General features: G+C 36.0%; 2 protein-coding genes across 7 annotated transcripts; one reads left to right on the forward strand and one right to left on the reverse strand.

Annotated features, from left to right (window-relative positions):
- The first annotated feature begins 25,942 nt into the window (after positions 1-25,942).
- On the forward strand, positions 25,943-45,674 carry LOC136221815 (ENHANCER OF AG-4 protein 2). Of its 6 annotated transcripts, XM_066009249.1 has the most exons (14): positions 25,943-26,423; positions 27,431-27,507; positions 28,725-30,836; positions 30,939-31,446; positions 33,896-34,004; positions 34,146-34,258; positions 34,342-34,529; positions 36,323-36,977; positions 37,073-37,568; positions 38,408-38,503; positions 38,613-38,706; positions 39,576-39,762; positions 43,876-43,988; positions 45,133-45,674. In XM_066009249.1, the coding sequence occupies exons 1-11, from the start codon at positions 26,313-26,315 to the stop codon at positions 38,681-38,683; spliced, it is 4,536 nt and encodes a 1,511-aa protein (XP_065865321.1). In that variant the 5' UTR covers positions 25,943-26,312; the 3' UTR covers positions 38,684-38,706; positions 39,576-39,762; positions 43,876-43,988; positions 45,133-45,674. The 6 variants fall into 6 exon arrangements, with proteins under 6 accessions (XP_065865321.1, XP_065865322.1, XP_065865319.1 ...); XM_066009250.1 differs by lacking the exon at positions 43,876-43,988 and having other exon boundaries at positions 45,120-45,674; XM_066009247.1 differs by lacking the exon at positions 43,876-43,988.
- Positions 45,675-46,172: 498 nt separating this feature from the next.
- LOC136223898 (uncharacterized) lies at positions 46,173-48,152 on the reverse strand. The gene is made up of 3 exons (XM_066012068.1): positions 47,724-48,152; positions 47,518-47,648; positions 46,173-47,014 (listed from the first exon to the last, which is right to left on the reverse strand). Exons 1-3 carry the CDS (start codon positions 47,925-47,927, stop codon positions 46,399-46,401), a joined length of 951 nt encoding a protein of 316 aa, XP_065868140.1. The 5' UTR covers positions 47,928-48,152; the 3' UTR covers positions 46,173-46,398.
- Between the last annotated feature and the right edge of the window lie 23,937 nt (positions 48,153-72,089).

A 72,089-nucleotide genomic window follows, 5' to 3' on the forward strand; every position in this document is an offset into this window, starting at 1 on the left:
AGCTGTCCTTCTTGTACTTGCTGTCGCTAGACTCAGCTTTGTACTTGTCAAACTTCTTGTAAGGCTTCTTGGAATATTTATCATTCTTTCTGAACAGTCTTTTCATCTTTCTAGTGAATATGGCCATCTCTTCATCGTCTGTTGAGCTCCCATCAGTGGAGTCAGCTTTCATGACAAGTGACTTTTGCTTCTTGTCCTCAGACTTCTCCTTCACCTCAAAATTCTTTATTGAAATCTCATGGGTCAGCAGAGATCTAATGAGTTCATCATACTTGTAGGTGGTCAAGTCTTGAGCTTCTTCAACAGCAGTTTTCTTGGCTTGCTAGCTTTTGGGAAGACTCCTCAGTATCTTCTTGACTTGCTCTTCCTCAGTAAAGATCTTGCCAAGTCTTTTGAGCTCGTTGATAATGTTTGTGAATCTTGAGTTCATTTCAGAGATTCCTTCATCATCATTCATTTCAAACAGCACGTACAACCTCATGTGCTGGTTCACCTTGGACTCCTTAACTTTGTTGGTTCCTTCGTAGGTGACCTCCAGTTTCTTCTAGATCTCCTGCGCTGACTCACAACCTGAAATCTTGTTGTAATCTGCAGCATCTAACGCACAGTGAAGCATGTTTATAGCCGAAGCATGATTTTGTAGCTTCTTGAGGTCATCCTCTGTCCACTTAGTCTCAGCTTTAACAACCGTTTGGCCGTCAATAGTTTCAACAGGAACAAATGGGCCTTGGACTATAGAAATCCATGCATTCATATTTGTTGCCTGAATGAAATTTTTCATTCTGTTCTTCCAAAAGGTGTAGTTAGACCCGAAGAACAGAGGAGGCCGAGTAATGGACAGTCCCTCAGGAAGAATCTGAGTTGTCTGATTTCCTGGGAGGAAACGAGTGCTGTTCTCAGCCATTGTGGGGATCAGCTCAAGATAGTTATATCTTGCTCAGTGAGCTTTTAAGCTCTGATACCACTTGTTGTCCCGTATAACGTGATAAGATTAGTTCCAAGAGGGGGATAGGAACTATTTAAAATTTTGTCCGTTAAGGCTGACTTCTTTTCTTTTAGAAAAGGTTTACACAGCGGCGCTAAGTAGTTTTAAGACACAAGCTTAGTCAACTGGTGACTAAGTCTGCTTCTTTCCTTGAGTCAGGAGATAGCACTTAAGTCTATTCCTGAACTCAGCTTCTTAGTGCACTCAACTCAGCGTCTGTTCGCTACTTAGTCAGTTTTATAGCAAGCAATATATAAAGGAGTTTAAAGGTTAGAAATATGTTGCTCAGCAAACATATCCTGGTTCGGCCTCTCCGCCTACGTCCAGTCCCCGGAACTCGTTCCGAGCTTTTTGAATCCTCTACTGAGCTCTTTAAAGGTAGAGCACGAAACCCTTTACAACAGAAGCTGAGTATACAAGAGTACCTTCCTCTATTCCTCTACTCACTCCTATAACTATAGCTGAGTACTATAACCGAGTACTCAGCTTCTCCTTTCTATTCTTCTAGAAATGATAAGTGTTTGTCCTAAACAACAATTGCTAAGACACTTTAGATGAATGAAATCACTCTAGACTTTTACACAATGATTGGAATTGGTGTAAGATTTGCTTTGCTTTTCTCACAGAACTTCAAGTATTAATTTGGTCAGCGTTTCGACTTGATTGAAGATCTGCATCGAATGAAGCATTTGGAAGGCCTATTTATAGTGACACTTCAAGCACCGGTGATTTCGAATTTCGAAATAACCGTTGGAGGCTAACGGCTTCCTGTCGCTTTCATTTTGGACTTGCTCAGTGTCGTTGGCCAATGAGATTCTTGTATCTTCTGTCTACGGCAGTGCTCAGCAGCTTTTCGTCAGAAGAACATAATGTTTTGCCATTTATAGTAAAGTCTTCCAGATAGATTACTGCGTCTTCTAAGTTTTACCCAAAGTAGAAATACTTTGTCTCTAAGTTGGTTCTGTTCTGCCGCTGACTTGTACTTCTTGTCGTTCAACTCAGCAGCTTCATCTTGAAGCAATTGATAGAAGGCTTCTCGATCCTTCTTCACGCTGAGCTAGTGCTTTGCTTAGAACGACTGCGTTTTGTCTTCCTGGGCCGTGAGGTCTTGATCTGTTGACTTGGGCTTGACTTCCTCTTATGGGCCTTTAGGCTTTTTATCTTAATGTCTTATAAATCAAATTAACTCAACATTGAACAAACACATTAGTGTGAATAAATCAAAGCATTTAAATTTAATGTGTTAGAATATTTTTTATCAATTACATAAATAATTTTGTCAAATCAAAATCATGTGGAAAGGTGTTTAAACACCTTACCCTTATGAAATGTTATTAATATCATCTATGTTATTATTATAAATCTAACAAACTGTGAAAGATAAAGTCATAGACATGTATCTTTCATTAAACCTTGCACGCTTAATATGCCTCCATATTTTTATGCACGACGAGTGTAATAGGCTATTATCATTAAATTAGTACAAAATGCACGTATAAGACCTGTAATCTTGGGATTTTATAAAAAAACCATTCATTCAAGGTGATTTTATCATTTGATATTAAAATATCATAAAAAGGCTCGTGTAATTACAGATGATTTATGTCCGATCAGTCTTTTGGATGAACATACATATAATTATTATAAGAAATTACAAAGAAAATCATATATGGTTTTTTCTTGTACAATTCACCATCATCTATGTATGGCTTTTCTCATATATAGTATTCTTAATTTAAAAAATCAGAAATTCATGATTTTAATTATTGTTTTGTCAAACGGTTATTTCATCCCTTTTTTTTATAGAGATGTGTTTATTCATATAAAAACTGTTTATTTGACATTGTTAGAATTTCTTTTACCAACATAAGAGACTTGAAAATATTGAGTCTATTTGTGATTATCCTGTAATTATCCCTAACTATTAAGGCCATTATGGGCTGATGAATTACAAATTGGATAAACAAAACTTTCATGTCCTGAGCTAACTACAAAAGAGTGCAGGTGTCAGTTTCGAATGAGAATATTAACTTATGCAAAGTTCTTAGGATATAAGTGAGAGTTCTTTAGAGATTGTTTGGATGATAACATTTGAAGGTAGGTGAGGGTGAATTTTGGGTAATTTTCCTTACACCCCGAATTGGAGGAGAATCATGGTACATATCTTGTTCTTCCGAAATTACCTTTTGTCTTTTATTTTATTTATACAAATGAAAGGATATAAAATTAATTTTATATATAATTATATTATTAAATCATCACTTCCCTTACTTTAATTACATTTCATCCAAATGAGGCCTTAATGGTATCTGAATGCCATTAATGCATAGATGCATAATATTAATTGCAAGTAAATAGCAACTATGTAAGAGATCTTACCCAATATAGAATGTCATAACTTTTATGATGTCTGAAATAAATATGCTATATTGGATATTAATGCGCATTGAAATACAAAAGGGCATTGTTTTTAAACCATTGTCATTATGGTTATTTATTAAGAATTCATTATGACATTTATGTGAAGTAGTAATCTTTATGGTTATTACCGTTATATGTGGTATTATTAAAACAAGCACAAATAAAATTCTATTATGAATTTGCTTGGCATATAATATTTACTCGATTTTATCCTTTGACTAAGTTTATTCTAGAGTCAGGGACCAACGTGAATGAATTACTAAGTTGATTCCAAGATGAACTAAAAATTCCATAAAAAGACATTGCATTGTACATGATATTTGACAGCAAGGCCAATGCAAACAGTCTTTCGCTATGGAGTCTGTTCCATGGATCCAGCCATTAATCCCCAAGGTAAGTGAATATAGCTTTTATTCCTTACCACAATCTTTTAGTAATGGACAGGGTATGCCCCACTTCCGGAGTTCGTTTAGTACTAACCCACAAGTATAAGGGAATGGCTAATACTGCAACCAGCGCCAAACACTGACATGAAAAATAAAGCTCAATCTAGAGAAGTATACATTCGGAGTCACTTCAGAAAAATTCCTTAGCTATGTTATTAGCCAGAAAGGAGTTAGAGCAAATCCAAATAAAGTAAAAGTTGTGCTAGATATGAAAGCCCCATGAGGAGAACGGTGAAAAGAGCGCCTAAATAAAATCCCTACGAGGCGAATGGTGAAAAGAGCGCCTAAATAAAAGCCCTACGAGGCGAATGGAAAAAAGAGCGCCCAGATAAAACCCATTGAATAGCGAATGGCGCAAAAAAGCCAAGAAACGGCGCAAAAAACCTAGATGAAGCCCATTGAATGGTGAACGGCGCAAAGAACGCTAAGAAACGGTGCAAAGAACGCATAGATAAAGCCTATTGAATGGCGAACGATGCAAAGAATGCCTAGAAAACGGTGCAAATAATGCTTTAATAAAGCCTTAATTGGCAAATCTCTTTCCTCAAAGATAGAAGAATGAAAAGTCCCACCGGCGGATCAATTACCTTAAAGATAGGAAAAGATTGATCGTCACCTAAGGCGGGACAAATTCCCTCAAAGATAGGGAAATTGTACCCTCTATTCTCTCCTCAAATATAGGAGAATGAAAACACCCACATGCGGATCAATTACCTCAAAGACAAGAAAAGATTTATCGCCAATTAGGGCAATTTAACTTCCTTAGGGAAATAAACTTTCTAAAAACCTTTTTTGATTTATAATTTAATTCAACCCTCAAACTAGTTTAAAAACAAAATATAAAAAAATCATACATTCTTTTAATATAATTAAAATTATTAAAATTCGTATAAAATCACTGATTCATAATTTAATCCAACGACAATAATTAAATTGCTCAAAATATTGTAGCGAAAAATTTAGTAGATTTATAATTTATTGAAATAAAGTGTATATTATGATTTATGTGATTATTTTGCAAAAGGGAAGTGATTTATGGTTATGGAATAATTTAGAAATTTGATTGCGAAAAGTGGAACATTATGATTTTAGATATATCCATCTAGAGTAATCCGGACCGATGGTTTTATATTTGAAGACCATGTTCAGTGAGGGACATGGCATGTGTACACGGTTGAAAGACCTATCGGGTATGGCAAAGTTAAAAGGTTCAAGCTTTCTCTCTTAAAAGAGAGCAAAATGGGGTATGACTAGCCACCTATCCCAAAATTAAAATCCTAACTAACCAGATCCTAAGCTTACTTGTAAAAGATATACACTAAGTATAAAAGATTCTAGAGAAAAGAGGGTTCACACAAGTACATCAAAAGTGATGAAGCCTCATCTTCATCAAAGATAATGAAGCCTCGTCTTCATCAAATGAAATAAAGCCTCGTATTCATCAAAGAAAATGAAGCCTTGTCTTCATCAAAGAAAATGAAGCCTTGTCTTTATAAAAAATAATGAAGCCTCGTCTTCATCCAAAGTAATGAAGCCTCGTCTTCATCAAAAATAATGAAGCATCATCTTCATCTAAAGTAATGAAGCCTCATCTTCATCAAAAATAATGAAGCCTCATCTTCATCCAAAGTAATGAAGCCTCGTCTTCATAAAAAGCAACGAAGCCTCGTCTTCATCCAAGATAATGAAGCCTCGTCTTCATCAAAGATAGTGAAGCCTCGTCTTCATCAAAAATAATAAAGCCTCATCTTCATCCAAAGTAATGAAGCCTCGTCTTCATAAAAAATAACGAAGCCTCGTCTTCATCCAAAGTAATGAAGCCTCGTCTTCATCACAAATAATGAAGCTTTGTCTTCATCAAAAATAATGAAGCCTCGTCTTCATCCAAAGTAATGAAGCCTCATCTTCATCCAAAGTAATGAAGCATCGCCTTCATCAAAGATAATGAAGCCTCGTCTTCATCAAAAATAATAAAGCCTCATCTTCATCCAAAGTAATGAAGCCTCGTATTCATCAAAGATAACGAAGCCTCTTCTTCATCAAAAGCAATGAAACCTCATCTTCATCCAATATAATGAAGCCTCGTCTTCATTAAAAGCAATGAAGCCTCGTCTTCATAAAAAACAATGAAGCATCATCTTCATAAAAAAGCAATGAAGCCTCATCTTCATCAAAAGTAATAAAGTCTCATCTTTATCGAAGATAATGAAGCCTCGTCTTCATCAAAAGCAATGAAGCCTCGTCTTCATCAAAGATAATGAAGCTTCATCTTCATCAAAAGTAATGAAGCCTCGTCTTCATCAAAGGTAATGAAGCCTCGTCTTCATCAAAAGCAATGATGCCTCGACTTCATCCAAGATAATAAAGCCCCATCTTCATCAAAGCTAATAAAGCCTCGTCTTCATCAAAAACATTGAAGCCTCTACTTCATCCAAGATAATGAAGCCTCGTCTTCATCAAAGATAATGAAGCATCATCTTCATTAAAAGCAACGAAGCCTCATCTTCATCAAAAGTAATGAAGACTCGCCTTCACCAAAACAAAGTAAAAACACTTTGGAAAATGAGTAAAGGCTAAAAAGGCAAGTGCCTAGAGTGCCACAATCCTAAAAAAGCGAATAAAGCTTAAAATGTGGAATAAAGCCTAAAATGGCGAATGTCTAGAATGACAGTAGAACTACGTGGCTTCGATTCCCCAAAAATTAATGGGGACATCAGAAGCTTGACAAATAAGAAATTATCAAATCCAAGCCAAAAAATTGGTATATTTTGATAAGCCGAGAAAGGAGAGTTCCTTGAGTTACACTCCCGAGCACTTTCATTGGCTTATGAAACGTAAGAAGGCATTTCGAGTTAAGCTTAATGCTTTGGAAATTTAAATGACTTGTCCTATTCCTACTGGTTTGGGGAAATATGTTTAATGGAAAAGCATTTAATATAAAACATGCTTTAGACATCCCTAAAGATCTTTTTAGACTTTTAAGGGGACTTCTGATAACAACCCAAATTATTCTAGAATGAGGAATAAGAGAAAAATTAATAAAAATAATGGCAAACCATTATTCATTCTAAAAGAGGGATTTATGCATGATTAATATGGAATTAATGATAATTAATGCAGGGGTGAATATGCAATAATGAAGAAAAAGGAAGGAGTCTCTAGCATTATGCCACACCACGTGGACCATGGAGACTCGCCATTGTTCTCTAGGAGAAAGTATATACGCCTCGATGGTTCTAAGAATACCAAAAGGCACACTTATAACCATCCACAAATGGGAATAAATACAATTAAATGGAAATTAATAGCCATTAAGGAGAATAAAGACTTGACTGTTCGAATATCCCAACTCTAAGGTTTTCAAAGATAAATGCTGCGATTAATGGAGAATTGATATCAATTAAAGATGAGTAATGGCATGACTATTTGTTATCATCGTAATTTATAACATTTTTAGTATTTAATTACTAGTTATTTTGTACCATTTTAATAATGGTTTTTGTATATTTTATTCATTTTATGTATCTAAGCCACTTTGTGTGTGTTTTAGGCACTTCCGCAAGGTTTTCGGCACAAATAACCAAGTTGGGGCTTAAGGCGACAACTTGGGAGTAAAAGGGACAAGAAAAAGGAGTTTTATTGACATCCAAGTGCACCTCGTCGCGGATGAGTGCGGTAAGCTAAAAGTCCAACTGTTCACACTAGGACAGATTTGACACATTTTCGTATTTTCAACTTATCTCCCTCATACGGACTCGGATTAAGGCTATTAAAAATGAGTTGGAAAGCTAACAAAAATATGTACAAATAACTAATAATAATCATCTCCAAATTTGAAGTTTAACAGGCCCAGAAAATTATCCCAAGTTGATGAACATGTTGAAGCCTGTGATTCCTTTCCCACATTTACACATTTCAACTCCTAAATTGTCAAAGTCTTCTACCACACTCTTTAAAGGCTGAATTCAAAAGATTAGGGAGTGGGAGGCCATAAGGAGACTTGGTCGTCTTTAGAATTATGTGTACCATTTTACTATAAAACGAGACCTTGGGAGCCATTTGAGGACACACCAAGCTTAGACTTAATTCCTCCCTCTATAATGTCATTTTACTTATTTTTCTCTCAAAAATCAGTTGTATTTGTTGTTGTGATTGTTGTTATTGTGCTCAAGTTGTTGTTTGTGCAAAACTTCATCCAATAAAAGTAAGTTTTAAGTTACCAAAGAAGTTCGTTCGACAATCGTCATTACGATTTCTTCTAAACTTCAATCTCTTTTATTACTATAAACTCCATTATCTATCTTTCTAAGATGTGTTTTAATCTAATTTTGGGCTAAAACCCCTTTAACTAAGGCTAAAAGTGGATCTTAACCTTAATTATGTGGTAATCACATTTAACCTATTTAAGCTATTGATGGGTGTCGAATCCACCAAAGATAATCTCGACTTTTCCTTAACAAAATAATTAGTAGATAGAGCAAGTAGATGTCATACCCAAGGGATTAACACTGATCTAATCACAAATATAACCAAACAATTAACAAAAAGTAAATAGGGGGAATTGAAATTGTTGATTAATGAATAAATAAAAATTGCAGAATCGAATTGAAATTGAATGTAAAATTATATGTTGGAATTTCAGTTAAGGGAGATTCCGCAGGCCAAACAATTATTTCCCATCGATCATTGACGGTGAGACATTATCTTAATTAACATGATCTGGATTGGTTATAGTCGTTCCTTATTCATTCCCGACCTAATCCTTCCTCAATTGTAAAGCAAATCCAAGTACTCCTAAAGATAAGCCCCTATTCGATTAAACAGTTCTAACTTAGCGTTAGAATTTAATCTATCAAATGCATTATGAATTAGAAAGACCCAATCTAAGTTAACCGATTTCTTAGCGACTCCGATTTAAACCAAATCGCATGTTCATGCGCTTAATCGTTGTTAAGATATTCAGATGATTACAAATCCTATTTCCTAACGTTGTTCAATGAATGAAAAAGGAAAAGCTCGACCGAACCGTCACCTGAACCTCTAATGATAGTCTGATTTTATAGATTAACAAACATGCAAACAACTCATATAAATTCAGATTTCTAAATTAAAGAATAACAATATCACGATAGGAAATAATGCTCGCCTTTGATTAATCCCCTTAACCGAATAAAGTGTTTAGCTACACATAATCATGAATTCGACTATGATAACCATTAAAGACGATAAAAATAAATAAAGCAAACTAAGAACCCAAAAAGAAAAAAACCTAAGAGAATAAGTTTTGTTCCTTCCTCCTATTTATAGAGAAAACCCCCTCCTAAAAGTTAGGTAACCAAATAATATCTATCTAAATCAGCAACCTCTTTTACAAATTTCAAATCCCTGATTTTATGCCTTCTTTTTCGAGTAGGAAAAGGTCCTGGTCAATCTGAACATCAGCAGATTCGGAGATCCTTAGTCTTAGGCAAAAGTAACTCTATTCTCGTTCCAGCTCCTTTAATTCAGCACCAAATTCCTTTATGGTCCAAAGTTTCTTCAATTACGTCCAATTCTGCTCCTTTTAATCATTTGAGTCCTATGGAGGCAAATCAAACCAAAGCAAGCAATAATACCCAAAATAACACCAAATTAATTAAATAACCTAGCACTAAAGTGGACATTTGAACGTTGAATTGGAGACTTATCAAAATACCCCACACTTACCCAATGCTTGTCCCCAAGCATATCAGATCATGTCATCAGCTCTTTACTCTTATGATTTCGTGTTTACCAACCTTTCTCGACCCCCTCATAATGTAAAGATTATCAGCCATCAATTCTCAAAGCCAAAATATTATTCATGTTTAAACACACAACGTAACTACTTGAAGAATCTCAGCAATTGAGATTTTGACCATGTACATAAGGGCCCTATTTGGTAAAGAGCGTTTTGGAATAAAAAGAGCGGTTTTGACCAACTTTAGCGGTTTGACCACTGAAACCGCTGATTGGAGTGTTTGGTGGAGAGAGGTTTGGGAGAGAGTTTTAGGATGAAAACGCTAATTTAGAAAAAGCTCATTTTAGGAGCTTTTTCAATTAGCGTTTTGCAATATTAAAATTAATGGACTTCTTTAACCCTAATTATTTTAAATATATTTTTACGTATTAAAAAAATGCCCTTATTCGTCTTTTTGCACAAACCGTTATTATCAATCAACTAATTTTTACCAAACAGACATACACAAACAGCTAGTCAAATCAACTAGTCAAATCAGCTAATGTAATCAGCTAACAGCTAATGTAATCAGCTAACAGCTAACAGCTAATTCCCAAACAGGGCCAATGTATGAATTAAAATCAACAACATCCTCACGGAAGCCACTCATTGCACTCAAGTGTTTAGGCTATGATTAGTTTTCAAGGAATCACTCAAGTCGCAACCTAGAATGAAATTACCATAAACTTGCCAATATATCAAATCTCCACCACTTAGTATGAATTCAAGACACTAAATCAAAGGGACTTAAAATAGGGTGTAACATAGGCTAGGGTAAATGTTTGGAAAGGAAATAAGGAGAAAGGGAAACCGATGATGGTGGAAATGGCCAAAATGAAAACCAAAACACAATTATATACAAACTACTTACAGTTCTCAAACTTCGGAATGAATGAATGAGATGAATTTAACAAATTAAATGGACAAACTAACAAGAATTTTTTCGTTTTTTTTCTTTGCCTCTGGTATATATTTTTTCTTTTCTGAGGCTCCTTTTTTTTATACTTGAAGAAGATAATACTAGAACAAGGAAGCTATACCTTTTTGTTTGCGAGCTAATGTCCATTTAAACACCTTTGAAGCACAACCATATATATCTAAAGGATCATTCAGTTGAATCCTCGTACTTTGATGAACTTGTGGTTAATTTGAATATGGAAATTGCTCGAAGCAACAACTAAACATAGAAATAAATGAAAGAATGTACAGACTCTGATGGCTAGAACGTCCCTGGCCAAGGGACTCGAACAAAGGTGTGTTAAGAATGGGAAAAGGCTCAAATGTGGCTAACTAAGGGCTGGTACTGTTATTTTTGTTAGTCTTGAGCAAGACTAAGGGTTCAAATTTTATTTGAAATGGCTAAGAAAAGAAACCTACTGCCCTTATCATTTTTAATGTTTGAATACATCAGTGCGGTCACGAAATGCATAACATGGCAAGTTTTAGAATTCCAAACTAGAATTGGATAACACTCGGAAAGAATAGAACAAAGTGTAATGTTTTTGTTCTTGCATTTAGGCTCAAAAACTTTCCAAAAATTGGGGTCAAATTGGCGTTGTTTCATTCAAAACGTCTGTCATGTAATGTGAGATTAGTCAAGTGGTTCATATGCATGCTCGAGATAATTGTGCAATCCAATCCTGACCTTTTGAAATCGACAGCTTTAATCAAAACAAAACTTACGGGTTTCAATACTGAGTTGGCAATCTATTTTCAACCAAGTGCAAAACTGAGAGCTAGCATTGTTATTTTTAGGGACAAAACAAAGGATGGACACCCCACACTATTGCAAACTTATTCACAATCAGAAATTAGTGTGCACCTCACATTTAGTCAAAAATCAATTCCGACCCCAAATTTACATCAAAAAATAAAAATTTATAGCAGCACATGTAAACCAGAGCAGAGCTCTCATCACACCAATCAGCACCAAACATATATATTAACATCCTATACTACTCAAGTCTCCTCCCCCGCTTATAACATGAATCGTCTCGATGTAAAAAGAGAAACTATTAAGGATCTAAGGTCAGCAGTAGAATAAAAGAAAAGAGTAAAAGTTACTGCCCCGTGGAGGATGGTGGCCAGAAGCTGCAGGTTGTGGTGAAGGGGTTTGACCCGCCGCCACCGATGGTGGTGAATCTACCGTCGGGATCGAGGAGTGGGGGTGTGAGGGATAGAATTAGGGACCTTTTTTATTATTTGTGTTGATTGGAAAAATGAAAAGAAGAATGGTAAAATTGTGTTTTCACCCCCTCCTCTCTAATTTTTTTTCTGCTAAACACTTTTGGCCTTTATTCCTCCATTCTTTTCTTTTCTTTCACACCTGTAAAATCAAAACCCAGACATTTAAGTCATTTGGAAAAGATGATGGTAAAATTGGTTATTCCATATGAATTGAATAAAGAAATAAATAAATAAAAACAAAGACTGAATATAAATGACAGATGCTGGTCCTAGGTAGGACCAACACTGGGTTGCCTCCCATTAGCGCCGCTAGTTAGCGTCTTTGGCTAGACGGAATCGAGCTTCAAGGCTAGTCTCCAGGAACTTGTAGCTCCATAACTTCACCACTTTCAATCGGGATATTCTCATAAAATGGCGTGAGACGATGGCCATTTACTTTCTGCACTTTCTCGTTCTCCAAACGCTGAATTTCCACTTTCTTAGTCTTCAATTTGTGAATCCTCGAAATCTCACAAGCCTCATTCCTTAGTTCCTCAAGTTCTTGTCCTTTCAACTTCTTGAGTTTTCCTATTTCATCAATATTCATGTTACACTGCTCAACTGCCAGTGTTTCCTGCACATCTTCTCTAATCTCCATGTCTTTCTCCTCTATTTTGCTGCTCACATCTAAGCTTTCTTCTATAACTACTTGCATCATGTCTTCCCTACATGCTTCAAAAACTTGATGAGTTATTGGTTCAATAACATCTATGCCACAAACAGAAGACACTTCATTAGGAATTTTCATGGCCTTATAAACATCAAATTGAACAATTTTACCATCAAACTCCATAGTCATTGTTCCTTTGTGAACATCGAGTTTTATCCGAGCAGTTGTTAGGAATGGTCTACCTAACAGGATTTCCGATGAATATGAAGAGTGATCTTCATCTTTCATATCTACGACATAAAAATCAGCTGTGAAAATTAAACCATTAACCTGCACAAGAACATCTTCCAACAAACCTTCGGGATAAACTATAGATCGGTTAGCGAGTTGGATTACTACTCTTATTTCCTCTAAAGGACCAGCATTTAAAGATGAATAAATTGATTTAGGCATGACATCAATTGACGCTCCTAGATCACACATTGCTCTCTTAATACTAGTTTTCCCAATTTGACAAGAAATAGCAAACATACCTCTATCCTTACATTTTTGGGGCATTTTCTTTTGGAGTACAGCAGACACATTCTCACCCATGGTAATCTTTTCATACCCAATTTTTTTAATCTTGTTAGCACACAATTCTTTAAGGAATTTAGCATATCGAGGGATTTGTCTAATAACATTAAGAAATGGAATATTCACTTCAACCTTACGAAAGACCTCAAATATGTCTTTCTCTTCTTTTTCCTTCTTTAATTTGGCTAAACGTTTAGGGAAAGGGACCTTAATTACAAAAGGTATGTTTTACTCTCCGGATGACTTACCAGTTGAACCTTCTGTAGCTAAACCTTCCGTTTCTTTTTCGAATACCTCCTCTTTGCTTGCAGATTTCTTTGACACATTCTGTTCTGATTCGGAAGCGGACTTAGTCTTAGGCAAGACTAAATCTTTTCCGCTACGGAGTGAGATTGCGCTCATATTCTGTCTCGGATTCGCTTCGGTTTGTGAAGGTAACTTCCCCTGGGATTGTATTGCACTCAGAATGGTCGCTATCCGACTCATTTGCTTCTCTAAATTTTGGAAATTTACTTGAACATTTACATTGATCTTGCTTTGTTCTTCCTGAAATTTCAACAAGTTAGAAAGAACAGATTGGTCATTAGGATTTGGCAGCATACCTGAATTTGGATCTGTTTGAAAAGGTCTATATTGTTAAGGTCTTTGCTGATATTGTTGGGTTGCATTCGGTTGAAGCACATTATTTTGCTGATTGTAGCTGAGATATGGGTGATCACGCAATCCTGGATTATACGTGTTGGAGTATGGATCATATTTCCGTGGAGGTTGCCATTGATATCCAAAGATGGCATTGATCTGCTCCGGTGTACCTTCATGCATCGTGGAACATTCATCTGTGGCATGTCCGATAACCGAGCATATCCTGCATGATTTCACTTGAGCTACCTTCCCTACAACCAAATTTTGTACAAGAGATGTCAAAGTATTTAATTTTTCTTCAATGGAAGAAGTACCTACCTCATATGCTTTTCATGGAGCATCTTTTTGTTTCTGCAACCTCACTTCTTTACGAAGTCTTCTTGCTGTTTTTTCTATTTCTGAATTAAAAAGAAGTTGATCTGAAGTTTCAGACCTGGTCATATATGGAATTAAATCAAGTTAAATTAATCCTTAATAACGGTGCCAAAATTTGATGGGTGTCGAATCCACCAAAGATAATCTCAACTTTTCCTTAACAAAATAATTAGTAGATAGAGCAAGTAGAGGTCATACCCAAGGGATTAACACTGATCTAATCACAAATATAACCAAGCAATTAACAAAAAGTAAATAGCGGGGATTGAAATTGTTGATTAATGAATAAATAAAAATTGCAGAATCGAATTGAAATTGAATGTAAAATTATATGTTGGAATTTTAGTTAAGGGAGATTCCGCAGGCCAAACAATTATTTCCCATCGATCATTGACGGTGGTGAGACATTATCTTAATTAACATGATCTGGATTGGTTATAGCCGTTCCTTATTCATTCCCGACCTAATCCTTCCTCAATTGTAAAGCAAATCCAAGTACTCCTAAAGATAAGCCCCTATTCGATTAAACAGTTCTAACTTAGCGTTAGAATTTAATCTATCAAATGCATTATGAATTAGAAAGACCCAATCTAAGTTAACCGATTTCTTAGCGACTCCGATTTAAACCAAATCGCATGTTCATGCGCTTAATCGTTGTTAAGATATTCAGATGATTACAAATCCTATTTCCTAACGTTGTTCAATGAATGAAAAAGGAAAAGCTCGACCGAACCGTCACTTGAACCTCTAATGATAGTCTGATTTTATAGATTAACAAACATGCAAACAACTCATATAAATTCAGATTTCTAAATTAAAGAATAACAATATCACGATAGGAAATAATGCTCGCCTTTGATTAATCCCCTTAACCGAATAAAGTGTTTAGCTATACATAATCATGAATTCGACTATGATAACCATTAAAGACGATAAAAATAAATAAAGCTAACTAAGAACCCAAAAAGAAAAAAACCTAAGAGAATAAGTTTTGTTCCTTCCTCCTATTTATAGAGAAAACCCCCTCCTAAAAGTTAGGTAACCAAATAATATCTATCTAAATCAGCAACCTCTTTTACAAATTTCAAATCCCTGATTTTATGCCTTCTTTTTCGAGTAGGAAAAGGTCCTGGTCAATCTGAACATCAGCAGATTCGGAGATCCTTAGTCTTAGGCAAAAGTAACTCTATTCTCGTTCCAGCTCCTTTAATTCAGCACCAAATTCCTTTATGGTCCAAAGTTTCTTCAATTAAGTCTAATTCTGCTCCTTTTAATCATTTGAGTCCTATGGAGGCAAATCAAACCAAAGCAAGCAATAATACCCAAAATAACACCAAATTAATTAAATAACCTAGCACTAAAGTGGACATTTGAACGTTGAATTGGAGACTTATCAAAATACCCCATACTTACCCAATGCTTGTCCCCAAGCATATCAGATCACGTCATCAGCTCTTTACTCTTATGATTTCGTGTTTACCAACCTTTCTCGACCCCCCTCATAATGTAAAGATTATCAGCCATCAATTCTCAAAGCCAAGATATTATTCATGTTTAAACACACAATGTAACTACTTGAAGAATCTCAGCAATTGAGATTTTGACCATGTACATAAGGGCCCTATTTGGTAAAGAGCGTTTTGGAATAAAAAGAGCGGTTTTGACCAACTTTAGCGGGTTGACCACTGAAACCGCTGATTGGAGTGTTTGGTGGAGAGAGGTTTGGGAGAGAGTTTTGGGATGAAAACGCTAATTTAGAAAAAGCTCATTTTAGGAGCTTTTTCAATTAGCGTTTTGCAATATTAAAATTAATGGACTTCTTTAACCCTAATTATTTTAAATATATTTTTACGTATTAAAAAAATGCCCTTATTCGTCTTTTTGCACAAACCGTTATTATCAATCAACTAATTTTTACCAAACAGACATACACAAACAGCTAGTCAAATCAACTAGTCAAATCAGCTAATGTAATCAGCTAACAGCTAATGTAATCAGCTAACAGCTAACAGCTAATTCCCAAACAGGGCCAAGGTATGAATTAAAATCAACAACATCCTCACGGAAGCCACTCATTGCACTCAAGTGTTTAGGCTATGATTAGTTTTCAAGGAATCACTCAAGTCGCAACCTAGAATGAAATTACCATAAACTTGCCAATATATCAAATCTCCACCACTTAGTATGAATTCAAGACACTAAATCAAAGGGACTTAAAATAGGGTGTAACATAGGCTAGGGTAAATGTTTGGAAAGGAAATAAGGAGAAAGGGAAACCGATGATAGTGGAAATGGCCAAAATGAAAACCAAAACACAATTATATACAAACTACTTACAGTTCTCAAACTTCGGAATGAATGAATGAGATGAATTTAACAAATTAAATGGACAAACTAACAAGAATTTTTTCGTTTTTTTTCTTTGCCTCTGGTATATATTTTTTCTTTTCTGAGGCTCCTTTTTTTTATACTTGAAGAAGATAATACTAGAAGAAGGAAGCTATACCTTTTTGTTTGCGAGCTAATGTCCATTTAAACACCTTTGAAGCACATCCATATATATCTAAAGGATCATTCAGTTGAATCCTCGTACTTTGATGAACTTGTGGTTAATTTGAATATGGAAATTGCTCGAAGCAACAACTAAACATAGAAATAAATGAAAGAATGTACAGACTCTGATGGCTAGAACGTCCCTGGCCAAGGGACTCGAACAAAGGTGTGTCAAGAATGGGAAAAGGCTCAAATGTGGCTAACTAAGGGCTGGTACTGTTATTTTTGTTAGTCTTGAGCAAGACTAAGGGTTCAAATTTTATTTGAAATGGCTAAGAAAAGAAACCTACTGCCCTTATCATTTTTAATGTTTGAATACATCAGTGCGATCACGAAATGCATAACATGGCAAGTTCTAGAATTCCAAACTAGAATTGGATAACACTCGGAAAGAATAGAACAAAGTGTAATGTTTTTGTTCTTGCATTTAGGCTCAAAAACTTTCCAAAAATTGGGGTCAAATTGGCGTTGTTTCATTCAAAACGTCTGTCATGTAATGTGAGATTAGTCAAGTGGTTCATATGCATGCTCGAGATAATTGTGCAATCCAATCATGACCTTTTGAAATCGACAGCTTTATTCAAAACAAAACTTACGGGTTTCAATACTGAGTTGGCAACCTATTTTCAACCAAGTGCAAAACTGAGAGCTAGCATTGTTATTTTTAGGGACAAAACAAAGGATGGACACCCCACACTATTGCAAACTTATTCACAATCAGAAATTAGTGTGCACCTCACATTTAGTCAAAAATCAATTCCGACCCCAAATTTACATCAAAAAATAAAAATTTATAGCAGCACATGTAAACCAGAGCAGAGCTCTCATCACACCAATCAGCACCAAACATTTATATTAACATCCTATACTACTCAAGTCTCCTCCCCCGCTTATAACATGAATCGTCTCGATGTAAAAAGAGAAACTATTAAGGATCTAAGGTCATCAGTAGAATAAAAGAAAAGAGTAAAAGTTACTGCCCCGTGGAGGATGGTGGCCAGAAGCTGCAGGTTGTGGTGAAGGGGTTTGACCCGCCGCCACCGATGGTGGTGAATCTGCCGTCGGGATCGAGGAGTGGGGGTGTGAGTGATAGAATTAGGGACCTTTTTTTATTATTTGTGTTGATTGGAAAAATGAAAAGAAGAATGGTAAAATTGTGTTTTCACCCCCTTCTCTCTAATTTTTTTTTCTGCTAAACACTTTTGGCCTTTATTCCTCCTTTCTTTTCTTTTCTTTCACACCTGTAAAATCAAAACCCAGACATTTAAGTCATTTGGAGAAGATGATGGTAAAATTGGTTATTCCATATGAATTGAATAAAGAAATAAATAAATAAAAACAAAGACTGAATATAAATGACAGATGCTGGTCCTAGGCAGGACCAACACTGGGTTGCCTCCCATTAGCGCCGCTAGTTAGCGTCTTTGGCTAGACGGAATCGAGCTTCAAGGCTAGTCTCCAGGAACTTGTAGCTCCATAACTTCACCACTTTCAATCGGGATATTCTCATAAAATGGCGTGAGACGATGGCCATTTACTTTCTGCACTTTCTCGTTCTCCAAACGCTGAATTTCCACTTTCTTAGTCTTCAATTTGTGAATCCTCGAAATCTCACAAGCCTCATTCCTTAGTTCCTCAAGTTCTTGTCCTTTCAACTTCTTGAGTTTTCCTATTTCATCAATATTCATATTACACTGCTCAACTGCCAGTGTTTCCTGCACATCTTCTCTAATCTCCATGTCTTTCTCCTCTATTTTGCTGCTCACATCTAAGCTTTCTTCTATAACTACTTGCATCATGTCTTCCCTACATGCTTCAAAAACTTGATGAGTTATTGGTTCAATAACATCTATGCCACAAACAGAAGACACTTCATTAGGAATTTTCATGGCCTTATAAACATCAAATTGAACAATTTTACCATCAAACTCCATAGTCATTGTTCCTTTGTGAACATCGAGTTTTATCCGAGCAGTTGTTAGGAATGGTCTACCTAACAGGATTTCCGATGAATATGAAGAGTGATCTTCATCTTTCATATCTACGACATAAAAATCAGCTGTGAAAATTAAACCATTAACCTGCACAAGAACATCTTCCAACAAACCTTCGGGATAAACTATAGATCGGTTAGCGAGTTGGATTACTACTCTTGTTTCCTCTAAAGGACCAGCATTTAAAGATGAATAAATTGATTTAGGCATGACATCAATTGACGCTCCTAGATCACACATTGCTCTCTTAATACTAGTTTTCCCAATTTGACAAGAAATAGCAAACATACCTCTATCCTTACATTTTTGGGGCATTTTCTTTTGGAGTACAGCAGACACATTCTCACCCATGGTAATCTTTTCATACCCAATTTTTTTAATCTTGTTAGCACACAATTCTTTAAGGAATTTAGCATATCGAGGGATTTGTCTAATAACATTAAGGAATGGAATATTCACCTCAACCTTACGAAAGACCTCAAATATGTCTTTCTCTTCTTTTTCCTTCTTTAATTTGGCTAAACGTTTAGGGAAAGGGACCTTAATTACAAAAGGTATGTTTTACTCTCCGGATGACTTACCAGTTGAACCTTCTGTAGCTAAACCTTCCGTTTCTTTTTCGAATACCTCCTCTTTGCTTGCAGATTTCTTTGACACATTCTGTTCTGATTCGGAAGCGGACTTAGTCTTGGGCAAGACTAAATCTTTTCCGCTACGGAGTGAGATTGCGCTCACATTCTGTCTCGGATTCGCTTCGGTTTGTGAAGGTAACTTCCCCTGGGATTGTATTGCACTCAGAATGGTCGCTATCCGACTCATTTGCTTCTCTAAATTTTGGAAATTTACTTGAACATTTACATTGATCTTGCTTTGTTCTTCCTGAAATTTCAACAAGTTAGAAAGAACAGATTGGTCATTAGGATTTGGCAGCATACCTGAATTTGGATCTGTTTGAAAAGGTCTATATTGTTAAGGTCTTTGCTGATATTGTTGGGTTGCATTCGGTTGAAGCACATTATTTTGCTGATTGTAGCTGAGATATGGGTGATCACGCAATCCTGGATTATACGTGTTGGAGTATGGATCATATTTCCGTGGAGGTTGCCATTGATATCCAAAGATGGCATTGATCTGCTCCGGTGTACCTTCATGCATCGTGGAACATTCATCTGTGGCATGTCCGATAACCGAGCATATCCTGCATGATTTCACTTGAGCTACCTTCCCTACAACCAAATTTTGTACAAGAGATGTCAAAGTATTTAATTTTTCTTCAATGGAAGAAGTACCTACCTCATATGCTTTTCATGGAGCATCTTTTTGTTTCTGCAACCTCACTTCTTTACGAAGTCTTCTTGCTGTTTTTTCTATTTCTGAATTAAAAAGAAGTTGATCTGAAGTTTCAGACCTGGTCATATATGGAATTAAATCAAGTTAAATTAATCCTTAATAACGGTGCCAAAATTTGATGGGTGTCGAATCCACCAAAGATAATCTCAACTTTTCCTTAACAAAATAATTAGTAGATAGAGCAAGTAGAGGTCATACCCAAGGGATTAACACTGATCTAATCACAAATATAACCAAGCAATTAACAAAAAGTAAATAGCGGGGATTGAAATTGTTGATTAATGAATAAATAAAAATTGCAGAATCGAATTGAAATTGAATGTAAAATTATATGTTGGAATTTTAGTTAAGGGAGATTCCGCAGGCCAAACAATTATTTCCCATCGATCATTGACGGTGGTGAGACATTATCTTAATTAACATGATCTGGATTGGTTATAGCCGTTCCTTATTCATTCCCGACCTAATCCTTCCTCAATTGTAAAGCAAATCCAAGTACTCCTAAAGATAAGCCCCTATTCGATTAAACAGTTCTAACTTAGCGTTAGAATTTAATCTATCAAATGCATTATGAATTAGAAAGACCCAATCTAAGTTAACCGATTTCTTAGCGACTCCGATTTAAACCAAATCGCATGTTCATGCGCTTAATCGTTGTTAAGATATTCAGATGATTACAAATCCTATTTCCTAACGTTGTTCAATGAGTGAAAAAGGAAAAGCTCGACCGAACCGTCACTTGAACCTCTAATGATAGTCTGATTTTATAGATTAACAAACATGCAAACAACTCATATAAATTCAGATTTCTAAATTAAAGAATAACAATATCACGATAGGAAATAATGCTCGCCTTTGATTAATCCCCTTAACCGAATAAAGTGTTTAGCTACACATAGTCATGAATTCGACTATGATAACCATTAAAGACGATAAAAATAAATAAAGCTAACTAAGAACCCAAAAAGAAAAAAACCTAAGAGAAGAAGTTTTGTTCCTTCCTCCTATTTATAGAGAAAACCCCCTCCTAAAAGTTAGGTGACCAAATAATATCTATCTAAATCAGCAACCTCTTTTACAAATTTCAAATCCCTGATTTTATGCCTTCTTTTTCGAGTAAGAAAAGGTCCTGGTCAATCTGAACATCAGCAGATTCGGAGTTCCTTAGTCTTAGGCAAGACTAACTCCATTCTCGTTTCAGCTCTTTTAATTCAGCACCAAATTCCTTTCTGGTCCAAAGTTTCTTCAATTACGTCCAATTCTGCTCCTTTTAATCATTTGAGTCATGTGGAGGCAAATCAAACCAAAACAAGCAATAATACCCAAAATAACACCAAATTAATTAAATAACTTAGCACTAAAGTAGACATTTGAACATTGAATTGGAGACTTATCAGCTATGTTTATCCTTTTTGAGAACTAACTTATGTTTCTTAATGCTTGTAGGCGATGGGCCAACTTCCTACTTGAATATAATTAATTGTTTATATTGACCGTGATTAAATTGATTAATCAAAATTCATAAGTTGGACCTAATGACCATTTAGTGTGGCTTATTGGTTTTCCAAGGTTTTTCATGAATCTTATTATAAATCTTAGATTTATTACTTGAGTCGGACCAATGGAAAGTAATAAATTAAAGGTTTGGAAATAAGAAAACTTAATGCTTCTTTGGATTAATTACTTGACCCGGACCAAAGGAAAGTAATTAATCGAAAGTTTAGAACTAATTACTTAAGCGGTTTTTCTTGAATCTTAAGTAATCACTTTAGCCGGACCAAGGTAAATTAGGTTAAAAAGGTTTAGATTAATAAAACTTAATGCTTCTCTAGATTAATTACTTGAGCCGGACCAAGTGAAAGTAATTAATTGAGAGTTTAGAGCCAATCTCGATAGCCTATTAGTTAATAAGAAAAATCGTCATCTTAAAAAAGACAAAACAACTTAAAAGGGGTTAAGTGTTATTACCAAGCAAAGAGGTTAAGTGAAGCTAGAATTAGTTTCTTTCAATATAAGTAATCTCTCACCTAATTTGTATAATTTTCATTTCATTTTTGCTTAAGTCTTAACTTGGTTGTCCAACAAACTCTACCTTTCGGTTGTTTAAATAATAGATAACGAGCAAAGAGATTAGTACTTATAATCACCATCCTCGTAGGAACGATACTCTACTTTCACTTTACTACTTGATACACGATTAAGGTACACTTGCCTTCACATGCACGTATACGTAAAACGCGCATCACTGTTCATCTACATCTCCACAACATCCAAATATCATACATGGGGAGAAAGCATAATTAGACAAAGGATGAAGGATCCTCCATCCATACTCTTATGGATAAAGGATCCACTGACGAATCTCCAAGGCAGACACAAAGATGCCAAAAGGACAAAGCGACACTAACAACCGTGATTATGAGAACTGTTACAAACGGTTAATAACCATCAAGAAGTCATTTATTAAATATGACTCTTCACCTGCTTCCCAATTAATGTCGAAGGTTATAGAAACCTATATAAATACCCCAACTTCCTAGGATCAAAGGTACACCTACTGATTCCCTACTTTTGTGCTTACAGTTTATTCTCAGAAATATTACTGACTTTGGCATCGGAATGTCCCTGACCGATCCCAACGACACCTCATAGGGAAGTGCTCTGATCAAGGATTTTTTCACAAGTTATCATCCTTCTTTTATGCTCTTTAGAGACCTCCAGCCCCACCTTAGACTGTGCAATACCTTTCGCCAAACTCGCTGTTTGTGCATGTTAAAAAATGCTAGCCCCAAAATTGCGAGCTAAGTACCTCAAATTCTATTGAGGAAGCGGTTGTTGTAGACCTGCGGGCTGGCTACCTGCCTTACTCACTGATGAACTAGAGCTGTTAGCTGTTGTAACGACATCCTCCTTTAACCAACGCTCTCCCCCCCAACAGATTCAAGCAATGAACAAGTGCCTTGAGAGTAGCATCACAAGCCCGAACCACCTATTCCTCATTGCATTAGAAAAAGATGTCATGGTGTCTATCCAAACGTCCAATCAATCCATAGATAAAATAGAAGGTCAAGAGCTTTTCATATTTGAAAACACAAGTTAACCACTCACCACCATCTCTTCGAACTTTCTTCTCCCACTATAGCGATTTCCGGATGTCAATACATACACGAATCCGAAGAAAACATTGCTCATGAGTTCATTTATTCTTAGGATCGTATGCCGCAAAAGATCCAATAAAGTTCCCAAGTGCATGCACCACCGGTTTAGAGAACAATCCCGGAGTGAGTCTATAGACTTTAACCCTAGAAGTTGACATGAGTCATTGGTGCTTCAGAAGGAACCTCGCCCTCCTTGAGTGTGTACAACATTAGCAGGTGATTGTCAAAATTCCATGGACCATTATCCACAACCCATTTAAGATCATATGGATGAAAAAAGCGGAATAACATAAGCTTCCCTCCAAGTTCCGTAATCGCTAGACCCTTACCCGACCTTTATATATTAGCCATCCGATGTTTGAAAATCTAGAAATTAAAATTCCGACCAGTAACCAATGAACCTACCATACATAGCTTATACTCCGCCGTCGTCGGTCCATCCACTGTATTTGCAAACTCGAAGCCGTCGTCAACAAGTTAGCTGCTGAAGTTGTTCCTCCATATTCTCAACGTTAGAATAAATTCGACTAGTGAATAATATAATTGAGTGAAAGCCCACCAAAGCCGTCAGAATCAGATGAGTAATGGCAGAAGATCAGCGAAGTTTCTAGCCACGCAACGAAGAAGGTAGTCTCTTAATAGGAAAAGGCCTTTCATTAGGAGAAAAAAAATTAGTTTCTCAATAGTTTTTTTATTAAAAATATTGATATTAATTTTTTTTTATAAAAATAGTTATAACTTTCTATATAATTTAATATTATATACTTTTTATTTTGTATTTCTTGATTTTTAAAATATTTAAAATATTTTTACTAAATAACTGGCATTCTTTTCACAATACTTTTTTCATCATAAGTTTTGTAGGTCAAAATAATACCTATCCGGTTCATAATTGGTTAAAAAAATGTTTGTGTTTAATTGGGAGTTTGGATGTTAATGAAGGTGAGAGTTAAAGGAGGTAATGGAAAGGGAAGAGAAGTGATGGAAAGGAAAGTTAAAAATTAACCTTGTTTGGGAGTTTATAAAATGTAAATAAGGTTAAATTTTAAACTTCATTTGTGAGTTGAAATATGGTGGGGAAGTAAAGTTAATTTTACTCTGCAGAGACAATTTTTTTTAAACAGCTTTACATTACTCTCACTAACCTCCAATTTGGAGGTTAGAGGAAGTAAACATTTAACTTCTATTAACCTTTATTTATTCTAAAAAACAAGGGAAAATTACAAAATTTGGTCAAATGGGAGACCCATTTACATATTTAACCAATTTACTCAACCTACTACATATCTAGACTATGTTTGTGTGACTTTCCCAAAATACCCTCAATATGTTTGTAATTTTACGGCACGACCGTCTCCCTCCCGTATGACTTCGCGAAACGATGCTTTCACGACATATGCGAAGCTAATGTTTGGTTTAGTTGATGATTTTAATCCGCATATGTGAAATCTGGACGTGTTTTTAAGAGTATTCGCGAAGTGGTATATAACAAAAAAGGCCAAACAACAAGAGATTCTAACAATAAAATCATAACATTATCAAACTTTACAACAAGATTGCCACAATAAACTCCTAGCAAATCATTTCAAAGTGAACCTGATGAATCTGGACGAAAATTTCTCCTTGTACTGTAAGTCCAGACTTTTTGGGATGATAAATGGAAGTCGAGACTTTTTGGGATGGACGTTTCTTATGGTGCACACCAAGATTGGCACAATCTCTCTTAATGAATCATTTTAAAGTGAATGTGGCCAATCTTGAGGGAAATTTCTTCCTATACAGGAAGGAAAGTCACCTCCCCTGCACCCTAGTACGCCACCTTCCAGAAAAGGGATGTTATGTATTCAACCACCTTGAGAAAAATTTAATCGTGTTAGGCAGAAAAAAGGACGATTTGGCTTCACGAAATGAGGATTAGTGAAGCATGCGAATATAAATGTGAAGGAAAGATGATGATTTTACTTAGCGAACGATGCTTTCGCGAAGTCTGCGAGTTTTGAAACGTGACGATCTACGTCACATATCGATGCTTTCACAAAGTCTGCAAGTGAAAAATCATGAACTTTTCTACTCGCAGACTTCGCGAAATAATCGATTCGCGAAGTAGATCGTCACGTTTCAGGCTCTTTCTCATTGCAAATCTTCACGTTTCAGGCTCTTTCTCATCGTAGATCTTCACGAAATCATCGACTACACGAAGTGATTTTCTGGAAAAACACAGAGAAAACAGTAGATACTTACATTTTTCACGCCTTTCACCCTTAAAATCGACAATAATAATATGATAAACTGAGAAAAACAATGAAAATAACGTAGAATAACCATTTCTTCGATGGTAATAAGAAGAAAGAAACCAATGAATGAGTAGGAACAGGAAGATGAAGAACCATGACTTCGTTTTCTAGGATTAGGAAGATGAAGAATCAAGAGATGAAGAAGAGAAATACATGGTGATGTGGAGAAATGGTGCGGATTTCACGAAATTTAAAGGAAGAGAGAAAGATCAAACGTCTGGAAATCATTTGGGGAGAGTAACCGTTCGCGTAACAAATACGGGGAAGGGGAAAGATGAGAATGTAAGGATATTTTGGAAAAGTCACACAAACATAGTCTAGATATGTAGTAGGTTGAGTAAATGAGTTAAATATATAAATGAATTTCTCATTTGATCTAATTTTATAATTTTCTCAAAAAAAAAAAAATAATTTTCAAATAAAATTAACTTGATATGTCCCGAAGAAATACGGTTTTGAAAATTGAAATTAACCGGAAGCTCTGTTATGCAAGAACGCCGACATCACTTGCGCGTAAAAGAGAGTTTATGGAAAATTACTAAATGACCCAAATCTATCCAATTCTTTACGCCCAAACATCACATCTTCTTCTCTCTTCTCTCGACCGCCTTTACTATCTTTCTACCTAAAATCTGCACTCTCTTTGTGCATCATTTCTCCAATGCTGAACCTTCACTCTTTCTCTCTTCTGTCCATGCCCTAGCGTATATCTTTCGCCGGAACCCTAACCGGCTTCTTTTCGCCGGTGAATTATCCGGCGAGGTTTATTCGTGTTTTGCTTCACGATTTTTCAATTTTTGGATTCGATTTTGCTTCTTCAGTTTTAGGGTTTTTTCTTTTGGGGTGAAATTTCATTTCCTGTTTTTTCTGCAATCATCGACACTAACAACAGCAGCAGAAGGAGCGGCGATTACAGAGACGCCTATGGCTCCGGGGCGTAAAAAAGGAGCGAACAAGGCGAAAGCAAAGAACCAATTGAGTTTGGGCGATCTCGTCCTTGCTAAAGTCAAGGGTTTCCCTGCTTGGCCTGCCAAGGTTTTTTTCTTTTTTGCTTTATCTGTCATTTTCAAATCTCGTTACGTGGTTTTTGATCGTCCGTTCTGTTTTATTCCTTTTGATGATTTCTGTTGTTTATCAAATCATGAATCAGTTTTAAGGCTGCTCTTCATTTTTCGACTGCCAAAATGTTTATTGTCTTTATGTGGAGTAGATAGCACTGTTTCGCCCATTACTTCGATTAATTTTGATTTGAATTGAACTTGTGTTATTTTGCTAATTCTGGGTATGTTTTCTAGATGGATTCTTTTCAGGACAAGCACACATTGTTAGTTTTTGTTACTGATACCAGGACTAGGTTTTCTGGGTGCACATAACATGTTTTGATTTTATTTTTTCTTGTTGTTTTCTAGGAACCTAAGCACGAAATGCAGCAGTTTTGTAATTAGTTGATGGGTGTTATTTTTCTCGAATTTTTTCCACTTCATTTGATATAGTTGAAGCTGGATGTTATATAAGTGCAACTTTCTTTTTTAAAATAATTAAACCTCTGCTTATTTATTGTGATTTTAGTTATTTATGTTATGCTTTATGACCTTTCACACTTAATGATGATTAGTTACTGTTTTTGATTGATTTAATCTTAGTACATTGTACAGCTGAACTGTGTCAGTCACTTATTTTCTCTGTTTCTCACTGCCAAGTTTCATCTCCTTTCTTGTTTCATTAAACATCTGCATTTGCGATTTGCATTTGCTGCTCTGCAATTCTTTACTGAAAATTTGGGTATAATATTATATGCATGGAAGATAAGCCCTGGTGACTTCCTTTTATGAGTTAGCTAGTGAGGTGTCTTTCCATTTTCTCCCTTTTTTCCTCTTTTTAGTTTTCAAGATGATTGTTGTTACTTGGCATGATTGGAAAATAAAGTTATCAGCTTAGAGTAAAGCTTCCCCTACCAGTTGATCATTTGATTACTTTTCACTTTTGAGGTTATATGTCAAATTGGCTGGTATTTAGCTGAATGATATTATTTTTAATTCCAGATAAGTCGTCCTGAAGATTGGGAGAAAGCACCTGATCCTAAGAAGTATTTTGTTCAGTTTTTTGGAACTGAAGAAATGTAAGTTCATACGTATATACATGCATGGCAAACTATTGGAACAGGACTATCTTTGTGACTTTAGTTGGTTTGGTAACTCTCAAGAATGGGTACCATGTGTTGCCCGGTTTGCAGGCCAAGCATCAAAATAAGATGTTTGCTAACCATTTTAGAAGTATCTAAAACATAGTAAGACCACAAGTCCCTGGTTTTTGTAGCTCTGGAAATGCATGCTATAAATTTTCAAAATTTATTTAAACAATATAAACAATTCCATATTGGATGAGACATACTGGAGTAGTTTTTATGTGCTGATTTTCTGCATTTGTTTTGCCTCTGTATTTATTTTAGTTTTAGTAATATTAAAGTCTTTCTTTCTTTGATTTGAAGGACTCATGAGAGTTGTCTGTCGTCTACTTTGAATTGATCTTTAATTTTTTTACTTAAGGAACGAAGTAACTCTATCCGAGTAATTTACTCTGAAGCCAAGACCAAAATTCAATTTTATTAGTTGCAATCACTCTATGAAGACATAATGTTCCCTTTTTTCTAAGTACTCAAATACAAGTAGTAAATTTTGGTGAGCTATCATTTGACTAATTTAAAAGAGATGTAGTTATACAGTAAACTTCATATGGGTCTTTAGTTTCTGTAAAAAGTTTTGACATGTTAGTGTGATATCAAAACCTTCATATCATTTAGGTTTTTCATTATTTAAATATATCATTGAGTTAAGCTAATTATCTTGTTGAGTGACATGTATAGGTATCATCATTGTTTAATTATGCAGTTGAACGAAATCGGTAATTACAGAATTATGCCCACTAAATAGTTCTAAAGCCCAATAATAGTTGTAGAATGGTAAAAACATTGGCCAAATGTCTTGGCGTTGTTTTAGGAACTGTCCCTAGAAGTTGGATTTTATTATGTATAGAAATTAATATCTAGTGCTATTAAGTTTTTATGTTCCAAATTTTGATGGCTCCATATTTTCTATTTTCAATTTTAGTTGTTGCTCTCATCTCCATGTTTCCTAATACTAAAAGCTTGGGTGACAATAAAGTTCAACAAATAAAACATTTCTAGTTAGGATGTGGAGAAAATATAATGATTTATCTGCTTAATACAATGGTTGATTGTCTAATTGAGGGTTGGATGCTCCATTGCTATTTTTTCAGGTTCGATAGTGTCTCTCTTGTATCTTATTATTTGATTCAATTGTTTTTCTTCTACTGTAGAGCCTTTGTTGCACCGGTTGATATTCAGGTATTTACGAGTGAATTAATGAATAAATTGTCAACTCGATGTCAAGGAAAGACCAAGTATTTTGCACAAGCTGTCAAGGAAATCTGTGCAGAATTTCAGGACTTGCAGAAGAAAAAATCAAGTGGTTCACTAGATGATACTGATAGATCAGCAATTGGCGAGGCACCATCAGTTAATGGCGCTGAAGATGATGAAGTAGATGTTGAAGACAATGATGGCATGGGTACCAGTGGAGTCAATGTAGAAACAAGTGATGGAGAAGGTGATCTTAGTTCTAAGATAAAGCACTGTTCACACAGACAAATCAAAACTGAGCATGAAGATATGAAGCCCTGTATATCATGTGATATGAAAAGTATTTCTCCAGCTCTCTCTTCTGAAAGGGAAGTTAAAATTTCCAATTGTGAGCAGTTACAGGTGGCACCATCTACGTATTTGGATAATCTTCCTTCGGAAGTAAAGGATGAAGTCCCTGATGTAGTTAAAGATATTGACTGCAGAAGAGACTCTAAGAATGGTGAAAGAGCATGGACAAATGGTAATAAGTCTAAGTCTATGAGCACCGTATTAAAGAGGAAATCTGGAGGTTCTGTTGATGTGCAGAAAGACAGTGGCTCTGGTATTTGTATTCCCTCTGATAACAGTGAGCAATTGAAAGGAGTAAAAGAAGAAGATGCTTCTGGTGCTACCTTAAGAGATTTGTCCCCAGACGCTATTAAATCAAAAAGTGAATCTGTTAGATCGAATTCAGAAAACAAAAGAGGAAAAAAATCAAACGAGCTACCGAAAGCCAAAAAAAGTCTCAAAGTTAGGCCTGATCTGCAAAAACAAGTGTCTGGACATGCTTGTGAGATCATTGAGAAGAAAAAAAGGGCCCAATCTGAGCTTGGAACAAAAACTGAATCTTCTCATCCTGCAAAAAAATCAAAGTGCGCTGTTGGAGGGGGTGATGATTGCAAAGAATCTGTCTTGAAGAACATGAAAACTAATTCTTCAAGTGAGGAAAAAGGAGTTGGACAGTCTGCATCAGATGAGCAAAGAGAACTCCTTTTGGCTGTACATAGAATAAAAGTAAAAACTGATGCTTCTTTTCAGACCAAGAATGCCAGTCCTGATGATGCTCCCTTGATTGAGAAAGTTAGGCCTGATGTGTCCCTGCAAAAGGTTAAAGCTAAATCTGATGCTCCTATTTCTTCTGGGAAAATAAAATTTGATGCATCTCTTGATATAGTAAAAGCTAAATCTAATATTCCTTCCCAAGCTGGAAAAGTTAAACCTGATGTCTCCGGTGATGAAGCTGTGCTGCCTGTATCGAAACGTCGTAGGAAGGCATTGGAGGCGATGTCTCACTCTAATGATACAAATGGAAAAATTTCTCATCTGAACAATGACTCTACTTCTAATAGTGCTAAAGTTCCGGTTAATCAACCTCCCAAAAGGCGAAGAGCTGTTTGCCTTTATGATGATGAAGAAGAAGATGATGAACAAAAAACTCCAATTCATGGAGGATCCAGTAAAAGTTTCAGAGCACCTCCAGCTGTTACTGATAGCAATATCAAAACTGTCTCGCACACTGGAAGTTCTTTTAGTCAACAGCACGAAAGCTCTATTGATGTTCAACTAAGTGTTGATTCTAGTAGATTTGAGAATAACACTTCAGATGAATTACCTTCAAAATTGGATGATGTTTCTCTTTCTCATAGCCAACAGAAAAGTGCAAAGGGCCCTGATGCTCTTGATATCCTTAGTCCTGGGAAATCAGAAACTGATCAGCTGTCGTCAAAGAATACCAAATTATTGTTGGCTTCTCCTAAGAAGTCTCCTCATTCTCTTCCTGTTGACAAAGTAGTTGTGGAACATCATAAAGCTACAAATCCTCCTGTTAAAGCTTCCAGTGGTGGTAATCAGAAGAGAGTACAGTCTGGAACTAATAAGGGTTCTAGTCTAGTTCCTGATGGTTTGCATACTCCTCAAAGTCATGTGGCAAGTCAAAGGGTTAGACCGGTTTTATCTGGAGAGCGACCAAAAATCACTCCAAAAGCACGGATCAGTAACGGTGCTTTTTTAGCGGAAACATCAACAGAGTATAACCCTTTGCCTGGTGAAATGCTTGTGTTAGTGAGATTGTATCGTATATATGTAATTTATTTTCTGTAACTTTATTTCATATTTTTGGCTAATTGCAGGCTGGAAAGCGTTACAGAAGATAGATATGGTTCATTAAGCGACTCCAAGACTCCAGATTCAGTTACGTCCATGAAGCATCTTATAGCAGCTGCTCAAGCGAAGAGGAAAGCAGCTCACTCACAACATTCTCTTGGAATCCCAAGCTCTTTTTTGTCCATCAATGATACACAGGGAAGGAGTCCCAGCCCATCAATTCAACCTTTTCTATCTGGAAGCAGTACTCTGTTATCCACAGACTTACTGGCTTTTCAGCAACGCACAAATGCTGTCTCTCCGCATGGTCGTCAATCAACATTGCGCAACCAAGTGGATGCTGAAGAAGTTGAGGAGCAAATAGTTAGTTCTGGACACGTGGCTGCTGGCGGGCCATTGAGTGGTGGTACTGAGGCTGCTGTTGCTCGTGATGCTTTTGAAGGGATGATAGAGACTTTATCTAGGACAAAAGAAAGTATTGGGCGTGCAACACGACTTGCAATTGACTGTGCCAAATATGGCATTGCCAATGAGGTAGGTTAACTTGATTTAAACTATTAACATTCTTCCGTTTATCTGATCTTAGATGAGATGGCACAATTTTTTTATCTGAATGTGTGTTCTTGCTGAGGCATAGTCTAACTTGACATAGCATCTCTACTGATGATGAGTATGTTAATTGGTTTGTTGACCTTCGTAGCTATTTTAATAGCTGTGCATATATTGCTTGTTATTATTTTGCTATTTACCATTCTATACACTGGTCTCGAGATAGAGGAACTTCGTTGGTTTTTTTTTTTTTTTTTTCTGTCTATTTGAATTGTCATATTTATGCTCTAGAATCTTTTGCTGGTATGGGTGTTTTAGTATAAGAATCTAGATTAACTGTAAGTAGTAATGCAATGGGGATTTTTGTTTTTAAAAAAATTGATTTTCGGGATATTCTCCAGTCTGCTGAACTTTGTTATAAAGTCCAGTCTATATGACTCTAATATTGAACTAGAAAAAGTAAAAGCTGCCTGCCACCTAGTGGTTCCGATGGCGTTTGGAAGTGTAGATCCTTAGATTTAGAATGTTCTGGTTCTGGGCATTTGAAAGCATAGACCCTTAGATTTAGAATGTGTGAAGGAAGAAAAACAGAGCTTGACTTGTTCTCTGATTGATATATTGAGTTTGAGGTTTTCAACTACTAGCTATCGGTTCTTTGAATATTCAAGTGTCATTTGTGACAAGATCTTGAAACATTTATTTTAAAATTGTGTTGGTAGTCACGTTTGTCCAAATATAAGAGGGTCTTCATTCTATTAAAACATGGTTGAATTAATGAAATTCTTTCTGCTGTAGGAAAAAGTGATATAACAACAATGAGCTTAGTCATACTTAGTTGCTCTTCATTCTCCCACCTTCATGTACATCTGCACAGAGTGAATGTTATGACACTGTAAAAAAAGATCAATTTCAGCAATAACTATCCAATCAATTTCAGCAATAACTTCCCTATTAATTCGGAAAATAACGTTTTGTTATTATTTAGTTAGATTACGTTATTTAGGCAGATTATCTTTAAGGAAATAATATATGTTTATGTAATGGTAGCATTTACTTTTCTATTATTTAGGCACTATTTTAGTAAAAGATATCGTAATAGTTTTCCTATTTAAGAACTCTTTCCTATTGTAATGTCTATTTGTCTCCTATAAGATGCAGCAACTTTTCAATAAGAAATCAATCGTTAATCTTGAGAAAAATTCAGAATTAGGGAGTTAGGGTGATGTCTTACAAATCACCAAATTGAGCTTCAAGGATAGGCGATTCGAAGAACAGGAAAAGCAAGGGAAATAAAGGGTTATCTTGTGAAAAGACCTGTGACTGGATCCTATTCGTCGGCCAATAACAGTGAATTCCTTCCTTTATCAGTTTCTGTGTTGAGTATTTAACCACAAATCACTTTTTATTCTTTAAGGTACATCATTATATTCTGCTGATGGAAGGTTACAATTTTTTTTGGCAAATGCTAATCAATAGACTCCTAAAAATTTGGATGGGGATTTTAACTATTGAGCTGTTTGCATGACTATACAAAGCAAATGACATTTTTAATTGAAAGCAATGCAGCTTCGCTGCTAAATTATGATGTAAGTAAACATTGGTTCGAGTGAACTAGGTGTTTTGATAATGCACTTCAATGTGCAAATCATCCTTGTGCTTTTATTCTTTTGTACTTTTCGGCATCAATATCGGGTATGCTCATTCTCAATTAATAAATTGTGTTGAGTCCTATTTGAATTCTATTTTCTTCAAGTGCAGATGCATTTAGATGAACGTTTTTTACCTCATTATGGGATGATCTTTGCTGGTGTTATGGTGGTAGTGATCGTGATTCTTTCTGTTATCTGCTTGAAGTCGGAGTCTTTATTGTTGTCAGCAGTGTGGCTTGAAAAGGATGCCAACATGCCTAGGGATGTTTGTACTAGCAACCAGCTTTGTTTGTTCAAAGATTTGTGATTAATCTTGAATTATTGTTTAGTTACTGGTTTTGGGGATCTTGGGGCACCTATTATTGGATGGATAGAAGCTTAAGTCTTAAATTTTTGTTACTTTTAGAAGTTAAGATTTACTCCTCTTTAATAGAACCTATGATGTTATTCTCTGTTAAGGTTTTATTGAATCAGGTATGACACAGCTTATGCTAATAGCTGATTACTATCACTATTAAGGTTGTTGAACCCCTCTTCGTGCAATATTGCAGTTTAATCTGAGAACATAGTTGGTGTCATAATCTATTTGTTCTTTCTATATTATCCGAGTTTTAGACCACTATTTGGCATTAAATTGTGAAATTTACCAAAAATATGGACAGTGTGATAATAGAAGTTATGGATGTATCTTGAACACATGAATTAGTGTAACATTGTATTTTTTAAAGGGCATAAGTGTGCTAACTGATTGTAATGGTTGACATTCATATTCTGTTAATGTGCAGGTTGTAGAGCTCTTAATTCGAAAATTGGAAACTGAGCCTAGTTTTCATCGTAAAGTGGACCTCTTCTTTCTAGTTGATTCGATTACCCAGTGCTCGCATAATCAAAAAGGTCTCTATTCCCTGCTTAGATGCGATTTCTTTTCATATTTCACATCTTATATTGATCCCTTGCTTTTTGATGGGAAGATTATGAAAGTAATTGGTTTTTGACTAATTCCTTGCCTCGATGGTTGTTGTAACACGTGTTCAGGGATTGCTGGAGCTTCATATGTTCCAACAGTTCAAGCAGCGTTGCCACGCCTTTTGGGTGCTGCTGCTCCTTCGGGGCCCGGTGCTCGTGAAAACCGTCGCCAGTGTCTTAAGGCAAATGTTCTTTCCTCTGTATCTGTAAGGAAACTTTGATTTTCTCTTTCTCAGGGTACAAATAAATTAATCCTTTGCACCAGGTTTTGCGGTTGTGGCTCGAGAGAAAAATCTTTCCAGAATCTGTTGTAAGGCGTTATATGGATGATATTGGAGTTTCGAATGATGATTCCTCTGCTGGATTTTCCCTTAGGCGTCCATCTCGAGCTGAGCGAGCTGTAGATGATCCTATCAGAGAAATGGAAGGCATGCTTGTTGATGAATATGGCAGGTTCGTGTTTCTTTTCTCCTTTCTATTCTTTTCAATTTTATGGATGACAATAATTTTCACTTGCTTCATTTTCGATGCTTCCTTGCTTGCTCCTTCAACATTGTGCAACCCTTGCTATGCCAGTAGTTATGGGGTAATGAAGTGGTTGCTTACATTTATCTTTTGGAATGTTGCATTTATGGGAGCAAAAAGTCTAAATGAATGGTAATTGTATTTTCATTTATATAGTTGATGGTCAATATTTGGGGGTATCGAAATTGAAATCTATTTGCGTGCATGATGTTGAGAAAACGAGGGCATAATTATTTTAAAACTGCAGAGCAATCTGCTTCATAGTTGATTAATACACTATTTGCAAGTCCGATCTAGATTGTTACCTTAGAAATGTATTTCTGTATGGTTTTGTGGCTCTATATAGCATTCTTTTTTCTGTGTTTTTTTTGTTCTTTTTCTGTAAGGAGTTTGTTTTAGATGCCTGTGACTTGATACCTTTGTTGTTGAAGAGACGTCCCTCCTGGTTCAGGCTCATCAGGCTATAAAATCAGTGTCCCAACTTGTGAAAGGCCGCCACCCTTCTTGAGGTGCATGCCTAGACATGTGAGCCCTAAGGCACAAGGAAGAAAAGGGGGCCTTGCTAATAGTCTTCTTTCTCTTGTTTTTGTTGTTATTTTATAATGTTTAATCCTCGCAACTACCTATACAATTGATTTGAACAAGTAGAAAGAAAGGGATTTTTTACTTTTTGTCATTAAAGTTCGATTTCGAGAGCTAGTGGTCTTCTTTCTCTTGTTTTTGTTGTGATTTTATAATGTTTAATCCACACAACTATCTATATAATGATTTGAACAAGCACGAAGCTAGCTATACAATTGATTTGAACAAGTAGAAAGAAAGGGTTTTATACTAGTTAGATTACTTTTTGACATTAAAGTTCGATTTCAAGAGCTAGTAGAGATGTAGAGGTGACATATCATACTTAGAGCACCAGTAATGGTGTATACAACTTCTTTGTGCCACATAGGTAAAAATACACTGCTAGTTAACAACCCACTATAAGGGTTACTTGCATCATTCCACTTCTTTGAAAAAAAAGTTAAATTTAATGATTTATTATATTTTAAAAAACTGAATTGCAGACGAACTTGTAGCAGATAAAGCAACTTTTAGTGTTGGAGACAGGTGCACAAATTCCAATCTAGCTCCCTAATCTGGCGCGTGTAGTGATTTGGCCAATTGGAAACCATGCGTGTATCTAGTCTCCACTAATTCTCATTGTATTGCTTTTTTGTCCAACAGATGAAAGTACACTCCCAATATTAGTGACAAACTAAATTTGTGAACAACCTTCATAATGGTTGTATACTTCCAATATTCTGAAAACACATACAGAATATAACCACTAGACATGCTCTTAGATTTTTGAAAAATAAAAATGTTATGTTTTCCTGCATGTGTGGAAAAGGAAAAGATGTCTTCTTATTTATGGGTTAATAATTCCACTGGTACTTAAATATGATAGATTGAATTTCAAGAATAGTTGAGAAGAAGGAAATTGTGATATCGAGTTCAATTTCATGGTTGCTAGTACTGTAAGCTTGGTCTTATTCTGTCTACATTTTTTGTGCCTCAGCTCTTGAAAATTTGTGTCTATTCCTTGCCGCTTGATGCTCTTTGCACCCTTATGATCTATTCATTTCCTCGCATTTTTGTTTTGCTATATCTGTGCTGGTTTTGGATTGTGCTATGCATGTATGCTAGTTTTCTGATTCCTTTTCTGTTGGCTGCTGGACCAGTAATGCTACATTTCAGCTACCTGGCCTTTTATCTTCTAATGTATTTGAAGACGAAGACGAGGAAGATGATTTCCCGAATAGTTCATTGAAGGAATTCGGTGATTTTAAATCATTATCAGAACCAAGCAGTGTCCTGGGCCTGTCTGAAGCATGTGGGGTAACTCCTAGTGACAAGCGTAATTGCATTTTAGAGGATGTTGATGGTGAGCTTGAGATGGAAGACGTGTCCGGACATCAAAATGATGAAAAACCTTTGTGCACAAGTTCTTTTGATGTGGATGCACCGCAGCATTGCTTGAACATAGTACCAGAGCCTGTAGTCACAAATTCTGTTGAGCTGCCTCCTCTGCCTGAGGATTCTCCACCGCTGCCTCCTGATTCGCCTCCTCCACCACCACCTTTACCTCCTCCCTCACCACCACAACCACAACTGCCGCCTCCACCGCCAACATCTCCCCCACCACCTCCACCTCCACCAGCTCTTTTGTCACAACCTCCCCCTCTACCTCCACAGTCGTTGGGACCTCAACCTACAGCACAATCGCAGCCTGCCTTAGTTTCTCAATCTATTTTACCATCTGTTCCATCATTACAGTCCTCACCACAATTGGCTTTTGCACCTGTTGCAGCCCATGAATTTTGCAGTACATCTAGTGTATGACTCGTGGCTGTTTTTTTTTTGTCTCCCTTCCTCTTAGGAATTTGAGTATGTTGAATGTGTTTGTTCTAAAGTATTCTTTTCATTTGCAGGGTAACCAACTCGCTCAAATGCCTGTGAATTCTCAAGGAAATCATGTGGATGGTGCTGTGAAAAGCGAATTGTTTCCACAACAGCCACCTCACTTTACAACTACAAGTGTTTGCAGTTCTCGAGAATCTTCAGGATATAATCCTTCGAGACAATTGGAATATGGGCATAATGACCTGTATTTAAATCCCCAAATTTCGCAGCAAAATCCACATTTTCAACCTGGTGGTGCACCTTTTGCCCAACGACCTTTGCATCCCAGCCTGCCACAAAAAGTCTCAGGTCATTTTTCTTTTGCAAACCCTGTAATTCAGCAACATCCTCCACATCCGTATCTCCGTCCATATCCATTACCTTCCCATCCTGATGGACGAAGGCGGTTTATTGGTGATGAACAGTGGAGGATGCCATCTAGTGAAATTAACGCTGATAATCAACATGGCACTTGGAGGGGTGGAAGAACTACTTCACATGCAGGCCCTTCTTTTAGCCAAGAAGGTATGATAGCAATCTGTTGTTAGTGGTAACTCTGACCGGGCAAATTATCTTATTCCATGTACAGGACTTGCATCAAAATATAGTTGAAATGCATTAATAATATACTTACCTGGAGGGATTTAATGTTGGTTAAAGGAATCAATTGCTATGGTTAGTATGAAAGCATATGATGAACTCTGTGACTGTGACATCTCTATATAACCATGTAAAACGTTTGATCTGGTACTGTGAAGCTATTGCCAAGGTTATGTCCATGTACTGAAAATTTAGCATTTAGTTCTATTTATTTGTGTTTTGATTGTTGATATAATGATTATATTAAATTTGACATTTCACACACGTGATTTGGCTTTATGAAGTGTTGATGTTGATGTTATGATATATTTGACATTCAATTACTAGTAGGGATATCATGGTAGGTTTCTAGAAGTTCATTATACATTACATCCGGTTTTATGGTGAAATTGTTCCAAGTATTGATTACTAAGTTTTGACATTTCTCAACTCTTAGGAAAAAACTAAAGCTCCAGAAAGGCATTTTCAATGCTGGACTGTTGTGCAGAAAAGTTGATGGTTGCTTGCACTTATTTTTATTTGACGATGTTCATCTTGAACTGTGATTAGTGGAAGTTCATTGAGTATAAATCTTTGTTCTATCTATTATGATTGGGTAATACAAAAGTTGTTTTGTTGTCTATGTATTGTTTTCTGTGCGAGGATATTTTGTGGACCAATTTATTACCTTTGTTTTCTTCTCCAGTATTAGTTTTCTTGCATTGTCATCTTTCTATTCTCCTGTGCTATGCAATTGAAAAATGCTATCAACATTTACCTGGCAGGTTATTTCCGGCCACCCTTTGAAGGGCAACCTTCTAATAATATGGGTTTTCAGCCACCTGCTGCTGGCAGTTTACCTGCTGGAGCTCCGATTCCAGGTGTCCTTGCTATCTCATTGAATTCTGTCTCATTTGATTGAGCTGTGATTGATGTACTATTAGGTTCCTTATGACCAAATAATTGATTTTATTTTTTTTATTCCTTCAGGTCACAGTGTTTCACAAATCTTGCCATGTCGACCAGACATGTCTGCCCTTAATTGCTGGAGGCCTGCATAAGAATGAGTCTATATCTCCCTCAAGTAATTTTATTGCTTACTAAATCTTTCCTGCTAAACAATTTGAGTACTACCTGAGTGCACTTGGATGTTGCTTAAAAGAAAATTTCAATGACATTTTTTGATTTTTCGCTGAAATTTTCTTACCTTGTGTTCATTAGCACACGAGCAACAATGTATATACATGATTACAGAAATTAGTATTACCATGTGCATATAAAAAAGGGTGTTCCATTGAAATAAATGATTGCGAGGGCTTACGGTCTTGTAATTGCTTTTATTGGTATAAGTTTATGGTAAATATGGTTGTAATTCTGTATTTCTTGAGTGCCTGCACTACTATTTCTAGAGATTCATTCTTTGGAATGAGTGAAAAAACCCATTATATGAAATAAAATGCTGCTGGATAGATTTTATTTTTCATTTATTAAAAAACACATGTTCTACATTCATTTTTTTTTGTGCAGTTGTGTTATAATATAATAATAATGTAGTGCTCTTTTGTTCTACTTTTAATAGAGTTACAACATGAATGATATTAAAAAATAATTGTCATGACATGTAGGGGATATAAAACAAATGGAGTCTATTTTATGAAAGAACAAACTTAACATCAGTCTACTTTTGTTTGTCAAGGTGTTGAACCAACAACCTAAACTGTATACCTTTCAATCAAAGATCCGATGTAACTGGTTTTAAAATGTCCTAGGTTGATTTTTTTTTTTATGTAAATTCTTTTTGGGATTCCCCAATACAAAAACTGCAAGTCTGGATGTTTTGCAAATAGGATTTCCTACAAATGGTTTTTGTAGATGTGAATATGTCTTGATATCATTTGTGTTTTTGTATTGCTTGTCTGATGGGTAGCCTACTGTATCTGTTGATTTTCTCAGTGATATGGCGGAAAAGCAAATCACCTTATCAATATAGTTTTACAAGGGAACTTCTCTTGGGCGAGGCACAATTGGCACTTGAAGACCTTCTGGATGCTCTTGACAGGACAGTGTATATTGTAATATTTCCTGACAAATGTATCCTGGGAACATTTTCTTCCAAGTGTAGGCCCATGTTTCTTACTTGGTTAGTACATCTGCTTCCAACTCTTGTAATTACACTCAAATTTTACAAATATAAGTGAAAAAATGTCTCAGTTGACAGATTTGAGCAATGGTGAAATGTGTATTTTACCTTGTGTTTTTCTCTAATTCAATATTCCTTAGTAATTTGCTGATGTTATGTGTACAATGATATTCTTCATTGTTTAAGGCTCAGCTTCGTACTAAAACTTGCTTTTGAATTTGATAGAAATGGGCCTATTCTGCTTTTCTCTTCTTGTCCTACAACATTTAACTTTAGCATCATGGCTGTCATCAGTGCTAACTGCTGGGTAGCGGCATGCCGAGACAGCCAGCTGGCCCTGGCAGGTCAACTGCTGCAATGCAGTGGTTTTGTATTCTAGTCCTTCTCCACGGTAATAGAGATGGTTGTTTAGTAATCCTTAGCTGAAGAAATGTGATGATTTTATGCTTGTTATAGTTTGAAGGAGACTTCGCTCGAATTGATGTAAAGTACTGTGTAATTATTATTGACGCTTGCATGCTGTATTATGCTTTTGCACTGTGGTGTCCAATTAATATCTGTTAGTCGAATTTGTTGGTATTAATTCCCTTTTCTTCAAATAAAATTTCACTTTTAGGTTAAACTCTTGAACTTTCCAACTTCCATAAAGAAGATGGTGGTACAGACTTGTCACAGATTTTATTTTTTTAAAATAAGATTGAGGAGTTGAAGTATTTTTCTTGTGAAAGTTGATGGCACATCTATTCATTTGGAAAATGAATGTAAAGTTATTAGAAGTATTTTCACTTCTGAAATCTTTGTTTTTGATGTTGCTGAAATCGGTCCTATAAACTCAATGAGGTTTTGAGGCATTAAATGAAGGGTTTGTGAAGAAAGGTTTTAAACAGGTGATTTGACATATTGTTCCATAGTAAGACTATATCTTTCAACATAAAGATCGTCTTCATGTTCCTCTCTCTCTCTCTCTCTCTCTCTATTGTTACATTTGGAGAATTTGCCCTTCTCCTCAGCTTTTCTGTTTTATTGAAGTGATGATGGCTTTTGAGATCCTTAAAAGTTCTTAGCTTCTTATCATGCTAAAAGTTCTCCGAAATTTTGCTCATGTCTCGTTTCTCAGATGAATTCTAATTTTGCTATTTAGATGATACTTCTTACAATTTCAGTCCTAATACTTCTAGAATATATTCTTTTTCTTTTTTCCCCTTCTCTCTTTCAAACATCTTGATTTGTGAAAAACCTTTTAGTGAATGGTCGTGCCATGAAAGACAAAATTGCATCAGTAAATAAAACTAAAATATAGATAAACAATGGTAAATTTTGAATTTTTCGATTAATGAGATCTCAAATGTAGTAGCAAAATGCGAACTATACATCAATATAATAGCGACCAATATTTTCTTTCATGATTTTTTTCTTGGATAATAATTCTTTTCAACCTCTTTAGTTATATTAAAATCTTTGATTTGAGGAAATAATTAATGACATTGCAATATAATTGGCTGTAATATTGCATATTGTCTGATGAATTTAATTCTTCAAAATAAAATCATAAAAAACTTGACGTTCACTGACAAAAGGTGTTCACTTTTATGTGTTTGAAAACTTGGCTTTACTTAAATATTAGAATTGATGTTTTCAATTTTTTTTTTAAGAAACTTCGTAGACTATTGTAAGTATTTAGGACTAACTCATAAAAGTTTTTAGCACTTCAAAAGTTGGTATCAGGTTTCCCTTAGTTAACCATGGAATCTGTAGCCATTTATTCGAAATGACATTTTATGTCAAGGTTTCATTTATTTGATTGTCTTTTTCTTGTTTTGTAGATAGCTTGATCAATTATAGAACTTACTAAGTTTATGCTGAGCAATAGTATAGTCCAGCTTCTTGTTCTTAAATTGTTTTGTTTTGGCCTTAGGAAATTTAGCTCCATATTCCTTTGAAGAGTCTGCTACTGCTCTTTGAGTAAACCACCCCCTTTACGCCTCTTGATTTAGTTATTAAAATAAGTAAATAAACTAACTTATTACATACTCTTAAGAATGGCTCCTGAACAGGAGCCAAGTTATTATTATTAATTTCTTTTTTTTTAATGCTCGTTTATCTAATTTTTGTTCATGGTTTTGAATTTCTCTGGTTTTATTTTTCTTTTTTTTATCAAGCAGCCACTTGAGGGCGAGCCTTGGCGCAACGGCCACGTTGTTGTCGTGTGACTGAGAGGTCATGGGTTCGAGTCTTAGGAGCGGCTTCTTGCCAAAAAAATTGGCAGGGGAAAGCTTGCCCTCAATACACCCTTGTGGTGGGAGCCCTCCCCGGACCCTCGCTCAGCGGGGACGTGTAGTGCACCGGGCCGCCCTTTTTATCAAGCAGCCACTTCTCGAAGTTTGAATACAGTTTCCCTCGGCATTATGCTGAAATTTTCAGTGGTTAATTTATTTTGAGAAACTTCTGTGTAACCTAACTTCAATTACATTGTGCTATGTTGCTTGCTACAGGTTTTAATATCTATCATGGATTTTACAGGCTTGCTTAAAAAGTCATGCAAAATTTTAACCAGTCATATTTTGCGTAGACTGAGCTACTTTGTGCTGTTTAACCTGTACTGCATATTAGATTACCTGTTTAACTGGTTTTATGGAAACTAGAGAGCTCTTTTTTTTTTCATTGGCAATTAAGAGTGTGTCTGTTGCTGCCTCTTCACATTGATGATTGCTGCTTGTGAAGGATACATTTAAAGTGGTGATAATAGCTCCACAGGATGGAGATTTTATCATATTTTGGTGGAACCCCTAATATCATGTAAAACTGATTTGGTATAGATGCTGTTTATATAATCTAGTTTTCACAGATGCATGAATTCAAATTTCTGTTGTAAATTTTGAGTTAGGAGAATGATTGGCAGCAAAGTTTTTTTTTTTTTTTTTTTTTTGTGCCCCCGAAACTGGGGCTGTGAATGAGCTTTGAAGTTAGCTTAGTTCCTGGCCTGCTTTTTGTGAATGAAGACCTTAATCTCAATTTGTGCCTACCTTGTCAAGTTTATGAGCTAAGGAAATTGTATGTTATCATGCTCACATTTGGCTTATGACATTCATGAAGTTATTGAATATTATAATATTAGTTTCAAAGTTTAATGTCTTTATATGTATTGATTGTGTTCAATAGTTTTTGCATGCATTTGTCTGCCTTATATGTGTTAAAAATAAAATGATATAATTGTTTATGATTGTTATGTATGACCTAATTGAAGTGACATTTGGTTGAACCTAGAGAGTAAGTTTCATCTCACTTCCTTAGCTACATCGATCAGGCTCAAGTGAGTTTTTACCAAGTCAAACTCTAGGTATCCTGTGAATTGTGATCAGTTGGCTTTTTTTTTACAGAAGCCACCGACTTGTTATTAAACAATTTGGACAGAATTTGTAAAGTATCTATGTTAAAGTGCTTTGCCATGTAATAAATACAAACTCTCTACATGGAATCGTTCACTTTGCTTGCCTGTTTTAGACCATTGAAATATGGCTTTGTGGTATTTGTTAACAATGTTTGAGCATTATATTTATTGATAGCTTCCTTGATACAACCAAACTGCACCAATTCAATTTTTTTTCTTTTCTTAGAAATTAAATGTGCATAATAGAGTATTTTGTTCTTACTCAGGCATCTTTACTCATTTATCTTAAATGATTAGTTATTTTGTTGCTATACTGTCTATATTTGAATTTTTTTTCTTGATATTCATCGAGTCCACTTAAATGTCTAAATAAGATTACATAGACATAAAAAGATGCAAAAAAGAATTTTGGCTCCTTTTTTTAATATTCTATGGGGAAAATTACAATTATGGGAATAGAAATATTTTTTTTTTGGCTATTTGTAAAATTGATCTTTTTTGGGTTATGAAATTTGTATGGCTTTCTGTATTTTGATTGTTCAAGCTGTTTTTCTGCAGTTCCTTTTGTCCAAGTCCTCTGTTTTGTTGGATTATGCAAAAGCATCAAAGCTCTTTAAATACGTATAATATTTATGGTACTACAGAGTCCATAAGTATGATATTTCCTACGTGTGTACTGTTGTTACTTGGAATGAGATATTTTTGCCAAATCAAATTGGTGACAGGGGAAGATGTACGCACAGCCATGTCTTCTGTGCTTTTGAACATTCCCTCTCCTTTATCCTTCAGAGTAGATGGCTATTCACTGGTATCACCTTAACACAGAGAAAAAACTAAGGTTCATCCCAGTGCTTCATAACTGTCCTAATAGATCCTGATTTGAAATTAGAAATGTATTGTTTTTATCCAGCAACCATAATGCTTTTTCGTTATCGAGTTAGTGTGAAAATAGTGAGTTAACCTGGATAGTTATACATTACATTAACAGTATGCTTTTATCTCTTGGGTATTTACAATCATGAAACCTCTATGGTCAATTAGTAAAAGCTCCTTATGTATCCTTAGTCCTTGCTATTTCAGAATCAGTAATTTCAGTCCCTGTCATTTATTAATGACTTGAATTTAGTCCTTGCTCCTTAGCTGATTGATTGACTTTTTTCTACAGAGAGCATATTTTATTTTCATAAGGCCATACATCTTTTTTTATAAGGTAATCCAAGTTCAGATATGTATTCCCCCAATATTAAAAGAACATTGTCTAGTGCAACATGCAGTGTTTAGTTCTGATCCTCGGGCATGCGGAGAGAACAGCCAATATCCAATTAATCTGCACTTTGTGTACATACATCTTGTCACTATGAATCATTTTTGTGAAGTAGAAACTACCTTGGGCTTGTTTGCCTGAAATATTGGATTTCTGTTCATGGCTGTTTCTCTAGTAGTATCTTGGTTTAATTGCATACCAGATGTAGAATTTGTGAAGCAAGAGAAATGACTTGGTTTAACCCAGTCTCTTTTGTGTGCGCGTGTTAGGCTTCCTGTAACTCCGACAAAAATTGTTTCTAAAAGAATAAGTTAGTTTGTGTTCGAAGAGAAAGAAGTATCTTTGACGACTTGGATGTAAAAATGCTCCCTAGATATTAGCAGCACATGTTTTCAGAGGTAAACATGTTATCTGATTGTGTTGTCGACTGTCGTTATGAGTTAGTACGTATAAAATTAGCAAACATTGACAGTTGGAGTTGAAGTAATGCATTAGTTTCATTTTTTTTTTGACTTGTTGTATGGACAAGTTACGGGTTCAAGCTGACAGGAAATTCAGGAACAGGTTGAAACCTATGGTTGTTTCATCCCCGCCTACTTGGGCTGGAGTTCAACCTGACGGAGGGTTTTAATTTATTTGATGCTGGATGGTTTCTGTTATTGTTGCTGGACTGAGTAATTATACTAATTGGGTGATAACTTCAAGATTTGTTGTACAGGTCTGGGCAAGACATTAGCCAAAATTTTGACGAAACTGAAGAATAAGATTCCATCTGGTTGACTAAATTCTGCAAATTGCCGAGGTAAACACTAGCCATGGATTTTCAAGCCCAATGATGCTCATAATTTTGTATTTATTAGATTGGCATATCTTTTTCTACGAAAACCAAGTAACCATAGTCTTACAAAATACTTTTCTTTTTCTCCTTTTCTAAAGTGACTAACCAGTTAACAAATTGTTGAGTCCTTGTGTGAATATCTCTATTACTGCTCTTACATTCTCAGTTATTTAGCATATATGGCACCATTGAGAAGAACATTATTATCGTTTGTTACTGTCAAGCTCTATGTGTACATCTTCACGAAGTTCTATTTCAGAGTGTAGAGTTAGTTTTCTTGTAAACTTGTTTAATACAAATCTTTGAGGATGGATTTGTACATTTATTGTCTATGATGAATTGATTTTTTTTCCAGGTTAGTTGATTGTTCAGACATCTGTAAATCCTAAAATTTATTTATTGGTCAATTTAAGTCCTGTTGATGTCGCATTTAGTGTTACCTTTTTTCTTCTAATATAGTTGTGGGCTGTTAACTTATTGACACCAAATTTGGTTTGCTGGATTTGAAATGAAGGAATAACATCATGAAAATATATGTTGATGCAATCAATGAATCATTCTGAAATAAAAAAAGAACAGCAAAACGTATGGACATTAAGCAGCTTATGAATGTAGAACAAGTACAAAAACCGACTACATTGGAAAGCCTCTCTATTCAACTATGTTTTACTTATAGCTTGGCAATCTCGCATTCTATTTTCTCATGTTGATTATTGCATTTGTGCGCAAAAAAAAGTGTTTAGATCAACTTCTAAACTTAATATAATGTAGGGTAGGCAATCAATTAAGTGCAGCTTTGTTGACACCAAATTTAGTCTGCTGATGCAATCAATGAATCATTCTGAAATAAATAAAACGGACAGCAAAATGATCATGTTCAATCTGCAAATTTCTTTTACCATTTCACAATGAAGGGATGGACAGCTTATGAATGTAGAACAAGTACAAAAAGAGAGTGCATTGGAAAACCTCTCTATTCAACTATGTTTTACCTATAGTTTGGCAATCTCGCATTCTATTTTCTATTTACCGGTGACAACTAGCCGTTGAATTTATGCGCCAAAACATGGTGATTATTGCATTTGTGCGCAAAAACATGTGGAAAGATCTACTTATAAACTTAATAAAATGTAGGAGGTTAGGCAATCAATCAAGTGCAGCTTTGTTTCTTCTACTAGTCATTGGTTTTGGTAATCCATCAAAGATTGGTCTGGCAATAGCTGCCTGAGAAAGGGCCTGTAAATCTGGCTTCAAATTCCACCACGAGGAAGTGTCCTGATCATGTAAGTTGGATGTGCTTGATGACTTCCTTACGCTAGAATACCCACCAGCCTCGAGAGAATCGCAGATACCAATTGTAGCAAGACCTGTGTCTCCTCGATTTGATGCTTTGGATCTCAGAGCTAAGTTCTTTACTGTGATTGCACAACTTGAAGCTCCTGACATATCGTCCAATATTGGGATGTTGGCATAGCTTTTAGAGAAGTCAGCTTCCGATTTTTGACGCCTTCGTAGCAGTTTCTCCGAGTCTTCTCCTCTTGATTCTGCTAATACATTCTTCTCCTCCATGAAACAGTCAACTAGACTTCTAGATTTCCGATGGCAGCCTGAAGATGTAATAGAAGAAGCAGTAGAAAGTGGACTCGAAATTGAGTCGAGTCCATAGTAACCTAGCAAAGAACTCATGGCTGGAGACATTCTTGACTTTGGAGTATGAAACTTGAAGGATTGGAATGAATCATAAGTATCGGAATCCTCATTTCTGCAAAAAAAATGTTCAGCAACACGGCTTACAGTTACTTTGGGGACCAAAGATTTAATCGTCAGGCTTTGAAAGGAAGAATTAATGTTTTGAGGCACCGATTAACACCGATTAAAGGAGAAATCAATGAGTTTTTTTTTCTTTTCTTTTTGGGTCTCAATGGTATCTACCGCAGGCAACAGTGACTATTCAAAGCAATGAGTCTTTAAATACATTTTGTCACAATTGCTGTTAAATTATTTGGTTCTTTTAACTCATTTCATTCACAAAATGCTCAATCTAATTGAATCTGAAAAGGGTAAAACTCTACAAGTATATATTTATTTGTACAGTTTTTCCGTAGAGAGTCATAAGCTATGCTCTTTCCAAACTAGAAACATAAATTGAATGTGCAGTTGCATTTCATTGCTTACCAAAAAAAAAAAGTATAGACATGATGATCAATTGAATGTATAATCTTATAGCTGAGGAATTTGTAAGGAGAGAAGGATTGTTGGGAGTACCTGGGAGTATCAGAACCATTTGATAAACCTGGTGAGGGAGGATGTCTTCCAGGTAGTGGAATCTGTATAGACTTGTGAGCAAACATCTGAACATCACTTACCAGGCCATTAATTTTCTTGATGTCAGCCACCTAAGAAAACAATATTATCCTCACGAGACATATTCAGGAAAATGAAGAAGAAAGAAAAATAGAATGAAAATTGACCTCAACGCCATACTTAATGGCGACGCCGGCAAGAGTATCCAATTTGGAAACGGGATGATCAATGGAAGCAACAGATGAATCTTCTGCGGTTGTGATTTCGAAACGGGATTTAGGAGGATAAATTCCATTACAGCATGAAGAAGGGTCTACACAAAATTTACTGTAATTCACATTACAATTCAACCTTTGGCTTTCCATCTGCATTTCGCTTGCAATAAACCTGAGATTCTTTTTTATGAGATCTCATCTAAAGGGGAGAGAGAGAGAGAGAGAGAGAGAGATGAACAATTCTCTTCAGGAAGTTTTGGCTGTTTCAGCTCTTTCCTGTTTTTCCGGAAGATTTCTTCTTTTGTGTTGAATAATTAAATTAAATTATTTCTTTTTAAATTTTGTAACCTCAGGAAAAATTGTTGCCTTTGCATACCTACCATTTACCAACACCCAAATTTAAATAAATATTTTTAGACACTACTTACATGTCTTGTATTGTATATATATTTTGAATTGTATTTATCACAAACATATCTTTCTAACGTTTCTCTGTCTTTTGCTAATCAGACTGCCTTTTGCCTCGCTAGATCATGGAAGTTACTTATAGTTTTTTTTTTTTTAAAAAAAAAAAATAATAATAATGCCGCGGCTCTCCCTCCTTGAAGATGAGAGCTGCGACAATACCACCCAACCTGATTGATGCTGTTCAGTGGCGAATACAAGATTAGTCGGTTGGGGGGCCGATTTTACATGTGCGTTCGGATTTTTTTTTTTTTTGCTAATTCGAACTTGCTTAATTTTTTTTTTTGTATATATACGTGTTATAATTTGAATGGTCAAGAACCAATTTTAAGGAGATCTAAGAGGCAAAAAAAAAAAAAAAATTGGAAATTTGGATTTATGGAGGCCTAACATGCCAAAAAAAATTAAAAGTTTGGATTTAGAAAGGCCTAACAAGGTAGAAAAAATATTAGAAATTTGGATTTATAGAGGCCTAACAAGCCAAAAAAAAATTAGAAATTTAGATTTAGAAATGCCTAACATGCCTAAAAAAATTAGAAATTTGGATTTATGTAGTACCTAATAGGTCTAAAATATTAAAATTTTGAATTTTGGACAAGCCAAACAGTAATGGGATATATTTAATTTTTTTTATTAGTTCAATACTAGTTTCTAAAAAAAATTATAACATTTTTACATTTTTTATTTTTAGTTTTAAAATTTTAAAATTTAATTTAGAAATTAAGTTTTTTGAGTCTCAAAAATAAGAAATTAATTTTTTTTAATGGAAAAGACATAATAAAAATAAGTTCAAAAGTGTTATGAAAATAAATAAATAAATTAAGGGTAAATTTCAAATAAAACCCCTGTAGTTTCACTAATTTTCAGATAAAGGACTGTGGTTTACTTTTTATCAAAACGAGGATTGAGGTTTCACACTTGGATTAATGCTATTAAAACCATCTTTAATGATCTGAAAATGAAAATTTTCAAGAATTAAAGTTGTTCAATGTCATATTTTTTTATGGAACTACATTTTCGATTTTCGAAAATCATCTTTTTTGGAACTTTCTCTCTCTAAACATTAACTTTCTCTCTCTTTACCAAACATCATCTAAATAATCTCAAAATAAAAAAGTTGAAGAATTAAAATTGCTTAGAATATCAGTAGTTCTTAAAATATGTCATTTTTGAAGTCGTCAAGGATGATTTTAATAGTATCAATCGAAAAAGTCCTTATTTTTGCTAAAGTTGAAAACCTCAATCCTCGTTTTGACAAAAAGTAAACCAGAGTCATTTATCTGAAAATTAGTGAAACCACAAGGGTTTTATTTGAAATTTACCCATAAATTAATAATGGTAACATAGTGTTATAATTATTGAAAAATAAAATTTAACTAAATAAACACTTTCTAAAATAAATTGAGGTTAGGGGGAATTGAACCTAGGACCTTTTAAAAAGAAGCAAGTGTTTTAACCATCCCATCTACCTTTAAACAATGAAATATTACTACACAGAGTGTATATACACTAATATTTTGTTTTTGGGGAGGGGGGGGGGGAAACTACTCGTGACCATGATGGTTCCGGCAGCTGGAGGGGCCCGGCCCCCCTGTATACGCCCCCGATGCTGTTGCGATCGGTGGATTTACAGGTCGAAGGGCTCATTTCGTTTTCTAGATTTAGTTATATAATGAAGATTTCATCTTGACCATTCCAAATTCGTTAGGGAAGGCAGTTGGGAAGTTTGCAAGGGTCTCTGTGGAGATTGACGAAGTTGTGTCTCCCTGAATATACATGGACGATCGGCCTTCATACCCTCTTTTCACTCAATTTCACCTGGTTTCATTTGATTTTCACTAGGTTTCAACCTGCTTCATTTATTTCCTACTTAGTTCTACTTGGTTTTCACTAAATTTCATTTTACGAAAGGGGTCCCGACTTGGTGTTCCGGATGGATTCTCACCGTATCAGACATGTATGCAAGGTTAATATGTGTACATCATAGGGATCGGAAAAATATGTGCTTACATCGGTATTGGCTTAAGCTATATACCCTTGTCCACTATTCAATAGAGCATGCATTAAGAGGAATATGGGCGTGCATGCATTCATTCAAACTCATCGGTTCACAATTCAATAGAGCATGAATACTGTCCGATCATAAACCATATCATATTCAAATGGATGTAGGTTGTCGAGTAAGATGACAACAATGAGCAAAGAGATGCGGTTAACAACTCAATAAGCAACGTTTTGGCAAATTAGTGGACATGTCCAATCAAATACTAGACATTCTACAATGGGATCCTATAAGAACATATGAGGGCAAAATCAATGAGACAAGATCACGATCCAAACTAAGGGAGGCAGCAGATCCATCGATGGAAAAAATACCAAGGTTTTAATGTTCGGTTTCAACTTCAACTTCAAACTCACTCAGAGGTAGAAGGCGGATGCAACTGAACATAGTGAGTCAAGGCAGAAGGTTCGAGTTACATCGAAGTAAAGCTTGAGTAGGAAGTAGTACCTAGGCGTCTATGTAGAGTCAAGGCATAGACTGCACCACTAGACGGTGAAGGCAGTTTGAGCCTTCCACGAAGAAGACCAAGCTTGTTTTGTATTCCCCTTCAATCTTTGTGGCAGAAAATTGAAGAGATTGAGTGTTATGACACGAACAAGGGATTGATATGAGCAACAACATGATGTTGATCAAATAGTTGGTGTAGCGGGCTCTACCTAGTGGAATTTCATTAACATCAGAATTTCGGTAAATCAAAGTTTTTTTAATATTTGAACATCCATGTAAGTGTTCGTACCTTTGTCTTGTGAATAAGATGTGTTATATTATTTACTTGGTGATTTGTCTTTATTGGGAATGTTGGTACGTTTACATTAAAATGTGTTCGACTACCAACATTTACATTAAAATGTGTTTGACTGTCAACATTTACATTTTTATATTATGGATATTGTGGTATTCTTTTAATTATATTGCAAAGTGCAAGCTTGGAAAGAAATGATGCAAGTGGTATGCAAGCTTCAAGCTTTGAGATGGTGATCAAAACATTGAGAAAGTGAGCAAATAAAGGCACGAGCAAGTTATTAAGCAGTAAGAGTTCGTGAATGATTCAGTGGCATGTCGATGTCAGGGTTCTTCGTCGGTATCCTAAAACCCTTTAACCCCAAATGGTATCTATAATGTATTTTGGAGTTAGAAATTAGCTAATTTTAGATTTCAATGTTTCTATAATGTATACATCATTCTTTTTAAAATTAATTCATTTGTTGTTATACCCTTTATCAATTTTGATGTTGACTCGAAAAAAAAACTCTATTTATTTTAGCCATCAAATAAATTTGATTATTACAATAAAGATAAATTATTTTTTGACCTTTCATCGTATTTTTAATTTATTATTCATTAAACTCTTCAAAATAGTATTATTTAAAAAATATTCAAATAGAAATTTTTTGAAATTGTATCATAAACAATAAAAAAATATATTAAATAGTGATAATTCATATTATTAAATTTATAAAAGAAACTAAATCATTATTATTTCAATTTTTTTTGGTAACTATTGTTTATTTTATTTAAAATATATGAAAATTTCATATTTCATGCACTGCACAGGTTTTCGACTAGTTTTATATATAATCTCACCTTACTTTACCCTCAAACCAAATGCAACTAACATTATCAAATCATCACTTATCTTATCTTGTTTTTAAACACAATAAATTATTTCATAGACCATTAACATACTTCACTTAATTTACCTTCCATTATTAATACTTTAATAACATCTCATCCAAACAAACTCTTAATTGAATTAGATATTCACGACTAATTAAAGCAATATCTTAATGTGATATCAGAAACTTAATGTATCCAAATAAAATATTAAAAATGTAATCAAGCAAAAAAAAAAAACGAGTTTAAATGTCGTATAAGTGTTTTGTTTCCTTTTCTTGTGTAAAGCTATATTGGTCCCTTTTGTAATCAATCTAAAGTAAAATAAAATAGAACAATTAATCATAAAACAAAAATGCATGCCACGCATATGTGAGTGAGTAGGAATATGATTGAGAGGAATACGTAGTGTACAATCTTTTTTCTATTTTATATTTTGTTGTATAACTTTCAATTTTATATATAAATATATATAATTTTTTGGTGAGCTCACACTAAAATATACAGCCAGTAATTGTAATCGGTCAAGGTGCAATGTCAGCAAATTGACCTCTGTTGAAACACCTTTCCACATTATTTTGATTTGACAAATTTATTTAAGTTAATTCATGATTAAGGGAAAATTAAATTTAAGTGCTTTGATTTAATTGTACTAATATGTTTGTTCAATGTTGAGTATAAGTATAAATGAAAACAGAATCAAAAAGTAAGACAGGACGAAGTCAACATGAGAACACAGCACAAGCTGAGTGGAGTACAACTCAGCATAACAGAAGAAAAGCCATCTTCAGAACAAATATTTAAAGATGAAGCTAACCAAAGAAGCTGAGTGAAACGCAACTCAGTATCAAATAAGAGAAGTCCTTCTCTAAACTAAAGCTTGCAGACGAAGCTGACCACGGAAGCTGAGTAAGAGTGACTCAGAAACAAAGAACAAAAGCAACGTCAATAAAGTCAAGCTGAGTGTTCGTCAGGACAGCACGAATGATCTGTTTGCTAGAAGACAAGATCCGACAACTGTCTGCACCAATAATAGAAACCTTGGAATTACGCACAGAGTCAATTTCGAGATGCATGGGTCAACCGTCCGTTAGCTAAAATACGAACTGGCACTAGAAGATGCACATGCGGGAAGAAGACAAGCCTGACGCCTGCGGAATTCAGACGACAGGATTGGCCTGCAAATCTGAAGCTGGCCAGAACAATGTCGCAAGAAAGAGCCATTTGAATCCAACGGATAATTCCAGATTCAAATGATTGTGTCTTCAGATTTCAACTATAAAAGGACAAGTTCATTCTTGGATCCTAAGCCGATTTTGCCAAGAAAAATACAAGAGAAAAAGAGAAAAGACACAAAGCACATTCAAACAAGAAAAAGATCTTACACAAAACTTCCATTTCTGTGTAAAAGCTAGATTGATTTTGTAATCATCTAAAGTGTTCTTCATCTAGAAAGAACAAGTTTGTATCAATTGTAAAATTGAGAGAGTGGTGCTGAGTACTCGGTTTTAAGTACTCAGTGGTAGAGAAATCTAGGTGTTCGGTTATAGCACTTAGTAGGAGTTGAGTAGACGAATAGAGGAAGGTACTCTTGCATATTCAACTGCCTTGTAAACGGTTTGTGCTCCACCTTTAAAGAGCTCAGTATTAGATTGAAACAGCCCGGAGGTACTCTGGGGACTAGACGTAGGCGGAGAGGCCGAGCCAGGATAAGTCGTGCTGAGTAATTTCTAACTCTCTCTCAATATATATTTGTAAGTGTTGCTTGATTAAATTGCTCAGTATATAAATCGTAAAAGCTGACACTGAGTAATCTAGTGCTGAGTTGGAAGCTGACCTTAAGTGTTAATTCCCAACTCACGTGTTAAACAATTCTAGTCAGTATCTGGCTAAAGCTGTCTTACATCTCTCGGCCGTGCTGACCTAAACTAAGGTGCTGTTTGATAAAACTGAAAATTAAGTGCTGAAAAAATAAGTACTGAATTTTAAGTGCTGAATATTATAAGTGCTGGAAATATTGAATGATTTAATTTTTAAAAAAGTATGAGTTGATAATGTTTAACTTAAAATGATAAGTTAAATATTTTGACTTATCAAAATAAGTGGTTTTTAACTTAATTAACTAATTTAAGTGGTGAAAAAACAACTGTTATCAAACGCACTTAAATTAAATAAGTGTTTAACATTTTAATTTAAGCAATTAAGTGCTTTATCAAACAAGGCCTAAGTTAAGTTACTTAAAGAATTATATTAAGTCAACATAATTAAGCGAAAAAGTTATATTAGTTCCTAACCCCCCCTTGGAACTAATCACACGGGACCAATAAGTGGTATCAGAGCCAAATAGCTCACTACTCAAAGATATAACTATCTTGAGATGATCCCAATAAATGGCTGAGAACAGCACTCGTTTCCTTCCCGGAAATCAAACAACACAGATACTCCCTGAGGGATTATCAATTAGTCGGCCTCCCTTGTTCTTCGGATCAAATTATACATTCTGGAAGAACAGGATGAAAAACTTTATTCAAGCCACAAACATGAGTGCATGGTTCAAAATGGTAAATAATGAGAAAGTCGCTAAGAGCGAAACCGAGTGGTCAGAAGATGACCTTAGAAAATTACAAAATAACGCTTCGACTATCAATATGCTTCATTGTGCGTTAGATGCTGCAGAGTACAACAAAATTTCAGGTTGTGAGTCAGCACAAGAGATTTGGAAAAAGCTGGAGGTGACCTATGAAGGCACAAGCAAGGTCAAGGAGTCTAATGTGAACCAAAATATGAGACTGTACGAGCTGTTCGAGATGAATGAAAACGAAGACATCTCGAAGATGAACTCAAGGTTCACCAATATTATAAATGAGCTCAAGAGGCTCGGAAATAATTTCATTGAAGAGGAACAGGTGAAGAAAATATTGAGAAGTCTTCCTAAAAGCTGGCAAGCTAATAAGACAGATGTGGAAGAAGCTCAGGACTTGACCACGTACAAATACGACGAGCTGATCGGATCTCTGCTGACTCATGAGATCTCTATGAAAAACTTCGAAGCAAAAGAGAAGTTAGAAGACAAGAAGCAAAAATCACTTGTCATGAAAGCTGACTCAACCGAAGCTAACTCGTCAGATGATGAGGAGATGGCCATGTTCACAAGAAAGATGAAGAAGCTGTTTAGAAAGAATGACAAGAACAGAAAGAGGCCATACAGAAGAGGCGATAGGTACAAAGCTGAGTCTAGTGACAGTAGATATAAGAAGGACAGCTCAAAGCCTGTCACATGCTTCGAGTGCCATCAAACTGGGCACATTAAGTCAAGCTGCCCTAACTTAAAGAAAGGAAAGAGGGGAAGCAAAAAGGCAATGGTGGCCACATGGAGTGACAGTGATGAGTCAACCTCATCAGAAGATGATGCAAATGAAACAGCAAACATATGCTTCATGGCCGATGACGCTGCTGACCAAAGCCGATCTGAGCAAGCTGACCTCTCTGACGGTTCTGACCAAGAGGAACACTCCAATGAGGTAACATCTCTACTCTTGCTTAGAAATGAAATGGTTAACGCCCTGAGTGATCTATATACACTGACTAAAAAGTGTAACAAGAAAATAAAGGCACTCAGCAGGCGATGTGATGAGATTGAAGAGGTCAAACTGAGTGACCTCTGATATCTTCTCCAAGATAACACTAGGCAAGATGAAAATCTAAAAGTCATGCATGGTTTTGTCTCGAAAGTCCAAACTGAGTCAAAGAAACTTAGAAAGGACATCACAACCATACAGAACCAGCTGAGTAAATCGGCCAAGAAAAGGTTCTATCCCAATGCTGAGTATCAAGGTACTGGTCAGCATAGACAGTACACTCAGCATAACAGTCAGTGTGACTGTTGCGGGAAAAGAGGACACACCATAGATGTGTGTTGGCATACTCGGTAGAATGCCCAATGTGACTTCTGCGGAAAGAAAGGCCATACCACTAAGGTATGTTGGCATGCTCAGCACAATCGTGCTGACCAGAAACAAAATCACTCTCAAAGGGTGACATATTGTGACTTTTGTGGTAAAGCTGGCCACACAACAAATATATGTCGTCACAAATTAAAACATGATATAACACCTGTTTATGCTAACCAACGAGGACCCAAAAAGAATTGGGTACCTAAAGATGAATAGTCTAAATTGCAGGTGAGCTTGAGATGCGCGGAGAAATCTAAGCTGTGGTATATTGACAGCGCATGCTCGAGGCACATGACTGGTGATGAAACTCAATTCATCACACTTGAGCATAAACGAGGTGGAAGTGTAAGCTTCGGAGACAATAAAAAGGGTAAGATAGTCGGTTCAGGTACTATCGGAGGTAACCCTACTATTGTGTCAGTCTCCTTAGTTAAAGGTATCAAATATAACCTATTGAGCATAGCTCAGCTGTGTGACAGCGGTAGAAAGGTTGTATTTGACACCACTCAGTGTCGGATACTCGAGGAAAAAACAAACGATTTGATTTTAACTGCCCCTCATGTTGACAATGTATATATGTTGAGTTTAGAAAGAAAGTTTTCTAAAAATATATGCTTAGTGTCTAAAGAGGATAACTCTTGGCTATGGCATAGGAGACTTGGTCATGTAAGCATGGACCTCCTTGCCAAATTAGCTAGAAAGCAATTAGTTGGGGGATTGCTGTTGGGGTTTAGTGTCCTATAGACAATTGTTCCAGGATATGAACTAAATATAAATGAAGTGCTCTTTATATCATTTGTTTTAATAAGATATGGTTTCATAACTGTATAAAGGCAACCTCTTTTAAAGAACTAAATAAGTCTAATAAAAAAAAATCCCTAAGTTTGTTTAAACTGATTATAAAGTGTTCATACAAGCATGAAGTGAGACGAAACTTTATAATAAACTAATAAACTTAAAACCACCCCAAGTCAAGTAATATGTTTAGGATTGACATATCACTGTTGAGACTTGCATGTAACAATGTCTTCTGTCAAGACAGAGAGCTGATCTCACAAGCTTCAGATAAACAGATAATCTGGACAGTTGCATGGATCCAATGAAAGGGAGTTCATTAGGATTGGGGACCCGACTTGAGATAACAGGATGGGTAGATTCATCCTTGTCACCTGTTCATCTCATTGGTATTAATAGGTATAAGTAATCCTCAGACTCAAAGGAATGTTAATTAATGATTCTGGATTATGGAATGTGATGCTTTGATCCTGTTGTAACACGATCCATAACAGAGATGACTCTGGGGTGTGAACGGCAGACGTTGGGTGTCACAGGAAGTAATTGCAGAATAATTATACATTGGATTGGGCATTTGTCACTCCCGATAAATGGGAGATACGTCCAAGGATCGCTTGTGGAAGACTTGACTCTAAATCCTTGCAAGGTGATAGCTTAAGACTTGAAATACAGATTTCACTTAACCTATCTAATTGGAGTTGACTCGGCCTGTACAAGTAAAACGAACGTCTCGCTATATGTGACTTGACATTATCCATAGTCATAAGATTCAGTTCAAGGATGTAGTTGATAAAGGATCGAATTATACTGTAACTAATACGGAAAGGTCAACGACAGAATCAACCTGTCTTCTTATAGCTCTGGGGGAATGTTTCGGATTTGCTAATCACATTTCGCGTACTCATTCCGTTATGCAAATATTAAATATAATTCTGTGAAAATTAATTTAATAGTTGCATACGGCTAGAAGCAATAAGAACCTAATGGGTCATACATAAGACTTGGAGCCCTAAGGCCCAGTTAGTGAGGGGGGGGGGGGGCGATTTTTTATGTATGATAAATACATAAATAATTAATTTGATTTTCAACAATTCTAATTAGATTATGAATGTGAATTAAATTAATTAAAGGATAAATAAGTTAGGAGGTTTAATGAGATTAAATTGCTCCTATTATTATCCTATAAGGTTATTATTATTATCTTTATATTTAGATATATTTATAGATAATAACTAATAAGAATTTTATTCCGAATTAAATTCTTATTCAGTAACCTAATTCTATCTAACTAGGGTTTAGATACAAGAGAGTATATATACCCCCCTTGCATGAGAATTTCGGCCAACCCTAGCCATCCAGAGGGAGAGAATTTCGACCCACAGTATTGAGGACGAGATTATCTACCGCTTCCTTCCGTTCAATTGATTTTCATCTCTTTCTCTTTATCCTTGATCTTGTGTTGATTAATTAGAGACAATCTACTTTGGTTGTTTTATACGGTTGAGTTCTAACTTGCTTTTGAATTGTGTTTTTGTCTTGTGCTCGGGAACTCGAAGTAAGAGTTGTGGGCACTTCGATTGTAACGGTAGATAGAACATCAAAATGTATTTCCTTCTATCCCTCTTTATATGAAATAACGATTAACGGATCTTGGGTTAATGGAAATAGGTTAAAATTTTTATATTTCCGCTGCCAAACGTTTGCCTATTTTCCTTCAATTGCCCAAATTGAAATTTGAAAAAGATCAATTATGTAATGCTTGTCAGCAAGGTAAACAAATGAAAAAGTCTTTTCAAAGTAAAAATATTGTCTCAACCAAGAGACCATTGGAATTACTACACTTGGACCTTTTCGGACCTGTCCAGCCACTCAGCTTGGGCGGTAAGAAATTTTCCTTAGTCATTGTAGACGATTTCTCTCGGTATACTTGGATCATCTTGCTGAGTAGCAAGGATGAAACATTTGAGATGTTCACAACATTGATTAAAAAGCTTGAAAATGACAAAGACCTAAGAGTAGCTCATATTAGAAGTGATAATGGCGGAGAATCCAAAAACCAACAGTTTGATGAATTCTGTGAAGTCACTGGAATTGACCATAACTTTTCTGCTCCTAGGACGCCTCAACAAAATGGGGTTGTTGAAAGGAAGAACAGAACAATAGTCGAAATTGCTAGGACAATGCTGAGCGAAAATAGGCTTCCAAAGTATTTCTGGGGTGAAGCTGTCCACACAGCATGTTATATACTGAATAGGGCTTTAATTAGACCTATACTCAAGAAAACCCCTTATGAACTCTGGAAAGGACGAAACCCAACATTGACTACTTTCGTGCCTTTGGGTGTAAATGTTTTATACTCAACACAAAAGATAACCTTGCTAAATTTGATGCTAAAGCTGACGAAGCGATCTTTTTAGGGTACTCAACTAACAGTAAAGCATATAGGGTGTATAATAAACGAACTCAAGTTGTAGAAGAGTCTGTCCATATCGAGTTCGATGAAACTGACCCTGCAGGAAAGATAACTCAGTCTACCGAAGATGAACCAAGCTCAGCTTCCGCTGACCAAAATGGAGCCTCTGAGTCATCACCACAAGGGCTGACCAAAGGTAAACATGAACCCAAAATTACCTTTGCTGACCAATCTACTCCTGCAGATATTGTAGAAACACCTATTCCAGACAACTTAATATTACCTAAAGAAGTCAAAATTCCAAGAGGACACTCGGAGAAGTCCATTCTTGATGCTGCTGAAAACAAGCTGATGATGAGAGATCAGCTTAGAAAATATCTCAGCAATGTTGCGTTCGTCTCAGTCTATGAACCAAAGAACTTCACCGATGCTGAGCACGACGAATTCTGGATCAATACTATACAAGAAGAGCTTGATCAATTCAAAAGGAATGAGGTATGGGATTTAGTACCTAAACCTAGGAATCAAAAGACCATAGGAACTAAGTGAGTCTTTAGAAATAAATTAGATGAGCAAGGCAATGTAGTCAGGAACAAAGCCCGTCTGGTAGCCCAAGGCTATAGTCAGCAAGAGGGCATTGACTATGGTGAGACCTTTGCTCCCGTTGCTAGGTTAGAGGTTATACGTATATTGTGTGCATATGCTAGTTTTATGAACTTCAAACTATATCAAATGGATGTCAAAAGTGCTTTTCTTAATGGATTTATAAACGAAGAGGTATATGTTAGTCAACCTCTTGGGTTTGAAGATCCAAAATTTTCAAATCACGTTTATAAACTCAAGAAGGCCCTGTATGGCCTGAAACAAACACCACGTGCTTGGTATGAGAGGTTGACCAGTTTCCTGCTGACCAGGAACTATGTCAGAGGTAAAGCTGACACAACCTTATTCATTAAGAAAAAGGGTAAAAATACCATGCTGGCACAAATTTACATAGATGATATAATATTTGGTGCTACTGACGAATCTATGTGCAAAGAATTTAGTAAACAGATGCAAACTGAGTTCGAGATGTCAATGATGGGAGAACTCAACTTCTTCCTTGGACTTCAAATCAAGCAAGGTAAGAACGACATCTTCATTAGTCAGTCTAAGTACGCCAAAGAAATGTTGAAGAAATTCGATATGGAAGAATGCAAGCCCATATCTACCCCAATGGGTACTGACATTGTCCTCTGTGCTGACGAGAAAGGTAAGTCAGTAGATAGCAAATTATATCGAGGTATGATCGGCTCTCTACTCTATCTTACTGCTAGTAGACCCGATATTCAGTACTCAGTATGTTATTATGCAAGATATCAAGCTGACCCCAGGGAATCTCACCTTATAGTTGTAAAAAGAATTTTTAGATATTTGCAGAGTTCAGTTAATGAAGGTTTATGGTATCCAAATTCAAATGACTTCACACTCATTGGATACACTGATGCTGACTATGGACGAGATAAGCTAGAGCGTAAGAGTACTTCAGGAGGGTGTCACTTCCTTGGAAGCTGTCTAGTATCTTGGTTCAGCAAGAAGCAGTCATCAGTGGCCCTGTCAACAACTGAAGCTGAGTACATTGCTGCTGGAAGCTGTGTGGCTCAAGTCCTATGGATAAAGCAACAGCTTGAGGATTATGGTGTAAAAACAGAAACAATAGAAGTCAAATGCGACAACAAGAGTGCCATTGACTTATATAAAAATCTAATCCAACACAGCTGGATGAAGCATGTCAGCATAAGGCATCACTTCATTAGAGATCATGTACTCAAAGGTGAGATCAAGCTGACCTATGTTCCTACAGATGAACAGCTTGCGGATATCTTCACAAAGCCTCTAGCTCGTGAGCAATTTAACATACTAAGGGAAGCTATCGGTATGTCTAATCCTCTCCACTAAAATTCTATGTTTAAATTGAATGTTTAGTGATTACCATGCTGAGTGATTCATGCTAAATTGGTAACTGATGCATGCTGAGCTAAATATGAAATATATCATCCTATGCTGATCAGACATACATACTGAGTGATTAACATACGCTGAGTTACTAAGCATGACGAAATTCTTCTACGTAAAACTGACTACTCAGAATATCAAACGTTTAGAATTCTAGATACTGAGTAAATCCGTTGCACAATTAATGCAAGCACGCGTATTAAATAGCCACCTAGGATGACGTAAGCGCAATAATTAGAAAACACATGCGCCGATTGTGTCATAAATGCCAGAATTATTGTCGATTGATCATCTCGAGGTAAAACGGCTACTCCAACGTATCAGATCAACTCGGCATTTTTATAAATAGTGGACGAATTCCCACTTGTATCTCTTTACACTCAAAATTTCTGGCATTCTATCTCTCTCTCTCTTAAATCCCAAAACCTCTCTAAAATCATGTCTGATTCTCAAAACATCTCTGGTGGCGATTACGACCAAAATCGCTCCGATGAAAATCCTCCATCTCTCGCTCAACAGGAATACGTAGAAACCTCAGGTGAGTCTCAAGGTCATGGTCAGCATGACCAATCTAAGGTCAGCACCTCCGGCAAAGACCCTCGAGCTGACCAAGCAACTCCATCCAAGAAACAGAAAAAGAAGAAGGAAAAGAAAGACAAGCAACCTGAGGAAAAGGAATTTGTTCAGGTTTACAACTGTGTAAAGAATTGTGAGGTACTTCGCTTCCGGTGGTTCTCCCCATGTTTTGTAACAGCTGAGCAACCGTTCTGTGAATGGATCTCCAAAAACGAGTGGTCAGGATTCTTTTCTCTCTCCGATAAAACTTACCCCCGGTTAGTAAGGGAATTCTATTCGAATCTTAAAGTGGATAAGGACAACGCTGACCATCTAGTCACCAAGGTCACAGGCAAGGGCATCACGATAACTCCATCCTACCTTGCAACTTTGCTAAAGCTGCCAAACAAAGGTAAAGAATTCAGAACCACAAACGCCAAACTTGACTACCCCGTTGAATTCTGTAAAACCGAAGGACACAAGGGAGAAATAGCCAGCACGTGTATGGGTCAAAATAAAAAAATGGCTCATTACATCCTGACCAACTTCATCTTTCCTAAGGTCAACTCCGCCTCATCAGCCTCCAATTTTGAGCAAAACTTTATCTGGCACATGCTGGCCTACCAACCACTCAATATGCCAGTCTTTCTCATCGGTGCATTCCAACGAAGCACTAGAAAACTCAAGATGGGTTCCCTCATCACAAGAATTCTTGAGGACCATCAGGTCAGCACCGTTGGTGAAGCTGAGTCATGGGGTACTGAGATCACAACGGCACTGCTGTTTGGGTTAGCATACAACCAACCCCTCAAGTCTAAGAAAGGAAAGGGGGTTATTGAGGAAAATGTGGAAGAAGTTAATGTTGGGGAAGAAGCACAGGATGTGCCAACCAATAAAGGAAATACGGTGGTGGTGAACAAGGAACCTGCTGATCGCACTAGGCAGGATAAAAAGAGGAAAGCTGACCAAACCTCTTCCAAAGACATCAACTCAGCTCCGAAGAAAATTCGGTTTGTATCACGTGGGAAGAAGGTTGATACTGAGCAAGGTCAGGAGGAACCTGTGTCAACAGAAGAACAGAAAAGGCCAGTAGAGACTGAAGAAGAAAGTGAGGAAACACCTGAGCAACCTTTGCAAAAGAAGAGGAAACCTTCTGGGTTAAACCCGATTGATGCACCTCCTCTCGATTTTTTAGTCTCTGAAGACTCTCACTTTGTAAGAAGTCAAGAGATTGATCTTGAGAAAACTCCTGCTGACCAAGAAGAAGAATTGGGTGATCTTGGAGGTCAGTTTGATGATGATAGGACAAATGATGTTGAGCCATGTAAAGAAGTTGATGCTGAGCAAAATCAACCAGTTGATAATGAGCAAAATCAACCAGTTGATGCTGAGCAGGTTGAGAATCCAACTGTGCCGAGTAAGACAGTTGATGCTGAGACCACAGAGAAAGATAGAGCTGTGGAAGATCTCAATACTGACCTTGGGTTGAACTCATCTTCTGAGTCTCTTGACTCCATTCCTGCTGATCCCTCTCCTCCAACCCATAAGAATAGTAGAGGCAAACGACTTAAACGAAAGGCTCACAAGTCTCCTATCATTGACATTCTGGATGATTCTCCACTAAGAGAACCAATTACTACCCTCACAAAACTCCAGTTTCAATTCTTCTCTGAACCAACTCCAGATCAACTTGGGGAAAAGCAAGCCTCTGTTTCTCAAGCTAAGGAACAAGCCGACCCCAAAGCTCCATAAGGTTATACCGAGCAAGTGCTCGAAGTTCCTACTACTCAAGACAACGAGTTAGCAAAGGAAAATCCTGCTCAGGTCATCTCTGAACTACCTCAATCTTCTAAACCTACTCGGCTTCAGGCTGACTCTAAACAGGTCAATATCTCTACCGATCCACCTCTTCAACGCAGAATGACAATCAATCAGTTCCTTCTACTGACCTAAACAAAAGCCCAGCTGCTGACCTAGCTGGAACATCCAAGTCTGGACAGCATAATACTCCTCCTCCATCCGGTCCGATTCCATTTCCGGCTTCTGAACCTCAACATGATGAATCTTATGCTTACCTGCATGCTACTGAGTCTGGACGAAGAATCATTGACTCAGCTCAAGCCTTAATTCAAGATATTCATCAATCCAATACCGATGCTGCTGGGTCTGTCAATGTTGAGCCAACTCAACTCTCTTCTGTCACTCAGCTTTTGACTGAAATCAAGGGTCTTAAGGATCTACTGAGTATCATGAAATCTTTTCAATCTCAACAACCCAAGCAAGAATCTATCATGAAGCTGGCTGAACTCCAGCTGACAATGGTCAATCATATTAATGCTATCCAGGGCCAACTCAACACGTTGTTAGTTGCAAACTCAGTCTATGCAACCTCTGCTGAGGTTAATCAGCTTTTCACCCAGCTAAGTTCTGAGCTGACCGGGACTCGTGAATTAGTCTCCTCCTCCTCCCAGTGTTCCATTGAGCAAATCAGCGAAGCTGTTCGCCTACTCAACTTGAGTAAAGAAGAAATGGATACTGACCAAGTAAAAACAAATGAGATTCTGCAGTACTCTCAAGCCACACTCAACCATGTTCGACATACAAACGCTCAACGTCAGTTCTACGACTCTACGTTGGTCAAAATGTACCATCAATCATATGCCAAGCTGACAGAATCTATAACTTGGATAGGGAAATCCCAGGAGTATCTCTTGAGCATGCTGAGTGCTAACATAAGGATCCCTGCTGCCACTCTAGACGATGGCATGGCTGTCTTCGACGGTCTTCGGGAGAGTACGAGTCAACTTCAATCATACTCAGCAAAACTGGCTTGTGCTGTTCTTCACGAAACATTTATCCCCCCCCTTCATCTGATGCTGGCAAAACGGGGGAGAAAGAAATGCAAGCTGCTGGAACACAGCAGAAAATGGGAGGAGCATCTGGTTCAGGAACTCAGGGTCAGCAATAACAAACTGCCAAAGAGAAAGGCAAAGTAAATCCTGCTCACCAAGCTCAAGTCAACAGGAAGAAATAGATTGGCTAGTTGTAGCTTTTGACTTGTAGTTTTATCTGGCGTGTTATGTTAATGCTGGCCATCTATATATATATATTCATGCATCCCTTATTCAAATTGACAAATCTCATATGATGCTTACTTACTTAGTGTGCTATGTGTTGATCTGTCTTAATTGAACAAAAAAAAAAAAAATTAAAATAGAACATACTCAGTACACATTAGCTCTGATACATCCTTCCATAAACTGTGATATCTAAACTAATCATGTATCAAACTGAGTAAAAACATGTTCCATACATTGACCTCTTCTGAAAACTGACCTAGGCTCATCTGAATTAGATCTTGGAAGGTCTAGAATTGAACTAAGTCAGTATAGGAATTGTCTTATCTTTTACTCGATTAAATCTTAGAAGGTTTAGAGTTAAGTTAAGTCAATAGATGCAACCCTTACGGGGGAGTAACTTCAGAAGCATAAAAAGAATTTCAATCATGGGGAATCTCAATGCTGAGTTCCATTAATTAAATATTTTGCCAACATCAAAATGAGGGAGTTTGTTGAAACACCTTTCCACATGATTTTGATTTGACAAATTTATTTAAGTTAATCCATGATTAAGGGGCAATTAAATTTAAGTGCTTTGATTTAATTGTACTAATATGTTTGTTCAATGTTGAGTATAAGTATAAATGAAAACAGAATCAAAAAGTAAGACAAGACGAAGTCAGCATGAGAACACAGCACAAGCTGAGTGGAGTACAACTCAGCATAACAGAAGAAAAGCCATCTTCAGAACAAATATTTAAAGATGAAGCTGACCAAAGAAGCTGAGTGAAACGCAACTCAGTATCAAATAAGAGAAGTCCTTCTCTAAACTAAAGCTTGCAGACGAAGCTGACCACAGAAGCTGAGTAAGAGTAACTCAGAAACAAAGAACAAAAGCAACGTCAATAAAGTCAAGCTGAGTGTTCGTCAGGACAGCACGAATGATCTGTTTGCTAGAAGACAAGATCCGACAACTGTTTGCACCAATAATAAAAACCTTGGAATTACGCACATAGTCAATTTCGAGATGCATGGGTCAACTGTTCGTTAGCTAAAATACGAACTGGCACTAGAAGACACACCTGCGGGAAGAAGACAAGCCTGACGCCTGCGGAATTCAGACGATAGGATTGGCCTGCAAATCTGAAGCTGGCCAGAACAATGTCGCAAGAAAGAGCCGTTTGAATCCAACGGATAATTTCGGATTCAAATGATTGTGTCTTCAGATTTCAACTATAAAAGGACAAGTTCATTCTTGGATCCTAAGCCGATTTTGCCAAGAAAAATACAAGAGAAAAAGAGAAAAGACACAAAGCACATTCAAACAAGAAAAAGATCTTACACCAAACTTCCATTTCTGTGTAAAAGCTAGATTGATTTTGTAATCATCTAAAGTGTTCTTCATCTAGAAAGAACAAGTTTGTATCAATTGTAAAATTGAGAGAGTGATGCTGAGTACTCGGTTTTAAGTACTCAGTGGTAGAGAAATCTAGGTGTTCGGTTATAGCACTTAGTAGGAGTTGAGTAGACGAATAGAGGAAGGTACTCTTGCATATTCAACTGTCTTGTAAACGGTTTGTGCTCTACCTTTAAAGAGCTTAGTATTGGATTGAAAAAGCCCGGAGGGACTCTGGGGACTGGACGTAGGTGGAGAGGCCGAACCAGGATAAGTCGTGCTGAGTAATTTCTAACTCTCTCTCAATATATATTTGTAAGTGTTGCTTGATTAAATTGCTCAGTATATAAATCGTAAAAGCTGACACTGAGTAATCTGGTGCTGAGTTGGAAGCTGACCTTAAGTGTTAATTCCCAACTCACGTGTTAAACAGTTCTAGTCAGCATCTGGCTAAAGCTGTCTTACATCTCTCGGCCGTGCTGACCTAAACTAAGTTAAGTTACTTAAAGAATTATATTAAGTCAGCATAATTAAACGAAAAAGTTATATTAGTTCTAACCCTCCTACACGGGACAAACAACCTCTTTAAAAGTAAAAAAATTGACCGATAAGGCATCACGTTAGTAATTTTGACTTTTATGGAGGTCAGATTGCTGATATGACACGTTGGCTTCGCATTGACCTATCGACTATACACCTTAATGGAAGGTCACCAAAATGTTGTACATTTTTTCCACAAAATTGAAGGTTGTAAAAAGGACAAATACACACGTATGTAACTCAGCTAAGTTTGAAGGTTTCTTCAATATAATCCAAAATCTCTTAAAAGCTCTATTTTTTTTTTCTGAAATAAAGAAAAAGATCAGAGTGAAAAATGGAGAAGTATCTGAGAGAACTTCGAAGTCAAAGCAAAAGGACCATCTGAAGAAACTCAAAAGAGATGGAGATGTGTTGTTCCCGTCATAAAAAATTCTAGTCGTAGGCGGTGAATACATGATTCTTCGGTTTGGAGGGGCCGAATTTATACGTGGTGTAAAAAAAATAAATTTCCTATGTATATGTGTTATAATTTGAGAAGTCCGGAACTAATTTTTAAATACCAATGTAGAACTTCTCAAAATTAAGCTACATTGTGTTTAAGATTCTTAACATGTAAAAAAATTGTGTCCAATAGTAAAAATCGGTTTTAAGGGAGGGCCTAATAATAGGCCAAACAAATTGGAAAAAAAGAATTTTTGATCTAGTAACAAGCAAAAAAAAAAAAAAAAAGAATTTTGGATTTATGGGCTGGAGGGTCTAACAGAACCTAAGCCAATTTTTGGGTGCTAATTTAACACCCAAAATAAATTTCTTGGAAACAGAGGCTGGAACCACCACAACCTCAAATTTTGTGGAGATAGAAAGCTGAAACTACTCGTGGTCATGGTGGTTACAGCGGTCGGAGGGGCCAGACCCTGGTTGTAGGTTTCGTATGGTTGCAGATGTTGCCAGATGCACTGAAGCTGAGAAAAAGCAAAAGGATTCATGTCTTTAATTGTTTTCCATTTTTATTACTCTGAATTAATTAGATATATGTTTGAACAAATAGAAAGAAGTAATGAATTCTTATTGATTTCACTTAATGATTGATACAGAAAACCCTGCTATATATGGCCAGAAGAACATAAGAAGGAACTCTGTTTACAAAATAGAACTGTTTAACAAAATGACTAATAGAGTGATGACAAAATCCTAACAACTTTGGTAACTGCTTGTGCCACATCAGTATAAGCTGCTAACCATTTCTCCATTCTTGATACTTTATTCCAACACTCCTCTCTCAAAATAGAGATGGTAAGATGACCAATCCCATTTTATTTAGAGTGTATTTCTTTGATTTGTACTGAGTGATTTAGTAAACAAATCAGTTAGTTGTTGATTAGATGGAACAAAAGGAGTTGTTAGGAAACCATCTTGAATGTATTCTCGTACAAAATGACAGTCAATTGATATGTGCTTTGTTTGTTCATGAAAAACTGGGTTTGCTGCAATGTATATTGCTGATTGGTTGTCACAGTGCAAACTTAGAGGTAAGTCAATATTGACACCAAATTCCTTAAGCAAGTAGGTGAGCCATTTAAGTTCACAAGCAATAGTAGCCATAGCCCCATACTCTGCTTTTGCAGATGAACGTGTCACTATGTTTTGTTTTTTGCATTTTCAAGAAATAAGAGAATTACCAAGCATGACACAATACCCAGTGACTGAACTCCTTGTAGTTTTACATTTTCCCCAATCCGAATCACAAAAACCGGACAATTTTAAGTCATTATTTGATGGATAAAATAACCCTAGACTTGCTGTCCCTTTTAGGTACTTCAGCACATTCATAGCTATCTTCATGTGCACTTGAGATGACTTGTTCATAAACCCAAGATAGAGAAGCTTACCTACAAGTCTTATGTATTGTTCAAGTTCTTCACAAGGATCTACAACATCTGTGAATTGCAAGCCACAAGGAAAAGGACTAGGAACTGCTTTTGCATTAGTTAGACCAGCTTTTTCAATCATATCCTTAATGTACTTTTGTTGAGATAATAATAAACCTGAAGAAGATCTAGCCATTTCAATTCCTAGAAAATATTTTGCAACTCCCATATCTTTTATAGTAAAAGCATCATGAAGCTCTTGTTTAACTTGAATGATTAAATCCTCTGAAGTTCTTGTAATGAGGATATCATCCACGTAGACTATGAGAGCAAGAAAATCATTATCTGTTTTTTTAGTGAAGAGACAGTAGTCATGAATTGATTTGACAAAACCTATGGAACACATTTTGTTTGTGAATTCCAAATTCCATTGTCGTCCTTCTTGCTTTAAACCATACAAGGATTTAATAAGCTTACATATAATTCCAGATGGAACATTATATCCAGCAGGAGGTTCCATATATAATTCTCCATTTATATGCCCATATAAGTAGGCATTATTTATATCTGCTTGATGTATAACCCATCGATTTGCTGCCGCTATGGCTAAAAACATCCGAACAGTAGTAACTTTTATAACTGGGGAGAATGACTCGTGATAATCAACCCCATATGTTTGAGAAGAAACTCTAGCCACCAGTCTAGCCTTATATCGACCCACAGAACCATCTGCCTTATACTTAATTCGAAATACCCATCTAGAGGTAATAGCTTTCTTGTCAATAGGCAATGGAACCAATTGCCAAATTTGGTTTTGTTCAAGAGCTTGCAACTCCTGTTGCATTGCCTCAATCCATTTTGGATGAGTACTAGCTTCATTATAGGTATTGGGTTCCTGTTCTTTAGATAATTTTGACAAGAAAACTTGAAGAGAAGAAAGAAGTATAAGAGAAAGGAGATGATATGTCTGATTTCATGCAAACTTGATTAACGATGAAATCTTGTAACCAATTTGGTTGTTTACTGACTCTTGTGGTTCTTTGAGGTTTAGGAATTGAAACAGGAATAGGAGAAGAATGTGAAGAATTGGAATTAGTTATTTGAGAAGGATCAAGAGGAAAATCATTTTGGTTTGAAACAGATCTAGAAGTAGAAAGAGAAGATACTGAATTAGGAACATGAATGGCCTGAGTATCAGTCATGGGAGATGAAGTTAGGGAACAGGAAACATCAGGAAATAAATTTGTGGAAACTGGTAGAACATATTTAGGTTAGAAACAGAATTTGTGGACACAGAAGTAAGAAACAGAAAAATAGTCTCATGAAGGATAACATCTCTAGAAACATAGATTTTATGTGTAGAAATATTATACAATTTATAACCCTTTTGACCTGGGGAAAACCCAAGAAAAATGGCAGAAAAAGCTCTTGGAGAAAATTTGTCTTTGTGAGGATCAACATTTGACGTATAGGCAAGACAACCAAAAACTTTTAGCTTGGCATATTTTGGTTCTTTGTGATACAATAATGAATAAGAAGACTTTCAATTTAACACTTTTGCAGGATAAGCATTGATGAGAGTAGTAGCATACAACATAGCTTCTCCCCAGAACTAAGTAGATAAACCACCCTGAAACAATAATGCTCTGCCTACTTCACTTAAATGTCTGTGTTTCCTTTCAACAACCTCATTTTGTTGGGGTGTATAAGTGCAAGATTTGTGATGAATAATACCAACTGATGTAATACACTTTGACAGACTTGACTCATAAATTATGTTCCGTTATGAGTCCTTAACACCTTAATAGATGAACCATGCTGAACTTGAATCATTCGAATGAATCTGTCTAACAAAGTAGCAACTTGATCTTTAGTTTTAAAAAGTAAGGTCCATATCACTCTTGTATAATCATCAACAAGAGTTAACATCAATCTATCCCCTGTCAAAGATAGTTGCTTATAGGGTCCCCAAAGATCAGCATGAATCAAATCAAAAGGTTTCACTGATGTAATAGTACTATTACAAAAAGATTTCCTATGTTGTTTGGTAGAGGTGGCAATTTCTGACACGAAAACACGATTTACAGAGACAACCCGACTGACACGACACGATTGACACGAAAATCATTTTTCTAGTATTTATAACATAAAAACCCATATGAAACATATATATGAGATAACACGATTTTGACACGAAACACGAAATTGTGATCTCTACTGTTTGGATTGTTGACAAACATCACAAACAGAAATAGGAGGAAGAGTAGTTAGATGAGATACATGTTTGAGTTTAAGGGGAGAAATATGACCTAATCTCTGATGCCATAACAATGCATCTTGTGTATCAACTTGTACTGAACAAGTGACAGGAGTTTTATTTGCAATAAAAGAGGAAACAGTCAAATGCTAAAAGGTCTTTAACAAAAAAAACCTTCTGCCAGCAGCTTCTTAGAAGTCTGGTCCTGCAGTAAACACTTAAATTTCTCAACATACAGTACATCTTGAAGTTCACAACCAGGAGCCAAAAAAACTGTGCCCATTTTAGTCACAAGATTTGCTGAGCCATCAGCTAGGAAAACTCTTTTAGGACGAATTAAATCTTTGACGGTTGTGAAATGAGACAAAGAATAACACATATGTGTGGTGGCTCCATAATCCATAATCCAATGCATATCATCTTGTTGTTTATGAACATTCAAAACCAAATTATTACAAAAAGTTAAAGGAATCCCTGCAAAAGATACAAGAGCATTGAAATCTTGTTGTGGTTGACATTGTGCAAAAGATGCTAAAGCATTGAAACTTAGTTGTTGTGTTTGTTGTGGCATCTTGCCTTTGAGATATTTTTGGAATTCTTTTTGCATCATTTTCTGCATTTCTTGTGATATAGGGATCTATGCATCATCTGGATCTGTATCAAGATATTCTACATGTGAATCTAGAGATTGAGTAAAAAGAGTTTTTTTCTATGTTTTAATTTCTCCATTTGGCCCATGTTTTTGAGGACCTTTGTACCAGTTCGGATATCCTATTATGCGAAAACAAGATGCCCTGTCATGTCCTTTCCTCTTGCACAGATCATAGTATTTGTCTCATTTGCTTCTGTCGGACTTCTGTGAATTCTTCTTTGTTGAAGATTTGGCATTTTGAGATGCATTTTGAGTAGAAATATTGACAAAATCAGTAGGAAGACCTTCCACAGACATTTCCTTCTGTTTTTCAATGCGAAGTAGCATAGAAAAAGCCTTATGAACACTAGAAAGTGGATCCATAAGTAGTATTTGATTCCTCACATGTGCATAATCACTATTGAGACCACACAAAAACTGCATAAGATGATCTTCTTCTATAAGAGTCTGAAAAATAGTGCGAGATTCTCCACATGAACAACCAAACATAGGACTTAGCACAGCTAATTCATCCCACAATCGCTTCAATTTATTGAAAAAATTGACAACAAACATAGTTCCTTGCAGAATTGCATTTAATTCTTGTTTTAAATGAAAAAACAAATGACTATTGCCTTCTCCATAACGTTGTTCCAATTCTTTCCATAATATTCTTGAAGTGGGAGCAAAAAGAAAAGTGTCAGCAAGTTCCTTA

This window comes from Euphorbia lathyris, chromosome 3, assembly GCF_963576675.1.
Source record: "Euphorbia lathyris chromosome 3, ddEupLath1.1, whole genome shotgun sequence".
NCBI classification, from domain to species: Eukaryota; Viridiplantae; Streptophyta; class Magnoliopsida; order Malpighiales; family Euphorbiaceae; genus Euphorbia; species Euphorbia lathyris.

Bases quoted from the DNA above. Each gene is read 5' to 3' on its own strand.
- LOC136221815 (XM_066009249.1), top strand. From the start codon at position 26,313: ATGGCTCCGGGGCGTAAAAAAGGAGCGAACAAGGCGAAAGCAAAGAAC. The intron at 36,978-37,072 runs GTATGACTCGTG...TTTCATTTGCAG, and splicing joins AATTTTGCAGTACATCTAGT to GGTAACCAACTCGCTCAAAT. The intron at 38,504-38,612 runs GTGTCCTTGCTA...TTATTCCTTCAG, and splicing joins TGCTGGAGCTCCGATTCCAG to GTCACAGTGTTTCACAAATC.
- LOC136223898 (XM_066012068.1), bottom strand. From the start codon at position 47,927: ATGCAGATGGAAAGCCAAAGGTTGAATTGTAATGTGAATTACAGTAAA. The intron at 47,649-47,723 runs GTCAATTTTCAT...TTGTTTTCTTAG, and splicing joins CCATTAAGTATGGCGTTGAG to GTGGCTGACATCAAGAAAAT. The intron at 47,015-47,517 runs GTACTCCCAACA...TTTTTTTTGCAG, and splicing joins AATGGTTCTGATACTCCCAG to AAATGAGGATTCCGATACTT.